Below are 61,854 nucleotides of genomic sequence, written 5' to 3' on the forward strand. Positions count from 1 at the left end.
TTCAAATGCCTCTCCTGTGAGGTAGTGACGCATGACATACGCCTAGTTTCCTATGCACTACCGTTCAAAAGTTTGGGGTCACTTAGAAATGTCCTTGTTTTGAAAGAAAAGCTACTTTTTTGTCCATTAAAATRACATCAAATTGATCAGAAATACAGTGTAGACATTGTTAATGTTGTAAATGACTATTGTAGCTGGAAAAAGCAGATTTTTTAATGGAATATCTACATAGGCGTACAGAGGTCCATTATCAGCAACCATCACCTCTTGTGTTCCAATTGACACATTGTGTTAGCTAATCCAATTTTATAATTTTAAAAGGCTAATTGATCATTAGAAAACCCTTTTGCAATTATGTTAGCACCGCTTAAAACTGTTGTTCTGATTAAATAAGCAATACAACTGGCCTTCTTTAGACTAGTTGAATATCTGGAGCATCAGCATGTGTGGGTTCGATTACAGTCTCCAAATGGCCAGAAACAAAGGACTTTCTTCTGAAACTCATCAGTCTATTCTTGTTCTGAGAAATGAAGGCTATTCCATGCGAGAAATTGACAAGAAACTGAAGATCTCGTACAATGCTGGGATGTGCTTTTAAATAGATAGCAATTGATGCAATGACTGAAAGTCTATGAGAACAGCTAGCATGTTATTGTGCTAATGCTATTATGAAGATATACAGTGCATTCGGAAAGTATTCAGACCCTTTTACCTTTTCCACATTTTGTTACGTTACAGCCTTATTATAACATTTATTAAATAAAACATTTTCCTCATCATTCTACACACAATAGCCCATAATGACAAAGCGAAAACTCCTCAGTAAAAGGCACATGACAGCCCGCTTGGAGTTTGCCAAAAGGCATCTAAAGRCTCTCAGACCATGAGAAACAAAACTCTCTGGTCTGATGAAACCAAGATTGAAATTTTCTCTGCAGATCCTCTCAATTTCTTGGATGKTTGGATGTGTAGCGTCGCTGCACAGCTATTTTCAGGTCACTAGAGAGATGTTGTATCGGGTTCAAGTCCGGGCTCTGGCTTGGCCACTCAAGRAAATTCAGAGACTTGTCCCGAAGCTACTCCTGTGTTGTCTTGGCTGTGTGCTTAGGGTCTTTGTCCTGYTGGAAGGTGAACCATCGCTTTTCATTTCACCAATGGATAGAGAGAAGTTATTCTCAGGAGCAAACCCAAGATTTTGCGATTGTCTTAACGAATCTCTCTCTTTCAAACCTGTTCTCTGGCAGGACGGAGATGTGTGTGTAAACAGTCGAGAGGATTATACTTTTTAACAAGCTGTCAGATCAACCTATCGTACCACAAGACTTCGAAATGGCATAGAGAAGGTGCACTGTGCACTGTGAATCAGCACTGTGAATCAGCTCATGAGTTTAAATTCAAATTGAATTGGCCACACCCCACAGGATGTAAAATTTGAGTTTGACTGACAGGAAGTAGAATTCTATTCAGTACAATTCCACTCAGTCATATGCTACATGCATTCACATGCTATCATAATTATCTGACATTATCTGACAACTACAACCTTATCAATATGGAGAATGTAGCTAGTTTGACCATATAGTCAATGTTAAGCAAATTAGCTAACTTTATTAAGCTGGCTAAAATCTTATTGGGTGAAGAATTGTTTCTGACTTCAAAAGCACTTGAACACAATCATATTGGATTTATGACTTCCCACTTTCCAGTTTTCCATTTCCCGCGAGCATGTGAAGCCAGCAATAGAACATGAGAGTTTCATTGAATCTGACAGGTCACACTTTCAGGTATGAAAGAATACATCACTTTTCTCAGGTAACAATGTTCATATACTSTACTCTTTTAACCATAGTGCTTAGAATAGCCTATTATATTTCCACCAACCGTTTMATTTGTTTGGCTTCTTTTTGAAGGCCTCAGGGTCAAAGTGAGGGTTAAACTAATGCATTCTGGGAAATGTAGCATTTTCCCATACTGAAGAACATTTTTGTGATTAATGAAATATAATAACTTATAATAATTTTTGCATACAGGTTTTGTTTTCCATGATCATTCATTTTAAAATCAATTGTTTCAACAATATTTCCAATACAGGTATATGTAAACTCAGTAAAAAAAAAAACGTCCTCTCACTGTCGACTGCGTTTATTTTGAACTGAACAAGTTCCACAGACATGTGACTAACAGAAATTGAATAATGTGTCCCTGAACAAAGGGGGGGTCAAAATCAAAAGTAACAGTCAGTATCTGGTGAGGCCACCAGCTGCATTAAGTACTGCAGTGCATCTCCTCCTCATGGACTGCACCAGATTTGCCCGTTCTTGCTGTAGATACCCCACTCTTCCACCAAGGCACCGAAGTCCCGGACATTTCTGGGGAATGGCCTTAGCCCTCCCCTCCATCCAACAGGTCCCAGACGTGCTCAATGGGATTGAGATCCCGGCTTTCGCTGGCATGACAGACACTGACATTCCTGTCTCTGCAGGAAATCATGCACAGAACGAGCAGTATGGCACATATTGTCATGCTGGAGGTCATGTCAGGATGAGCCTGCACAAGGGTACCACATGTCAGTGAAGAGCACTCTTTTCCAGTCCTGTCTGGTCCAGCGACGGGGTTTGTGCCATAGTGGACATTGTTGCCAGTGATGTCTGGTAGGACCTGCCTTACAACGGCCTACAACCCTCAGTCCAGCCTCTCTCAGCCTATTGCGGACAGTCTGAGTGCTGATGAAGGATTGTGCTCCTGGTGTAACCCGGGGATGTGTTTGTTGCCATCCTGTACCTGTTCCGCAGGTGTGATGTTCGATGTACCGATCCTGGCAGGTGTTTTACACGTGGTCTGCCACTGCGAGGACGATCAGCTGTCCGTCCTGTCTCCCTGTAGCCGTCTTAGGCGTCTCACAGTACGGACATCTGCAGTCCTCATGCCTCCTTGCAGCATCCTAAGGCACGTTCACGAAGATGAGCAGGGACCTGGCATTCTTCTTTTGTGTTTTTCAGAGTCAGTAGAAAGGCCTCTGTAGTGTCCTAAGTATTCATAACTGTGACCTTAATTCCTACCTGTGACCTTAATTGTCTACCTAAGCTGTTAGCGTCTTAACGACCGTTCCACAGTCATGTTCATTAATTGTTTATGTTCATTGAACAAGCCATGGTAAACAGTGTTTAAACCCTTTACAATAGATCTGTGACTTATTTGAATTTTACAAATTATCTTTGAAAGGCAGGACATGGAAAAGGATTTTTTGTTTGCTGAGTTTATATAACGACATGTTTGATGTTTTACGTACAACATGTATATTTGTATAAAATACACCTACATGTAATATAGAAGAGGCGTTTCCATTTCATTGAATTCAATTCTATTTCCTTTTATTCAAATTTGAATTTAAGAGGCCTTCTCAAATTCAATTCTGAATTTAATCCAACCCTGCTGTGAATTAGACACATTGTATTTGTCTGTATGTTCCAAAAATGGCTATTGACTAATATAGAATATTAAATGGTAGAAACACATTTTTACCACCATGCACATGCTGGATTACTTGCAAGGATACAGCACCATGTAACGAGTGTGCTGAGAGTCGGGAAGCAAATTCAAGGAGTGAGTGTTTTAATACATAAAAGAAACAATGACCACGAAACACTAACAACGCACCGACATGAAAACAGAGTCAATAACACCTGAGGTAAGAACCAAGGGGAGTGACAGATATAGGGAAGATAATCAAGGAGGTCACGGAGTCCAGGTGAGTGTTATGAGGCGCTGGTGCGCTTGACGATGGAGACAGGTGTGCGGAATAATCAGCAACCTGATGACCTAGAGGCCGGAGAGGGAGTATACGTGACACACAAAAACATTTTTGGAGAAGAATACAATTTGAGTCAACACTTTGTTTAATGTTTTTTAGGCTAATATCATCCAGCTTAAATAAAATTTCTGTACAATGCCATTAACTACTGTGACTCCTCTCTAAGGCCTTCTTCCACACATACTGTATCTGTCTGTCTGTGTTGTTCAGGATCAGTTATAGGTGATCTGATGGACCTGCAGGCCCTGTCCAAAGGAGTGCAGCAGCAGCATCACAACCTGATCTGGAACAGGACCAGGCAGGCTCGGGCCCGACGCCAGGCCAACGAGGAACACGAGCTGTTCAACATTGAGGTCCTACTCGGGGTGGACTCCTCTGTGGTCCACTTCCATGGCAGAGAGCACATCCAGAAGTACCTCCTCACCCTCATGAACATAGTTAGTACCGTATACTACGCAACGCTATGCTACGCAACGCTACGCAACACGACACTACACTAAACCTTTTTCACACRTGCAACCATTTCCACCTCTGAGGTGATTTTCTACCACAAAATCATTCTCTAACCTAAACTCTGTAACCTGTTCTATGTGCTTTCAATGTGTTTTCCCCTTTTTCATTTCTGTCTCTTCCACCACCCATCTCCCCTCAGGTGAATGCACAGTGGCTCCTGTTTGAGACCTTGCAGAATTATTATTTTGATTCTAATGATTTTCTGGCACTCTGGCTTCAATTAGCCAGCTACCTGGCCAGTGAAAAAGAATCCAGCCCATGCCCTCCGGTGGATCAGGACAGGGGCCAGTGCTAATGAGGGCCCTGCTGCCAGGGTTATTAACACAGGGTTAGGGATGTGGTGGGGGGGGCAGGGTCATGGGGTAGGACCAGGAAGATATATATATATATAGAGAGAGAGAGGGGAGGAATTAAACAGGGGACGGTAGATACGTATAAGGATGAGGGCAAAAGAGTGTGTGTGTGAGAAACAGCGATAGAAGGGTGCGATGGGAGTCTGGTGAATATTGATCAGATACTTGTTTTATTTGGCCAAGGGAGGAATTTGCTTCACATCTGTATCTATACCAGCAGGCCTCCCTTCGCTATTTCACTTGTTAGCACGATCCAGTAGAGTACTGTTCACTTTGCATGAATTTGAAAGCTTCATGRCGGCTCATTTTCTAGAAATATAAGAAATACAAGATCAAATGCACTACCCAGAAACACACTGTGGCACAGTTCTGTTATTCCTCAGTAAGGGGAGTCATTTAGCCATTTTACATTTGATCCACTGAAGCAGAGCAAGAGGATGAATCCAAGTAAATCAATTCACACAGGCAGACAGGCAGACAGGTCAACAGAAAGATGAGACTGGCATGTAGTCAAGCAGGCAAGCAGATAGACCGACCGAATGCCAGACAGACAGAAGCCAGGTGGGTAGACAGAAAGACAGACAGGTTAACAGAAAGATGATGAGACAGGTAGCCAGACAGGCAGAAAGACAGACATACAGACAAACATAGGCCAGGCGGGCAGACAGACAAAAAGACAGACAGGTCTACAGAAAGATGATGAGACAGGCGGGCAGAAAGTCGGACAGGCAGGAAGGAAGGCAGACAGACAGACATGGCCAGGCGTTCTCAGGGCTCAGGGGCTCAGGTGCAGCTGGCCCAGCCTATCAAGAGGGAGGGGCCCAGACAGACACAGGCCCCAGGGGGTTTCTACCAAGGACATCTTCTGAAGGTTGCTTAGCAACTCTTATGCAGAAGAAGAGGAGAGAGAGAGATAGGCAGTGTTCTCCTGAGTGGGGACTAGGTACTGGGGACTAGTCCTTAACGGGTCTGTTTAGCTCTAATAGGCTCGTTTGGATTCTTGTGCATTGGTGCCAATTAAACTGCATTCAATTGCATAATACATAAAGGATTCGGTGTATCAGGTATCTAGACTCCAACGCACATTCAATAATTGTTTCCTTTTAGCCTATTTCAAGAAACCCTGTAATGGTCCATTGCAGTGAAACGGCTACCATGTGTATTAGATGAAATCTGATATGGTAATACAGCTAAAGGTTTTCAATCAGAGTTACCTTTTACATGATCCCATGTCAGTCAGTCTGTCAGTGTGCGTGTCTGTTCTGCTCTCTTGTCAGGTCTCTATTCTCCTCCCCTGGCCTCATTCGCTCAGCTTATCTGACAGGGGACTGTCCTCCTTCTATTCCTCTACGCTCGCTCACTCGCTCACACTCACTCACTCACTCACTCACTCACTCACTCACTCACTCACTCACTCACTCACTCACTCACTCACTCTCTCTCACACACACACACACAGAGAGAGAGAGATCACACTCTCACTCACTGCACTGTTGTGGGCCTCCTCCCCTATGCCAGGAAAGGTGAGGTGTGTAAATGAATAAGGAGTGACAGACAGACAGGGCCAGAGGAGACTATCCCTCTCTGGGAGATGCACACTCAGACTGAGGACACCACTGCCTCTCCTACTAATCTTTGACAGTTGGGACTGGAATAGTAACAGAAGACATAAAATATGTGTGGATACTTTTTTTAATTAGACCTCCTCTTAGAGAGAGAAGAGCATTCTTAGCAAGAGGTGCATTTCTGGGGAAGAGGTGCACATGATGCATTGATAAAATTCCAACATATCAATGTCAGATGGAAACACACCAGGTCCTGTTAACTGCTCTCTCCCTCCTGCACAATATCCAACCTCTTTCAGATAAGTCAGCCAAGTGATATGCATTATGGTCCTGTACTGTAGTCGCAGGCCACGTGCTCCTGTCAGTCTGTCTGTCTGTCTGTCTCTGCAGGTGAATGAGATTTACCAGGATCGTACCCTGGGTGCTCACATCAAYGTGGTTCTGGTCCGTATCATCATGCTGTGTCCTGCCAAGGTAAGACACAATWGGCCTCAGTCATTCACTCACATGGTCAGCAGATGTAACCTGTAGGAGATAGACTGATCCCCATGTCAGAATACTCCTGTACTCTGGTACTGCGGTGGGGCTCTGTTGGAGCATGCGGGGTTGATGCGGTAAGGGATCTGATTGTTTCGCCTTCTACCTGTTAGTCTGTATAATCTTTAAAATGCCAAATAAAAAAAGCTTGATCAAAAACAGAATAGTCCTTTACTGTATTTACTTTGGTTAAGTACATGTAATAGTAAAACCCTATTATCTCTAGTCTGCAAAAGCATTTTGTTGTGTGCGGAGTTACATCAATTGTATTATGGATTGRATGTGATTGTCCGTTTATATGAGAGAATTCCTCATTTGCTGTCATGGAACCGGTGTGCATTTGTCACTTCAAGAGTACCACCTACTGGCTAGAAGGATATGCCAGAAATACTTGGGAAAAAATTGAAATACTTTTCAATGCATTGCAGACATACAGGGAAATATACAAAAATAAGTTGTCGACATCCTCTTGATGAGTCGCCCTCATCAATAACTGATTGAGTTCTTTAGCATAACTATGTTGTAAGAATGGACTGAGGTAATGTGGTCACAGTTGGTCCTTTCCTGTATTGTCTCCAGTCTATGAGTCTGATAGAGCTGGGCAACCCGTCTCAGAGTCTAGAGAACATTTGTCGCTGGGCCTTCCTGCAGCAGAAGGAAGACAGGAGTGATCCAGAGTACCATGACCATGCCATCTTCCTCACCCGACAAGAGTTTGGTCCCTCCGGCATGCAAGGTACTGGAGATACTTAATGTGCTCTCATACGATATACACATCATGTGTGTTCACACAGTATACATATTCCTTCTTTTCTCTCTCTTTTGCTCTCTTTCTCGTTGCTTAGGTTACGCTCCTGTGACGGGTATGTGCCACCCAGTGCGGAGCTGCACTCTCAACCACGAGGATGGCTTCTCCTCTGCCTTCGTYGTGGCACATGAGACTGGACACGTGTGAGACACACTTATACACACCGTTCAACACACAGTATRSACAAATATTGTATTATTGTATGTATTACAACAATAATATTGTATGCATGACAACAGTTACTACTGTGCATTTATATTTCGTAGGATAACAAGAAACTCTATTTAAAAAATGAATACACAGGACACATGCATGAATACTCACAGATGTGTATTAGTGCCTGCTGTTTATATGATGCCATCCTGTCTTCCCCTGGCAGGCTGGGTATGGAGCATGATGGCCCCCCTGGTAATGAGTGTGGCGACGAGGTSCCCATGGGCAGCATCATGGCCCCTCTGGTGCAGGCTGCCTTCCATCGCTTCCACTGGTCCCGATGCAGCCAGGCGGAGCTCAGCAAGTACCTGAAGTGAGTCCAGGTCAACTCTGACCTCTCTCTGTTCCCACAGTCGGGACCGACACATCTCAATCCCCCATAGAACATGGCTTTACAGTGCATTCGGAAAGTATTCAGACCGCATTACTTTTTGATCATCCTTGAGATGTTTCTACAACTTGACTGGCGTCTACCTGTGGTAAATTCAGTTGATTGGACATGATTTGGAAAGGCACACATCTGTCTATATAAGGTCCCACAGTTGAGAGTGCATGTCGGAGCAAAAACCAAGCCATGAGGTCGAAGGAATTGTCTGTAGAGCTCAGACAGGATTGTGTCAAGGCACAGATCTAGGGAAGGGTACCAAAAAAATGTCTGCAGCATTGAAGGTTCCCAAGAACACAGTGGCCTCCATCATTCTTAAATGGAAGAAGTTTGGAACCACCAAGACTCTTCCTAGAGCTGGCCGCCCAGCCAAACTGAGCAATCGGGGGAGAAGGGCCTTGGTCAGGGAGGTAACCAAGAACCCGATGGTCACTCTGACAGAGCTTGTGGCCAGACGGAAGCCACTACTCAGTAAAAGGCACATGACAGCCCGCTTGGAGTTTGCCAGAAGGCACCTAAAGACTCTCAGAGTCTTGTTCTGGTCTGATAAAACCAAGATTGAACTCTCTGGCCTGAATGCCAAGCATCACGTCTGGAGGAAACCTGGCACCATCCCTAAGTTGAAGCATGGTGGTGGCAGCATCATGCTGTGGAGATGTTTTTGAACGGCGGGGACTGGGAGACTAGTAAGGATYGAGGGAAAGATAAACAGAGCAAAGTACAGAGAGAAATTTGATGATAACCTGCTCCAGTGCGCTCAGGACCTCAGACTGGGGCGAAGGTTCACCTTCCAACAGGATAACAACCCTAAGCTAACAGCCAAGACAACGCAGGAGTGACTTCGGAACAAGTATCTGAATGTCCTTGAGTGGCCCAGCCAGAGCCCGGACTTGAATCCGATCGAACATCTCTGGAGAAACCTGAAAATAGCTGTGCAGCGAYGCTCCCCATCCACCCTGACAGAGCTTGAGAGGATCTGTAGAGAAGAATGGGAGAAACTCCCCAAATACAGGTGTGCCAAGCTTKTAGTGTCAAACCCAAGAAGACTCGAKGCTGTAATCACTGCAGAAGGTGCTTCAACAAAGTACTGAGTAAAGGGTCTGAATACTTATGTAAATGTGATATTTAATTATTATTCTTTTTTTATACATTTGTTAAAATTTCTAAAAACCTGTTTTTGCTATGTCATTATGGGGTATTGTGTGTAGATTGAATCCATTTTAGAATAAGGCTGTATCGTAACAAAATGTGGAAAAAGTCAAAGGGTCTGAATACTTTCCAAATGCACTGTATGTTGGTCTAATGGTCTTATACAGATTAGATCAGGTCAGTTATGGAGGTTTCTCTGTCTTGTTCTCTTCTGTCTTGCAGTCATGTGGCTCATTCCTTATGTGATTACAGTGAAGGGTTAGGGTTAGATTTTGAAATGTTTATTCAACTGTTAGATCGAAACCAAAGTCTTCAATTCCAATGAACATTTTTCTCCCACAGCTCCTATGACTGTCTCCGTGACGACCCCTTTGACCATGACTGGCCGGCGTTGCCACAGTTACCAGGGATCCACTACTCCATGGACGAGCAGTGTCGATTTGACTTTGGCGCCGGCTACACCATGTGCACGGCGGTGAGTCCTTCATCAACTCCTCAACCCGTATGCCCAACAAGCTGACTAGTCGCCACACCAGCAGCATCTAGTGGCGTTACCAATTGAATTGAATATCCATCCCTTAGAAAGGCTGCCATCTGGGGCTGGTAAAATCCAATAGAGCTTGAGCTTCACTCCAGGGTCTCTCTAATGACCATCGTCCTTGACTTCCTCCTTGACCTCCTTGTCTAGGTCAGGGTGTGACCATAAAATTGGAGCCATCTTAGCTTTTAAAGCATCCAGGGGAACAAATCAGATTTTTATGAAGTCATGAGTTCAAAGCAGGCTGACTTGACCTATCGCTGCAGTATGACCTCATTAGTCTTTGGATGAAAAGAACTACAAAACAATAACGGTATATTTAATTGCCTCTCTAAAGAGGAAATYAACACTTCAGAGTCAGTTATATTGAACTGTTTTTCATTGTATCGCTTCAAGAAGGCTGAACTATTTGGAGAGATGGTTTTTGTTTGATGTGGAAAGGAGAGAATAAAGACAGCTGGGACAGCAGGTTTTTGGATCACATTCTGGAGTAAATTGGAGGGAGTGCCTATTGGACACTTTGCTTCACTTTCTTGTCAAACTATTTCCTTAGCTGCGAAGGGTGGCCCGTTCAGCAAAGCAGGTAAGGGATAGGTCCGAGAAGTAGTGTGTCCATAACTTCTTTGTTTAATGTTGTCCACAAACCATGTAGCTGTTAAGGTGTCTGTTAGGGTGGTCAACCATGTCACTGTCTATCCTTCGTGACATTCATGTACATTTGTGYCAATCAGGGTTAGTATTTTATGAGCTTGGTGGACTGTGGTTTTACAGACCTGTCCTTGGGTGTACACAAACACACACACAGGCACACACACCAGACTCCATGATTTGTTCCATGTCCTTCAGGCCAGGTTACATGTACTGTATGTTCGCACGCAGCTTGTTCGTTTATCTGATGGTGATGGAGTAAGCAAAGACGGGGTGATTTTAACCTACAGTCTAAACTACTGGAGTTAAGGCGTTATACGTGAAACATCCTCCTGCAAATGTATCTGACTGTACTGTGCTGTGAGGGACCGCAATAGAGTCATAGTATGTGTGGTTCTATGTACTGTATGTAATTCAAACATTGGTGAATCAGATTTGACCAAGTTCAATGTCTTGTTTAAGGGCCTTGGTAATATATGTACTTCACAAAATGTAAGTATTAAACATAGAYGTCCTTAATGACAGCGTTATTTATTGACCTGTGTAAACCGTATCTTGTGTACAGTTACAACTATTCACAATTTTAGCGATATATTGGACTGGTATAATATTAAGTTAGTACCACCAACAACAATGTTGGACGGCTGTGTACACACACTACTGTTGATGTTTTCTTGGTTGACATGTCAAGGCTGTGGGAAGCTTTCTTCAGCTGCACGTGTGTGAGAGAGAGCATGAATCTRTTTCTTCTAGTACAGCACCTACGACCCCTGCAAGCAGCTCTGGTGCAGTCACCCAGACAACCCGTTCTTCTGCAAAACCAAGAAGGGTCCGCCCATCGACGGCACTACSTGTTCACCGGGGAAGGTGAGWACGATTCCTCTTTACACGTTAATGCTTTGCTACAACGTCTGTGTAAACATAAGCAGTGGCAGCTCTCTTCCTCTCACCCTGGTTCTCTCTCTCTCTCTCACTCTCTCTCGTCCCATCCCTCTCCCTCTCTTTCAGCACTGCTTCAAAGGTTACTGCATCAAGTTGACCCCGGACATTCTAAGGCAGGATGGTGGTTGGGGCACGTGGAGTAACTTTGGCTCCTGCTCTCGCACCTGTGGGGGTGGTGTGCGCTTCCGGACCCGTCAGTGTGACAACCCGACGTGAGTACAACACAAGACGACACACAGATAGACGTGCATTTTACTCTCTCTTCATAATAGGAAGCTGTCTAAAATGTCAGGARCTCCCGCTGTCTTTCTCCCGTGCCATAACTCAGCCCTGCCAATGGAGGACGCACCTGCTATGGCAACAGCTATGAGTTCCAGCTGTGCAACCTAGAGGAGTGCTCCAAGCCTTTCGCTGACTTCAGGGAGGAGCAGTGCAAGATGTGGGACCCTTACTTTGAGTATGACAACGCCAAGCACCACTGGCTKCCCTATGAGCATCCTGACCGTAAGTCCACAATGCTGTCTGGGAGTCAAAAGGCCTGGCTTTGAAAAAGACAGAGGGTCCAGAGAAGGGTTCAGACTGACGTTAATATGCTTTAGCAACATTCTTAAACATGTGGACAGTGTTATAGCGTAACTACCACTTTTTGGACACTAAAAATAAGACGCAACTATTTGCCATATTGTTACACCTGGAATAGAAGCAGAGTATAATAAGAGTTGGACTTTCTCCGTCTTGTGCATCAGTGGAGGCTGCTGAGGGGAGGATGGCTCATAATAATGGCTGGAACGGAGCCATGTGTTTGATGCCATTCCACCTATTCCGCTCCAGCCATTACCACGAGCCYGTCCTCCCCAATTAAGGTGCCACCAACCTCCTGTGTTGTGCATGCCCTTCTCCATCCATGGACTGTCGAGAGGCCAGATGGCTTTTTTTTAATCAGAAGTTGACCTGGAGGYTTTGTTGAGACAGAGAAAGGAACAGTTCTACACCACTGCTCTCATTCTTCCGTTGTGAGGCCAGGACCAATTTCCATGGCAAACCATCATAAAAATCTGAAGTTACGTAAGGTTGGCCCATAGCTAAAACAGACAACTGAGCTGTAAGTGGAGAGCAGGGGGAGGAGGAAAGGGAGGAGGAAGAGCATCTGGCTGCGCTGATATTCACAGTACTTCAYGAGGCTGTATCAGCTCAGTTAATGACCCAGCAGCTCAAGTCTCTTGGCAACCATAATGATTGTTCTGAGTGGGGTCAATGGGGAATGATTGGTTTACCGGGGAATCTGAGAAGCCCTCAGACAGACAGGCCATGCCTCTCCACATGTCAGGGGAACGTCGGTCAGGCCAGTGTTTAAATAAGGACACATGGAAATGTCATTACTCAGGAATCTCCCTCCTGCTTTCCTCCGGGGTGGAAAGATTGTTATTGTGTTATTTGATTAGCTTTATAAATGAAGGGTTTCATTACACACCCTTACAGTGTCCTTTTCCATTATCCTGTTGTTATTGCCATAAATGTGTATCCTCATGACTTAAACAAAATAATGCAGACATAGTATGATATAGAATTCCAAATATTGTTTGTTCAGATGGTTTCATTTGTGCCAGTGGAATATGGACCGGAATATAGGCACAGTCAAAGAAAGCTGAAGACCAGTACATGTCTTCAGCTTTCTTTGACTGTGCCCATATTCATATTGACTGTGCCCAATTATATGACTATAATTCCTTTATGAAACCCTATATCATGTTCTCCTCCCCTCTCATCTGTACTGTAGCTGATGAGAGATGCCAACTCTACTGCAAGTCTAAGGAGACGGGAGACGTGGTGGCCATGAACAGGATGGTGCACGATGGCACACGCTGCTCCTACCAAGACCCTTACAGTACATGTGTGCGGGGGGACTGTGAGGTAGGCATCGGTAGGTCTTATGGCCTACAGAAGTCATGCATGAAGGGACATTATGAAATACGGCCATAAACATTACAGCGCCTTATACAATCCCATAAATCTCCTCCTGCTACTGGGTATTTGCACTGGTCTGGTGCAATTGAAGTTATGACCGTTTTCCATATGGGTTTCCCAGACTGTTTATCCATACTGACGAGAACCATTGGTCGCTCTCTCGCTCTCTCGCGCTCTCTCTCGCGCTCTCTCTCTCTCTCGCTCTCTCTCTCCTTATTTTCCCTTTCCGTGCAATACATATTGAAATATAATGTATTATACTGTCTGTCCACCTTATTACAGCAGTATGAGTAATTAGGTGGACGGCACTGTACAACTCTCAAATGTTGACTGTGCAGAGGTAGGAGGTTGTCAGAAAGAATGTCTTTGTCCTGATTGACCCATCCAGGTCCCATACTCCCAAACACTGACTCAGCGTATCTCTCTACAGCACGTTGGCTGTGATAACCAGATAGCCTCAGACACGCAGGAGGACAAATGTGGGATATGCGGTGGAGACAACTCCAGCTGTAAGATCATCAAGGGAAACTTCACTAGAAGCGTTAAAAAACAAGGTGAGCCCCTCCTCAACATCCTCTACCCTCACTTCACAATTTGTCATTTTTTAATGGGAGTCTAGGGATGCTCTTCTCGGTATCTTAAGCTAATTTTATACCAAGACGAGACTCTTCGTCATCACACATCTATTTTGTTTGCGGTTTGTTTCAGGTTTCCTCAAGATACTTGAAATCCCCCGAGGGGCCAGGCATCTGTTGATCCAGGAGTTCAAGGGGACCCCTCACATCCTAGGTAGGTTTATTTATGGACAGTTCTGTGAATAACAGAGTGGGTCGTTAATATCCTGGACATTGGCCTCTATAAATCAGTAATCTGTGACTAGCTTGGGTAAGGAAGGTTGTTATTAATTGCTGCTTCAGTCAGGTCTTGGCTGCGTTGGGTTTGAGAGTACAGACAACTCTAGCTGGCTGCCAATAATGGATCTGGACTGCTGGGAAGAGATCACCTGCGGATACTGATTTATACTGCTCTAATGCTCGTCATCATAATCCTGCCAAATGTCTCTGGTTTGTTCCTCATATGAATAACCAAGTTTAGAAAATTCAAGTTTAACCAAAAGTGTAATTCTGAGACGAAAAAGAAACCAACCATTAGGATTTCCTTTTCTCATTGTTCTCCTTGTGTCAGCGGTGAAGAACCAGGCCACAGGTCATCTGTTTCTGAATAACGAGGATGAGTTCCCAGAGTCCCGTATGGTGATAGAGAAGGGGGTGGAGTGGGAGTACTACAACGATGACGACACGGAGACCGTCCAGACCACAGGACCTCTGGGATACGCTGTTCTGGTCATGGTGAGTCAATATACTCAGGTCCCTGACAAGTCAAAATGACTGCGATGACCTGTATTAATGTGTAGCCTACATGCCACAGAGCAATGTTTTTAATATCATTGTTTAGTCCTTACCCACTTTTAGTTAAAACCACCTCACCAACGGATATACTAGCAGTAGCTTCAGGAAATAATTTAACCTGAAATGTTCTCTGTGCAGTGAGTATCCACTATCCAGCCATATCGTTGGCAGAAACCTCAGTGCATCTGTTTGCCTCATGTGGAGTTAGTTAAAGGTCCAATGCAGCTGTTTTTATCTCAATATCAAATCATGTTAGTGTAACAATTAATTACCTTACTGTGATTGTTTTCAATTAAAATTGTCAAAAAGAAATCAAAGTAGCTTCTTAGCAAAGAGCCATTTCTCAGGCAAGAATTTTGCTAGGACTGTCTTGGAGTGGTCTTAGGGGAAAACGAAAAATTTGCTGGTTTTGGCAAAGATGTTTCTTACTGGTTTATTAACTCATTTACTGCATGGTGATGTCTCTGGAAGGCCATAACTGCATCGCACATAATATTATTACAACCTAACAGTGTGGACCTTTAAAAGAAAAGCGCAGTAGTTAAAGAAAATGTACCATATCATTGTCGCTGTCATGTTTGCCACGTCTCAAGCTGCTCCTTAACTTACTATTTGTCATTTGTGGCATTTACTGTGTCTTTTCCTCCCACAGATCCGTTCCCACGGTGACTCCAAAGTGACCCTCTCCTACAAATACATTCTCCACGAGAAGCTGCAGTCATCCATAGAGAGCAACCTGGTGCAGGAGGACACAGCCTACTTTGAATGGGCTCTGAAGAAATGGTCTCATTGCTCTAAACCCTGTGGAGGAGGTAGGTAAACAAGCGTGTCTTTTAAAAGGGTCAATAAATATGCCATTCAAACCTTTTACTGCAGTGGGCTGAATCAGGGTCACACATTCTGGGGTAGTCTTCAACAAATCTACTTTGAAACAAAAGTGTATACCTCACACACATGGTTATGGGCTTAGAAAAAGGAGACACCTAATACCATGTACATTTTGAGTTTGCATCCCAATGTTACACTTTATATACTGTACATCACAGAAGACTGAAATATACCAAAAAAAATGACATAGAAACACTGTATTTTCGTATTTCTAGTCATTATTAATTATGAAATTATAAAAAATATGAATAACATTCCACCCATGAAACCAAAGAGGGCGCTTTTGGTCATTGACTGCAGGAAAGAGCTACCTGTCAAATAACCTTGGACGTTGACCGACATTGTTGATGTGAGTGGTATTGTGCACACTCTGTACCCTCGATAGGTAAGCAGTACACACGGTTTGGCTGCAGGAGAAAGTCCGATGGGAAGATGGTCCACCGCACCAACTGTGTGAACATCGACAATCTCAGAGCTATCAGCAGGGATTGTAACCAGAAAGAGTGCTCCCAGCCAGTGTATGTGAATGCATTTATGTATGTGTTTGTTTGATACGTGTGCTGTGAATGTTCTATGTAACTATTGTATTACTATGTCTGTACATAAGCTTTTAATATTCCTGTTGTCTCAGTAAGTCATTTCTGTTCTCACTCTACCTGTATGGTGATGTGTGTGTGTGTCTACTCTATTCTCCAGTTGGATCACTGGGGACTGGGAGGAGTGYAGTTCATCCTGTGGGAAGACTGGCTACCAGAGCCGCTCTGTACGCTGTCAGCAGCCCCTCTCTGGCGGTGGCCAACGTTCCATCCACAGCAAGTACTGTAATGATGACAGGCCAGAGGGACGACGACCCTGCAATCGCCAGCTCTGCCCTGCCCAGTGGAGAGTAGGACCCTGGTCCCAGGTACGTAGGCGTTGAAAGAAAAATGTGAATAATTCTCCACCATTACCGACAGCAAAACACTTGTTTCCATGAAATCTTTAACTCAGAGGAGTGTGTGCGTGTGTTTTAGTGTTCGGTGACGTGTGGCAACGGAACCCAGGAGCGCCAGGTTCTGTGTAGCACTCCTGATAACTCAGTTGGACTCTGCATGGAGACCAAACCCATCACACTCCGGACCTGCCAGCTAGTCCCCTGCACAGGTGACTGTCCAATCTCAAGGCTTAATGAACACAAGTACATACAAATATATTACTGATACAATATTGTTTGATTTTCACACCGTGCACAATCCTTTTCTGTTTGTTTTGTTCTCAGGTGACGGAAAAAAAGTTTTGATCCAGTGGCTGTCACGGTCCAACCCCGAATTTCCTGTACCCAAGATCTCCTCAAGTAAACGTCCCCTCTATAGCGCGGAGTGTGGGGTCCGCTGCATGCCTCTGCTCACCTGGGCTCTACCCTTCTCTCTCTGCCTCTCTCTGCGGGGCAGACTGCATTGATAGTGGCTCTCTGTTCTTCTCTTCTTCTCCTGTTCTCCTCTACACTGGAGGTTGGCTCCGAAAAGCTCCTGCCTGACTTTGGCTTCTCTGTCTGGCTGAGGGATGGAGGCTTCCTGTACAATGGTCTCTTTGGCTCTTTCTCTCACACATATACACTCTATCCTTCAGGGGTCTTACTGCACTGTAGGCTGCAGAGCTGGCCTTGGAACACTCGCTGACGAGAGAAATGGAAGTTCCCATCCCATCCTGATAAGGCTCTATTAACGCCTGGATGCAGGACTATGGTCGTGGCCTAGCCTCTGTATATGGAGTTGCTCACTGGTTGCGTGTTGTTGGGTTTCAACCTGGGACACTCCATGGAAGTGAATATGGAGTTTTGCAGTGGATTTGATAACAAGAAGAGACATTTATTCCATGGTTGTTAACACAAAAGGTGCAGCAGCTCATTATAGTTATACAGTATGCATACACAATTATCAACAGAAATAGTTCCACAGAAATAAGGTGTGGATTACTATGCCTCTCCATTACTGACTGTTACCGTATATGTATTTTTGTATCAATTCTACCTAAATATTTAAGTGAAACGTTTAATGAGCATTAAACCGTATGGGAATTTAGTAAGGAGGCCAGAATGTTTATGGGGAGGTGAGTATGGTTCATGCTCACTTTCCGAAAGTACTGTGAATTTGACTCAAAACACATTTTGTGCGTCAGACCAAGGACACTAAAATGTGTCCTTATATAGCTAAATGCTTGTTTGTTAGTGTATAATTGTAAGGCATTAGTCAAAACAGATACTCAGATACCTCATGCAATGATTTTGTCATAAACATCTCGAGAATACCTTTGCCTTATCAGGCTGTTGAGAGAAATGAAAACATGGCTTTTTCTTGAGTTATACAGCAGAAGCATGCTGAGGATGAAAAAATTACTTGAACTTGATGTTTACAACCAAATGGATTCTATTCACAGCACCTTCATTGACAACACAGATATCGTCATTTATTATCATTGTATCATTATTGTGGAAAGCTATATTCTGTCCGCCGTGGGGAAAACCCTGTGTCAACAAGACTTAAACTATGACTTGGGAGTATCTACAGTATATCAAATTGTGTTGCCTGTATTAAGGACCACGTTTCTGAACTTGGTGACAATGAATTGTGTGCTTTCACCAGCCAACTTGTAAGGCCTGAAAGCATGTGTTCCTTACTATATATTGGTCCAAAATTATTTTTTATCCGAGATACTGGATTAAGAGTTTTTATGCTTATCACGAGACATTAAATGTGTTCCTTTTACACCAAAGGAGGACACATTTATTGTTTCCCTTGACAACCAGTTTATATCAGTTATTGTTAATCTGTTTTGGCTTACTGGTGTTATGCAGTTCTTAACCAAAGTGTTTACTAAATTGTTAACTGCGTACAGTACCTTCTGATTTAATGTACAGTACTCAATCAAGACAAACAGCTCCATACTGAACTGCATAGACAGCTTCATATATTTGACAGGGAGAGTGTATCATATGACTTGGGTTTCAAGTTTGTTTTAGCAGTACAGCCCAAACCCAACAAATAAACTCCTAAAATGATTCAACTTTTTGTCTCACAGATTATACACCGCGAGTGATGAATAATATGATGAATAACAACTGTATTACCGTTTTACATCCATTCAGTCTGACAAACAAGCATCCCCTTCCTATATGCTTGCTTAATCACAGTAGCCTTTTCTGTTACTTCCTCACTTTTTCTTTCTTTGGGGTAGTTTTATGGTTTATTATGTTTACCCTAACATCTGGGCCTATAGAGGTTGTGTTTTGTTTCTGAGATGAGTGTTGCTTTGTGTTTCAGGGCAATGTAAGGGGGATAGGTCAGCGTTCTGTCGTATGGAGGTGCTGAGCAGGTACTGCACCAACCCTGGGTACAGACAGATGTGCTGCAAGTCCTGCGCCGAGGGGAACTTCACCACTATGGGCCAAAACCTCACCACTGGGCCCTGGAGGTACACCACACTACCCACCCCCATCAATGGCACCTATTCAACAAACCCCACAACAACCCTCAGACCCAAACCCACCGCTGGGATATATAGCACTGACTTTACTTACGTCGAACATGATGATTATGGGGAGTATACAACCGACGAACACAACACAAGTAAAACATATAGGCCTACCACCACCCCTGGATTAACCACTAGACAGCCCAGAAGAATAACCATCTCCCCGGTTACTGTCAGAAGTACTACATCTCCAACCACCACCACCGAGGAGACTACGTTTCCCAGAACCTCCATCATTACCGCTGAACCCACCACAATCTCCACCAGTCAGGACCCATCAACTCTCAGAACGACAAATGTCCCCAAGTCCACCACAGCTTGGGTTGATGTCATTGAGAGGGAGTCCCGGACAACCCCGGCTCCATCCACTTCCAGACCTAAAGGAGACAAGAGACGGAAGACCATTCCAACACAGCGTAGGGTCGTTGTGACACTCATGCCCTCCACCATAGCCCCTCACCGGACAGAGGACAAGAGGGAAAACAACCCGGTGGACGTGCCGTATCGGATCGTTGGTGTAGACAATGAGGTCTTTCAGAACCACTTTGTTCCTAGAATACGGCCTCCGTTCCGAGAAACGACACGGAACAAAAGGATACAAGAGCTCCTCGCCGAGAAAAGGAGGCGGGACTTACTTCTCAGACGAGCGAAAAGAAAACCAGGACCTTGATAGTCAGTCATTCAAGTCATCTTTGTTCGTGCTCTATATGGAGATATTCCTATTGAACACCTGCATAACAATTTTGCTTTATTGAAACCAGAGTGAAACCACTCATTCCAGTTCAGAGACTGTCAGTCATGTAGAACTTAAAACTTGTGGCTTGAAGATTGGAATTTGGCCTGCTTCGCTTTTTTTATCCAATGAGGAAAGGGGACAGCAATGGACAAAACAGACAAAATATTGAGAAATGAATATACTAACTCTACAATTACTATTCTGTAAATACATCTTTTGAGCGATAATTGCACATTTGTACTTGCTGCTCGGCAATGAAGAGATTTAATTGTCTTTTATGCTTTGATGTTATGACATATCGTACTTTTGTTAATATTGTGAACAGTTTACAATTTGGACCTTTGTAGCTCAGTTAGTAGAGCATGGTGCTTGCAACATCAGGGTAGTGGGTTTGATTCCCAGGACCACCCTTACGTAAAGAATATATATATACAATTCATATACATACATATATATACAGTGTATATATAGGGGAATATATGTGAGGCATTTTTTTACATTCAGTATCAAGGGAAATATACTGCAGTATTCTTTCTAACAAAGATATCTACATATATTTATTTGTTGTTGTTTTTCCCTGGACATAATCAGAATTAATGTAAACATAATAGTTTTGAAAACATAACATTAGTGGTACTGTATCTTGGCACAACTTACGCCAGGAATGGGATAAGTTGAGCATAGGTACAGGGTAAGTTGATCATTGGGACAGGGTAAGTTGATCATTGGGACAGGGTAAGTTGATCATAGGGACAGGGTAAGGAGAGCATAGGGACAGGGTAAGGAGAGCATAGGGACAGGGTAAAGGAGAGCATAGGGACAGGGTAAGGAGAGCATAGGGACAGGGTAAGGAGAGCATAGGGACAGGGTAAGGAGAGCATAGGGACAGGGTAAGTTGAGCCACCTTGGGGTAAGTGGGTGATGGTGTCCTGTGACAGTGGGGGCTGGTGCATGTTCTCAGAGCGTAAGACATTAATGTTCTAGACACATTTCATGGGAATGTTGCAAGAACATTCATGTGTACAGGTTCCTAAGGGTTAGGAGAATGTTCCGCCCCACCAAACATACTGTACACAGAAGATGGTTGCCATGTTCTCAAAACATAAGATATTAATGTTTCATGGGAACATTGCAAAAACAATGTGTCCAAATAAATACATTACACATCCTGTTGCTGAGCCAATCAAGGCCCTGATCAGTGAACCACTGATAGCTCTTTGTCTGTTGGCAAAGTTGGGTATACTCCCACACACAGTGATTAATTGAACTTGCAAAGTGTAATCATGTGTGTCAAATATGTAAGTTATAAGCACTAACTCTAATTCAACATGTCCTCACCTGGGATTTGAACTCACAACCTCTTGGTCCACAGTACTCCAATCTTCCTGCTCTCAATTGTCAGATTAATGGATATTGGGCACGGACATGGTGGCCATGTGTGATCATTGATTTTATTTACTTATTTCAGAAATTTAAGGGCTTTGTGTATAGGTGTCTAATGTTGGTGGGGCATATTAACCTGTTTTAGAGATACTCCTGAATCACTATCATCAATAAAATACTTTTAACAGAGCTGGGATTTAGTTTGAAAGTGCATTCACCCTACTGCTTACACCTATCAAGTTGTTTCAGATCTACACAAGTGCCTAGGGAGGAGAGTTTAGGGTTTCTTCTGGACAGCTCATTACTATACTAGCTCATTAAACACATGCCCTTGAGATAACCCTTATTGGGACAGTGGTTAGGGTGTTAGTCATTGAAGCTGTTGGCCTGGGCTTGAGACCTGCTAAGGGAGTCATCCTACGCTCACGTTCTCAGCAATATATGTTAATGACAGTTACAACACACGTATCTGTTCTAATTAAAATGAGTTTGAAAGATGGGAATCTGTAGGATTACCTTTGAGCACAAATGATGACCATATTTCCACTACCTCTCATATGTTATCAGTTTTTATTAATTCTATACAGCTACCTAGTTAAATAAAAGTTTCATTATTTTCTTGAAATCCACACCATTCAAAAATGGTTGTAGCAACGTCAGAGTGCACCTTTAACATATTGTGATGTCTGATATGTCCCAAGTGATTCGGTTGCAATTTGTCTGTTTTTCCACATTAAAACTTGGAGATGGAACTATGTGTTGTGTACTGTTTTGGTATAACTGGCKTCATCATTGCTTAAATGGCAAATGTGAGAAAGTGCAGACACGCTACTGTAAATATACACATTTCTGATATTCTCAGAATATGGCAACCATGTTCTGGATATGTTTTTAGCAGAAGCAACACTACCACCTGGGCCATGTTTTAGTAACACATTAGGAATGTTCCAGATAGAGAGATGATGTGATTCCTAATCAGAGACATGTTTGTTCCACAAGGTATACAGTATGTGGTGCAGATTTTGAAAAAGACAATAGAGAGTTCTCTTTAAGATGCACAGCTATTTAGGATTCTACCGAATAATTACAGTAACATATATTACTAAACATGTGAGTGTAGGGTAACTGCCCCAGAAGTTCTTGAACCCAGAGCCACCAGCATCAATGACAAACAACCTAACCACCAGCCCAATAAGGAATATCTCTGGAGCATGTGCTTATTAGGCCAGAATAGTTAGGCCYTGTCCAGAAGAAACCCTAACACCTCCTCCCTAGGCACKTGTGTAGATCTGAAAAAACTGGATAGGTGTAAGCAATAGGGTGAATGCACTTTGAAGTAAATCTCAGCTCTGTTAAAAGTACACTCAAGAAAAGCTTTTGTTGATGATAGTGATTCAGGAGTAACAGTAAAACAGGTTAATATGCCCCACCAACATTAGACAACTATACAGAAASCCCTAAAATGATTGAAATATGTAAATTAAATCAATGATGAGAGAATAGTCAAAGTAACTGATACTGGCATAATGGCATAGCAGGAAGCTCTGAACACTGTGAACCAAGACRTTATGAGTTCAAATCCCAGGTGGGGACATTACATATTMATTTATACAGTAATTATTATTCAATCATGCATGTCAAATATGTATGTTGGAAACACTATATTAAAAGCATTATGTGTGGGTATCCCTAACCTTGCCAACAGATAAAAAGCACTGGAAATGGATTAGAAGTTCACCAATCAGGATCTTGATGGGCTAAGCAACAGTAACAAGGTGTAATAAAACACTTTTCTTTGGAACCATCAGGCGACGTCCTGACAACTGATGCACAGAAATGTTCTTGCAATGTTCCCATGAAACGTGTCTAGAACATGAATAACTTATATTCTGAGATCATGGTAACCATGTTCTGTGTATGTTTGCTGGGATGTTGATGGAATATTCTCCTAAATCTCAGAAAAAAATGGCACAGGAATGTTCTTGCAACGTTCTCATGAAACGTGTCTAGAACATTTAATATTGTACATTATAACCACGTTCTAGATAAGTTCTGTTTGACATTAAGGGAATGTAACTTCAACACCAAAACATGTGAAAAAGGTTCTCAGGAGGTTTTTACTAACATAGATAGAATGTTCCCCTAACTATGGGAAATCTGGACACTCAAACATTAGGGGAACATTCTGGATAACATTACAAAAATTTTTTCTCTCCCTAGAATGGTTAGCTGGGTTGTAGGCATCTGCTACTCCATCATAGCCTCTCTTTCTCAGTTACATGTTCATTTTCTTTTTTGTCAATGYACCTCTTCAGTGGTATCTTTGTCTATTGTTTTATTCCTTGCTGCACCTCAAATCGACTTTTTCCCTTTTCTCACTTCCTTACCTGCTCTTTCAAAAACCTCAAGGGGGGCTAGACCCCTGCTTGTTTTACTTTTGTATACACAGGGAATGATAATGTCTGCTCTGTAACAATAAAAATGCAGTTGAGTTCATATGCATGACACATTGCAAAAAAACTATGCATGTTATGCATAAAACGGACATTTATCATAATTTGTATGGGGTATGGTGGCCCATGGCTATTGGYTCAACTTACCCTAAGGTGAACCTTCGCCCCAGTCTGAGGTCCTGAGCACTCTGGAGCAGGTTTTCATCAAGGATCTCTCTGTACAGACCAGAGAATCTTGTTYGTCATGGTCTAGGAGTCCTTTAGGTGCCTTTTGTTAGCGCGTTTGGTAAACAAATCCAAAGTCACGAAGCGCGCTCACTAAAAGCAGGCGAAATGTCAAAARGTTCCGTAACAGTCAGTAGAAACATGTCAAACGATGTATTGAATCAATCTTTAGGATGTTTTTAACATAAATCTCCAATAATGTTCCAACCGGAGAATTCCTTTGTCTTCAGAAGTGCGATGGAACAGAGCTCGCTCTCACATGAACGCGCATGGTCAGCGCATATTCAGGTAATGGTAGACCTTACTCAATCCCCTCTCCTTCGGCCCYACTTCACAGTAGAAGCATCAGACAAGGTTCTAWAGACTGTTGACATCTAGTGGAAGCCGTAGGAMGTGCAAAATKACCCATATCCCACTGTGTATTCGATGGGCGATGAGTTGAAAACCTACAAACCTCAGATTTCCCACTTCCTGGTTGGATTTTTTTCTCAGGTTTTTGCCTGCCATATGAGTTCTGTTATACTCACAGACATCATTCAAACAGTTTTAGAAACTTCAGAGTGTTCTCTAYCCAATACTAATAATAMTATGCATATATTAGCAACTGAGACMGAGGAGCAGGCAGTTTACTCTGGGCACCTCTGGGCACCTTTGCATTCTAGCTACTCAATACTGCCCCTGCAGCCATAAGAAGATAAGGAAGTMTGTTTCTTATGAGGTTTTCTGTCCTCAGATACAAAGAGCTGTGAAAGCCTGTGTGCAGACAAAGAGGTCACAATAAAGAGCAGTGGTTCTCAGTCCTGGTCCTGGGGATTCAAAGGGGTGCACATTTTGTTTTTGCATTAGCACTGCACAGCTGATTCAAATGGTCAACTCATCATCAAGCTTCAAGTGGTATTTATGTATTCATTTGTGATGCTATCCTTGATATTATCCTGCATGTGCACATGCATCTATCAATCTAATGTTATCATGATTTGATATAAGGGAGATAATACTTTAGTAATCCAGAATGACCTGGTGATGTAAAAGTCTAATAATTACATTATCTTCCATATTTCTACAAATACCTTRTAACTGGAGATTCCTGCCTACAGTTACYGTGTAGGGCACTGCAAGGTTGGGTGACCAGRGCCATCTGGGACTGCCTCCTGGAGAAATTCAGGCATGTGAAGGCTACCTGTGTCCTGCATAACTTCATGAGGATGAACATGAGGACCAGGAGGAYGTTTCAAGGATGGGGTCCAACAACGCAGCAAGAGAGGCAATCCGTGKGCGGGAGATCTTTACTTCCTACTTCTTCGAAGATGGTGTTGTTCCCTGAGGTCATCTTGAGTGACCGAGGTCGTGAACTCTGGAACAAGGTAATAACATTACAGGCTATATTCTGTCACCAATTATATAAATAGCCAAGTTTATTTACTGATGTTTGATTTTCTTGCTATTGCAAAATGTCTTGCTATTGTCTTACTCTCTGCAGAGATGAGGAACCCTCATGGCACAATACCATCAGAAATTAATGAGAAAACATATTTCTCTTGTTTTCAGGCTGGGCACCTGGCACCATTTCCCAGTCCCGATTCCAGTCCCCGTCCTGGGTCCAGGCCTCCCAAGGTGTCCACACTCTACACAACAGAGGTCATCGTCCACTGCTTCTGTTGGAAATACGTGACAAAAGGTAAGGAGGTGGCCTGGTGCAGGAGATGCRGCAAGCATTTTCATGTGTCTTGTTTGTCTCATGTTGTCAATGTGCGTGAATTTGTCTGTCCATCGTCCGTCATCTGGATGTTTTCCCCATCCTTGTTTTCACTGCTTGGCCAGCACCCCGCCCCAAGACGGTAGGTATTTTACTACATTGCRTCTTGTTGTATATTGTATGTTATTGTAAATAACCTTAATAACCTGTTGTAATATTGTTATACATTTGTATAAAGAAGTGTTTTTTTGCAGACATTGGCTTAGATGTTGGTAAGTTGTTTGGTAAGTATATAGCATATGTATGTAGCATATGCACATGTAAATATTTGTATATTTTCCATTTGTTTGCTGGTAAATATTTGAAACTTGCTTGAATTGGCTGTAAATGTATACATTTGCATATTAATGTATTCATTGCAGGTTACGTTTTCAATTGACTGAAATTGACTGTTCAGTTGACCAGTTACAGACTTACTGGTCCTTAACCCCCTTCTCCGTAGCCATTAATCTTTTGTGTCCAATTCCAAATAAAATTTTAGGCCAGGGTTGGTATGGAATTGGACATTGGTTTGTAGTTAGTGTTTGCATGACTGGAGGTTCTAGATTTGTGTATGTAATATTGCAGAAGTGTCCCGGAGTCCATTACACAGCAGGGTTGAGTCATATTGCCATATTGCTACACCTATCCAAGCCCCATCAGGTCAAGCACTACAAAGATAGAGTAGGGGGTTAAAGGCCTTAATTAAAAACAAAATCCTTCTCCTGACCTGTGCCTTGACGTGGTGAGAGGGCTTCCAACTAAACCAGGCCCATGTTATTGAACCCCTGACTGAGACTGRCTGCCTGTCGAGGACAAGTGACAGGAAGAACTAGCCGCAGCACCTGATCAAGCCCCTCTTGATTCTGCCTCTTTCCTCTGTCGTCATCTCTTAAATCTGTCTCTCCTCTCCCTCCAGATGAAATTCTGCATCTATTGACGTCTGATTGCCCAGCAATCCGCCCACTCATCCCATCCCCTCCTCCATCTCATTACATCATCTAAAACTACTGTTATTGTCATGTCATTATCTGCTAATAAAGTTTGCTAGCCRTATCATACTGGGCATATAATTACTACGCAGCCTAAATAATGCCAAATGTTTAGTGCTTTTCACACGCAGGTGCATGAGCCATGTGCTCATAGGACTAGCAGCAGCACAATCACCTTGTAGTACTCTAACACATTTGTCAGTGGAAACTACAATATAAACTGTGTGTTTTCATACCTGATAATCTGATCATGTAATAAAACTGCAATTGAAATATACTACTGTTGTCCTCSTTTGACTTTTGAACTGTGTCAAGAATGGTAAAGAATGCTAATATCCACATAATGAAGATTGCATACCAAATAAAATACATTTTCAGGAATATGTAGGCCTGCAATGCCAAGCCATCTCTTGGTCCCCCAGTGGCAATGAGGTAATAATAATGTGCAGTAGAGAACTAGGCTCTCTATGATGCTGAACACCTTGCGGTGTCCACCGGGTGGCACTAATGCCTGTCTTGTCTTCTAGACATATTTCAACATTTACTGTAGATGCAATTAATCGCGGGTACAATAATATAGGCTATACCATGGAATTTTTCACTTTCGTTTGTAGCCTTACTTTCAAAAGATGAATATGTACCCCTGCCGTTATAAATGTAAAAAAAATCCCTTTCTGAAGAGAATTTGAAGAATTATTTTTTATATAGGCAATTATGTGTCATTATGTAGATTGTTTTGTATGRGTTGTTCCAGCCATGTGTTTGTTGATGTTGTTTGTATTGTTTTCTGTCTTTAACCTACACATGATTGCTTTTTCCTGTCTCATTTATCTGTATGGGTTTCTGGGATCAGTCAAAAACTGCAATTCCACACAGCCGGAAAGTCAATTTGATATGAGTTATAATTTAATTTCACATTGTTTCATTGAGTAGGCTACATGCATTCATGCAGAGTAAAAGGTTTGGACGTGTTCTACTTTCATCAGAAACCCAAACAGTGGATGTGATTGAATATAGGGTCCTCACGTTCCTGTGTAATATAATTTTCAATCCATCTGATACTGTACACCATCTGATATAAGTGATTATGTGATATGACCATGTGGTAAGCGACACATTGATTGATGAGTAAAGGTAGGAATTAGTCTTGAATACCAGACCCTAGGTAACAGTGAGTGCCTAGGGTCTGGTTTCAACGACGGAGGGGGAAAACAATTTCGGGGTGGGTCCTCTTCAGACAAACATCCCTCCTAACACATCACAAGTGTGGGAAGGCAGGGCTTAAAATGTGGGCAGGAACTGTGCTCATGAAAAATCATCCCCCATAGAGATAGATAGACTTGATATCTGTGCCATTTTATTCGTCACATGCGCCGAATATAACAGGTGTAGACCTTAACATGAAATGCTTACTTACAACCCTTAACCAACAATGCAGTTGGTAGAGTTAAGAAACTATTGACTAAATAAATTGAAGTACATTTTTTTTTTTTAAGTAACACAATTAAATAACAATAATGAGGCTATATACAGGGGGTACCGGTACCGAGTCAATGTGCGGGGGTACAGGTTAATCGAGGTAATTTATATATGTAGGTTGGGTTAAAGTGACTATAGGGGTGTCAATAAAAATAGTCCGGGTGGCCATTTGACTTGGGGGTAGAAGCTGTTAAGGAGCCTTTCGGATCTAGATTTGGTGCTCCGGTACCACTTGCAGTGTGGTAGCAGAGAGAACAGTCTATTACTTGGGTGACTGGAGTATTTGACCATTTTTTCGGCCTTCCTCTAACACCGCCTAGTATATAGGTCCTGGATGGCAGGAAGCTTGGCCTCAGTGATGTACTGGGCTGTATGCACTACCCTCTGTAGCGCCTTACGATGACGCAACCGGTCAGGATGCTCTCGATGGTGCAGCTGTAGAACATTTTGAGGATCTGGGGACCCAGGCCAAATCTTTTCAGACTCCTGAGGGGGAATAGGTGTTGTCGTGCCCTCTTCACAACTTTCTTCCTGTGTTTGTTGTTGATGTGGACACCAAGGAACTTGAAACTATCGACCCGCTCCAATACAGCCCCGTCGATGTGAATGGGGGCGTGTTCGGCCGTCGTTTTCCTGCAGTCCACGATCATCTCCTTTGTCTTGCTCACATAGAGGGAGAGGTTGTTGTCCTGGCACCACACTGCCAGGTCTCTGACCTCCTGCCTATAGGCTGTTTCATCGTTGTCGGTGATCAGACCTACCACCATTGTGTCGTCAGCAAACTTAATGATGGTGTTGGAGTTGTGCTTGTCCACACAGTCGTGGGTGAACAGGGAGTACAGGAGGGGACTAAGCACGCACCCCTGAGGGGCCCCCATGTTGAGGATCAGCGTGGCAGATGTGTTGTTGCCTACCCTTACCACCTGGGGGCGGCCGGTCAGGAAGTCCAGGATCCAGTTGCAGAGGGAAGTGTTTAGTCCCAGGGTCCTTAGCTGAGTGATGAGCTTTGTGGGCACTATGGTGTTGAACACTGAGCTGTAGTCAATGAACAGCATTCTCACATAGGTGTTCCTTTTGTCCAGGTGTGAAAGGGCAGTGTGGAGTGTGATTGAGATTGCGTCACAACACCATCATCCCAGAAAACCTAGACCAACTCCAAACATGTGTTTGATACTATTTTATTCACTCCATTCCAGGCATTATAATGAGCCGTCCTCCCTTCAGCAGCTTCCAYTACTTTTAGCAGGAAAATAACCCTAAAACACAAGGCAAAATATACAATGGAGTTGCTTACAAATACGACATTGAATGTTTCTGAGTGGCCTAGATACAGTTTTGACTTAAATTGGCTTGAAAATCTATGGCAAGACTTCAAAATGGCTGTGTACCAATGATCAACAACCAACTTGACAGAGCTTGAAGAATTTTTAAAAGACTAATATGCAAATATTGTACAATCCAGGTGAGCAAAGCTCTTGGAGACTTACCCMAAAAGACTCACAGCTGTAATCACTGCCAAAGGTGATTCTAACAGGGGGTTGAATACTTATGTAATCAAATCAAGATACTGTACCTTGTGGTAAAGGGTGCGCTGTAGCTAGCACAGTGCGTGGGGGCAGGTTAGCCTTCTTGTAGGTAAATTCCCTTGACCGAGAAGCCTGGGGGCTGAACCCAGTTGGTCTGCCTAACCCAGCAGGTGCACATGGGTTTACTAGACAGATTTGCAAGGGTGTGCAAAGCTGTCAAGGCAAAGGGTGGCTACTCAAATATATCTCAAATATAAAATAGATTTTGATTTGTTTAACACTTTTCAGTTTACCACATGATTCCAAATGTGTTATTTCATAGTTTTGATGTCTTCACTATTATTCTACAATGTATAAAATAGTAAAAATAAGAAAAACCCTGGAAAGAGTAGGTGTGTCAAAACTTTTGACTGGTACTGTAGGTTTACAAGAGAAGGGAGCTAGCAATACTACCGTATGTGCAGGTAGAAGTGTGGCTAGTTTGCTTTCCAGCTAACTAGCCAAGTTAGCTTAAACCTTGCAGCATGGGCTAACTGAGTCTCGGTAGCTAGCCATGTTACAGTAGCTGTCACCAGAGACTGGGAAGTAGAAAAGTAATTCAACTCGAACCAAAATGTTCCTTTCGGTAARTACTAAACACTGTCGATAAGAGCTGAGGTCCTACGTTCGGCAGGGTTAACGTCAACATTCGCCTGTGAACTGTTATGTAGGAATTCAGGAATTTAAGTCATGCTGAGGAAAGCTTCAGGAGCMGTCGTGATCATTTCCGCAAGGAAGAGATGCGAGAATGACCACAAGGCGGGCGAGTGGCGCATCAGAAGGAGGAATGGGCTCACCGTATTCGTCACCTGTTTGTCTCCGACAGACGTTGTGTGATCGGTTACTTCAGCATTTGTGATCGCCTGAGAAATCCAATTGTGAGATATCGAAACAAGTATTAAGACMTTAATACATTCACTCACAAATGACCACTGTCCCAGCTGCACTAGATAGATAAGTACATATACCGATACAAYTTACTTTGCATTTAGTAGTCCAACAGCACAAAGAACTAATGAATGTTTGAACACGTTCTTCTTGGCCATGGGCATTCTGAAGCGCCGGCCAGAGGGAAGCCTCTCSAACTGAGGGTGTAGAGGGTGGGAGGGGTTGCTAATGACAGCCAGTGTCTTCTTTTTGGTTGCTTTGTGGAACARAATGCTCAAMTGTGCCTGTGGTCGACCAATTACTTTGCTGGCTGTGTTTACTATTCTGGTCAGTTTGCTTTTGCTCCTCACGCTCAGATGACCATGCCAGACTGTCATATTAAACGCGAGGATGCTCTCCACCAAGCTGCTGTACACCCTCTCCAGAACATCCTGGCTGACCCCAAACCCCTTTAATTTCCTGATTAAGAACAGGCGTTGGCTTTCTTCCAAAAAACTCAGCTTGTTATCAATTTGTGTCCCTAGATATTTAAAACACTTAACCACCTCCACTGGTTGGTCGCTCAGAGAGAGTGGTTGGGACATTGGTAAGTTGTTGCCGTTGATGATCAACTCCTTTATCTTTTCCACATTGATGTGGAGGGCACTTGACCGACACCATTCTTGAAGGTTGTTGGTCTGTTTAAAATAGCTGTCCCCATCTGACGTAGCAACTTTAAAAAAGAGTCCTACCAGAGCCATGTCATCTGCGTACTTAAAAAGGCTCACATTGTTTCCTCGGATCTTCATCTCGTTAGTATAGATAGAGAACAACAACAGTGAWAGGACACACCCCTGGGGCACTCCTGTGTTCTTGCGTCACGGCCCTGYGTTGAATCATGGGAACCATTATCCTCTCCTCCTCATCCTGTTCTCCTCTCATCCTCCTCTCCATGACCTCATCCTCCTCTAAATGCTGCCTCTTTCGTCCCCCTRCCTAACCTCCTACTCTCTTCTCTCTTTCCCTTTCTTGCCGCTCCACTCACTCCTTGTACCTTCCACACTTTTACTCTGTACATCAATAAAAATCCATTTGGCACATGATTATGCTCAGCCACAAAATGGGATGGAGGTGCTATTTTTAGCCGGCTAAGGGAGGAGAGGGAGGGCATGGGAGCGAGAGAGAGAGAAAGGGGGTGGGATAAACCGTTCTTTTCGTTCTGTAGCTGTATGTCGGTCAGAGGCACAGAGCTCTGTGGCAGCTTGGCTAGAGGCGGCGAGAGGGGTGAGAGGCAACGAAGACGAGCAWACGACACCACCAGAAACACAAATAAGACACAGGTAGGAAGCTCTGCTGYATTCTACATAGAACAGGCAAAGCCAGACACCTGGACTGATAGCAATACTAATAGATGGTACGTGCCCTGAGGAAATTGAATGGTTATATCATAGCTGCGTACATGGCCAGGCAATAAGTACACAAAAACAATGTATGTGCTGATGCTCAATGGCAAAATAGTTGATATGCTTAAAATATCATTMATTCAAGTTCAASTATTTTGGTACCCTATGGGATGTGYAGAACAAATATACGTCATAACCTATATTTGAGATTCTGCATAAAATTAAGATATTTTTAGGATAMTAGATGAGATTATGTAATAGGGATTTGTTTTGCTATGTGAATGAAGTCCCCATGCCTAATGTAAGCTAGTAACACTGGTCTGACTGTCGGTTTGTCAGTCTGTCTTCTAAACTCACTGTTCCTGAGACAACATGAGAATATGGAGGGGCAAAATTAGTTGTTTACATGGCGTCCTAAAATGGAGAGCTGTGCTGTGTTACCTTCAATGAAAAGGAAAGCTAGTAGTTTAAGCCCACTCAATGTTAATCTGTGCTTTTATGTATTTATTAGTGTGTGTGTGAACATGTTTTTGTGTGGTGTATGTGTGGGTTATTAGGTGGGTGGATTGTGTGGTGTAAATGTGTGGGTTATTAGGTGGGTGGATTGTGTGGTGTATGTGTGGGTTATTAGGTGGGTGGATTGTGTGGTGTATGTGTGGGTTATTAGGTGGGTGGATTGTTGGTGGTGTGTGGTGTGGGTTATTAGGTGGGTGGATTGTGTGGTGTGTGGTGGGTTATTAGGTGGGTGGATTATGTGGTTTATGTGTGGGTTATTAGGTGGGTGGATTGTGTGGTTTTATGTGTGGGTTATTAGGTGGTGGGGATTGTGTGGTGTATGTGTGGGTTATTAGGTGGGTGGATTATGTGAGTGTGTGTGTGGGTTATTAGGTGGGTGAATTGTGTGAGTGGTGTGTGGGTTATTAGGTGGGTGGATTATGTGTGTGTGTGCCTAATATGAGCACACCCTGAGATGTGATGAGGGAAAGCAAGGTTACCATGGAGACGGGCTCAGCACATCTTTCCTGTAAACGATTGCACATACAAATGAAATACACAAATGCATTTCATATGCAATTATGCATTTAAAAAACATACAAAGAGCATGGTCAATTACACTTTGCCTGTTTTTGACTTTTTCCTTTATTTAACTAGATGCAAATTGATAATTCATAAAAAAATGTGTCATTCTCATGGCATTGTTTACATTTTCCACAATCCAARCTTTGCAAAAACAAAAAGTTATTCTCAGAGACTGACCTGWCCAGCCTCTCTCTCCCTCCTGTTTCCCAGGCATGCGACCCCGCTCCAGACTCCTGGCTAAGAGGTGCCTGCCCACCATCAGGGAGGGCTATGAGGAGCTGGTSCAAGACATGAACCAGGCCAACAGCCGCCACCTCCCTCCCCATGGTCAGGCGCACTCACTGTCTACCCATGACTACTTCCTGTCCATCTGCCAGCTCGCCCGACCAACCTTCCCCCAGGGCGAACCTGACTRTGACATCCTCACGGTGGGCGCTCTGGCCTCCCTGAGGCTGCACAGACTGAGTGACCGTGTGCCACCCTGTCAGCCTCTGATCTCTAAGGTCAGCCGCCACACACAGTCAGAGCARGAGGAGAGTCAGAATRAGTGTAGTGGCCCAGAGAGAGTGGTGGATGTCAGTTCACGTCAGACCTCCAGTAGGGTTGTCCCCAGTGTCTCTGACCCTCTGGAGTTCCTCTATGGTCACAGGGAAGGACTCCTCTCAGCCGCCTGTCGCAGCCATGACTCACAGGGCTGGATGGGCGAAGGGAGTCAGAGTGCGACCCAGCGTCGACCACGACCCCCGGTATGTGCCGGCAGTTTCCCCCGCATGTGTTCCTCGCCCGTGACCCAGCGCAAAAGCAGCTGCCCTGAGCTCTGCCTGATGGACCCCACTGACCAAAAGAAGCCAAACCCTGACCCTGCTCCACCACAGACATCCTCATCAGACCAGCAGAAACCTGRTGCCTCCAGCTCATTCTCATGGACGTTCCAGAATGACCCAGACAGGGCACCTGCAGGTGAGAGGGGGAAGTGCACTCGCTACATGGACAATCACACAATGGTGTCACACTGGATCGCTGACTGTCGCTCGGCCTGGAGAGAAGCCAGAGTCAGGGCGTGCATGCTTCCTGCCATCGCAGAGATGTAACCTTGTGTAGCGTTGTTAATCCACACTTTTAAGTACTGTACATTATGGATCCTTGATGTACTTATGTACCGCTTAATTGGTACATTTGGACAACGCAAATTGAGTTTTCATGCCTGATCTTTTTGTACAGTATGTAATGTAAGACATATTGTAGACTAGCGTATGCCTCACACATATCACAGTAAGTGGAATGTTGACAGTGCCATCAGTATTAGGGTAGTCTCGTAAAGTTGAACAAGACAGGATTTTGGAAGGATGATCACGCGAGACAAGTAGTAGGGYGAATAAAGATGTGTGGAAAAGATGCAGAATTTGCTATAAGGATTATGCACAAAGACATATGACTAAGAAAAAATGACAGGTCATAATCTTTACTATTGAGTGAGTGATATCTCACTCCATTATTGAGATATCAATATTATTGTAAAACATTCTACTTTTCATAACAATGGGAATGGTACAGTTTTAGAATCAGAACGAAGGATAATGTGATCCGATAGCTAGTTCAGGCTCYCTGTAGGAGAGCATTCAAACTCAGACTATTCTCAGTGGTTCTGAAAATGTCTCTTGCGATTTCCTCTMTCATGTATGATATGAGTTATGCAATGACAATGTAGATCTGTGCAAAACTGATGAGTCTATTTAAATCTTCCACTAAGTAAAGCCATGATGAAATGGTACATCATATTCACACTGAGTGAAACAGYATGTGACATTGTAGTATATTCTTTTTTGATTGTGTTTAATGGCCCTCCATGACAGTACAATGAACTCTGTGTCAAAATATACAAATGGAAAGACAACAGTATAATTGACTTGTAAAAGGTTGACAATACAATCGTTCGATCTTGTATGGTATGGCTTTTGTACCTCTGTCCATTGTTGGCTCGTAATCTAATAAAATTGTGTTTTACCCTGCCTCTGAGTGTCCAAAACATAGACCTGTTGCACTAGGAAATATATCCGTATAGTGCAAGATAAACAAGTTATCCTAAACCCTTCTGTGATGGGGAGATAATAAAATTGAAGTCCTGCTCAGTATCAATTTTTTTTACCCCTTTTTCTCCCCAATTGGTAGTTACAGTCTTGTCCCATCGATGCAACTTCCGTACGGACTCGGGAGAGGCAAACGTCGAGAGCCATGCATCCTCCAAAACACAACCCCGGCAAGCAGCACAGGTAATTGACACACTGCTCGCTTAACCTGAAAGCTAGCTGCACCAATGTGTCAGAGGAAACGCCGTACAGCTGGCGACCAAAGCCAGCATGCATTTGCCCGGCCACCACAAGGAGTCGCTAGAGCCTGATGGGACAAGGACATGCCAGCCGGCCTAACACTCCTCTAACCCAGACGACCCTTGGCCAATTGTGCAACACCTCATGGGTCTCCCGGGCGCAGCCAGCTACGACACAGCCCGGGATCGAACCCGGATCTGTAGTGATGCCTCTAGCACTGCGATGCCGTGCCTTAGACAGCTGCGCCACTTGGGAGGCCCCCTGCCCTATATCTTGAAGCATTATGACGRATTCTAAATTCCTAGAATTAACCAGGGATGTTATTTGTACAAAAATTTTACAGGAATTAGATTACAATAATGAATATACAACTGATTTTCAAGACCTTGTATGTACAAGCCTTGTCATGGACATGGCAACTTGAATAATAACTTTGTCAGTCCAATGGTTGATTTGTGCAAACAAGTAACACATTGCCCTCCGGTGATAGCAGTAAGTTGGCCTTTTGTTGAGGTAGGGTAAATCCATTTTATTCAATCACTTTTTGACGGCACCCCTTTTAATTTAAACAAAACTTCCCATACATGTTTGCCCATGGTAGAAGTGCTCAGAAAGTGACTTTTTTTGCCAAAACAATTCAAAAGATTAAGGTGCTCAAAGTTGACCTATTTTGCATAACGTACCATACCATGAGACATCCTTTCTTCACACGATAAGACAGCCTACAGGGAGGAGGTAAGAACCCTGGCAGAGTGGTGCCAGGAAAATAACCTATCCCTCAACGTCAACAAAATGAAGGAGCTGATCTCGAACTCAGGAGAACAGCAGAGCACATTGACAGCCTGAAATGGCCTTCACACAAACAGTGTGTGAATAAAACTCTACAGAAATTCGATTTGGCCCCTGAGACCCTGTGAGGGAAATTTTATGGTTGTGTATCAAATCAATGATACTTTTCTAATAACCAATTAGATGGGTTCATGCAGGTGACTGACTGATTGTGTATGGAGGAATCCTCACTATCACTGATAAGAAACTTGACAGTACGCCCAGAATGTTGCTATGGGAACAACCGAGGTATCTCAGTTTCAAGGTCTCAACTTGGAGAGAGAAAGCCTTGTGAGGTATTGGTCAGTCAAATGTGCGAGCCACCGGTAATTATTAATTATGCTAAATCATGTAAATATAACTTGTCTGTGAATAGCCATGTATAAGACAACTGCAACAGATTTAGACCATGTTAAGAGTTAATGGAAAACTGTTTAAAAATATATTTCACAGTTGAAACACTAATAGTGTCTCATTGTCACGTTCCTGACTTTATTTCTTTATTTTGTCTTTGTTTAGTATGGTCAGGACGTGAGCTGGGTGGGCATTCTCATGTTATGTGTTTCTATGTTGGTTCTTTTCAATAGCCTGATATGGTTCTCAATCAGGGGCAAGTGTTTTACGTTTCCTCTGATTGAGAACCATATTAAGGTAGGCTGTTCACACTGTTGTTTGTGGGTGATTGTTGCTTGTGTCTGTGTTGTTGCACCACATTACTGTCTCGTCTCGTCTTGTTTCGTTAGTGTCGTTCTTTCCTGTTCGTGCGGTCATTGTTATATGTTCTCAAGTTCAGGTCTGTTTACGTCGTTTTTTGTTTTGTCATTTATCAAGTGTGCTTCGTGTTCGTCTTTCTTTAAATAAATCATTATGTCTCATACCTCGCTGCATATTGGTCCGATGCCTTGTTCCTCCTCAGACGAGGAGGAGAACGAACGTTACAGAATCACCCACCAACCAAGGACCAAGCAGCGGGGGTATAGCAGCAGGAGCAGAGTCTGGATTACACTACGTGGGAGGAGATCGACAGTGTGGCGATCGACCCAAGGAGAATGCCGGAGCCCGCCTGGGATTCTCTGGAGCAGTGTGAGGAGGATACCGGCGAATGAGGCAGCATGACGACGCGGTAGGAAGCCTGTGAGTCAGCCCCAAAAAATTCTTGGGGTGGCTACAAGGGAGTGTGGCGAAGTCAGGTAGGAGACCTGCGCCAACTCCCGGCTTACCGTGGAGAGCGAAAGTACGGCAGACACCGTGTTATGCGGTAAAGCGCGCACGGTGTTTCCTGTACGTGTGCTCGCCGGTGCGGGTTATTCCACCTCCCCGCACTGGCGGGCTAGATTGAGCATTGAGCCAGGTGCCATGAAGCCGGCTCAACGCGTCTGGTCTCCAGTGCGTCTCCTTGGCCGGCATACATGGCACCAGCCTTACGCATGTGTCCCCGGGTTCGCCAACACAGCCCAGTGCCGGTTATTCCACCTCCCCGCACTGGTCGGGCGCGGGAGCATTCAAACAGGTAGGTTGGGCAGGCTCGCGTGCTCAAGAGAGCCCAGTACGCCTGCACGGTCCGGTATATCCGGCGCCACCTCCCCGCCCCAGCCCAGTACCACAGTGCCAACCACGCACCAGGCTTCCTGTCTCTCCAGAGCCCTGTTCCTCCTCCACGCACTCTCCTCTGCGTGCGGTGTCTCCAGCCCAGTACTCTCAGTTCCGGCACACGCACAGGCCTACTGTGCGCCTCAGCCGGCCAGAGTCTGCCGTCTGCCAGTCCGCCTGCACTGCCTGTCTGCCCCATTCCGCCTGCCACTGCCCGTCTGCCCAGAGCCGCCTGCACTGCCCGTCTGCCCGAGCCGCCTGCACTGCCCGTCTGCCCAGTGCCGTCTGCGCTATCCGTCTGCCCAGCGCCGTCTGCGCTATCCGTCTGCCCAGCGCGTCTGCGCTATCCGTCTGTCCTGAGCCTTCAAAGCCGCCCGTCTGTCCTGAGCCTTCAAAGCCGCCCATCTGTCCTGAGCCTTCAAAGCCGCCCGTCTGTCCTGAGCCGCTAGAGCCGTCCGTCAGTCAGAGCCGCTAGATGCCGTCCGCCCAGCCGGAGCCGCTGAGCCGTTCGCCAGACAGGAGCCGCTAGAGCCGCCCGCCAGACAGGAGCAGCCAGAGCGCCCACCAGCCATGACCTGCCAGTGCCGTCAGCCAGCCATGACCAGCCAGAGCTGTCAGCCAGCCATGACCAGCCAGAGCCTTCAGCCAGCCATGACCACCAGAGCAGTCAGCCAGCCATGACCTGCCAGTGCCGTCAGCCAGCCATGACCAGCCAGGCCGTCAGCCAGTCCGGAGCTGCCCCTCAGTCCGGAGCTGCCCCTCAGTCCGGAGCTGCCCTCATCCGAGTGCCCAGTCCGGAGCTGCCCCTCAGTCCGGGCTGCCCCTCAGTCCGGTGCTGCCCCTCAGTCCGGTGCTGCCCGCTTCAGTCAGTTGCGGCCCCTCAGTCCGGTGCTCCCTCAGTCCGGGTGTTGCCCCTTAGTCCAGGTGCTGCCCCTTAATCCGTGAGGTTAATATGGAAGGGTGGCTGTTAGGAGGAGGCCACGAAGCGGGATTGACTATGTGGGGTGGGGACTACGTCCAGAGCCAGAGCCGCCACCGTGGACAGATGCCCACCCAGACCTCCCCTATAGGTTCAGTTTTGCGGCCGGAGTCCGCACCTTGGGGGGGGGGGGGGTACTGTCACGTTCCTGACCTATTTCCTTATTTTTGTCTTTGTTTAGTATGGTCAGGACGTGAGCTGGGTGGGCATTCTATGTTATGTGTTTCTATGTTGGTTCTTTTCAATTAGCCTGATATGGTTCTCATCAGGGGCAGGTGTTTACGTTTCCTCTGATTGAGAACCATATTAGTAGGCTGTTTCACACTGTTTGTTGTGGGTGATTGTTGCTGTGTCTGTGTTGTTGCACCACACGGTACTGTCTCGTTTAGTCGTTCTTTTCCTGTTCGTGCATTCATTGTTATGTGTTCTCAAGTTCAGGTCTGTTACGTCGTTTGTTGTTTTGTCATAATCACAGTGTGCTTCGTGTTCGTCTTTCTTTAAATAAATCATTATGTCTTCATACCTCGCTGCATATTGGTCCGATCCTTGTTCCTCCTCAGACGAGGAGGAGAACGAACGTTACACTCATAGTGTATCCTTTGATGTCTCCTACTAGTGCTGGTATTGTGCTTTGTTTTCATGCTATCTGAATGACTCAAATTATAAGAAAATCAATAGGGGCCCCTTGCCATGACATTTTGGAATTTCAATTCTCCCTGTCTCTGTTTGTATTTGGATGATTGCTAGTTTCTCAAAGATTCTTATTTTTTTATAATATATGCTCCATTATCTTATCTGGACTCGTTAGGAACTCACCTTCATCTCATATTAAACTTGTCCATCTATGACAAACAGAATGCATTTTTGGTTTAAAATCTATGAATTTTTTAGATGAATGCAATAAATGATCGCTGAATGTGCTATAGTGATGAAATCCCCTCACCTGATCCTATGATGTAAAGATATCAGGCATGTGCTTTGTCAGTGGCTGTAATGTAGGGTTCAGCCAGGAGTTGGACAGTTGTTGTGGAATTTCTAAAGAATCARGAGAGACTTGGATAATTCTTCAAACAATTATACTTGAATATCGATTAATTATTGCAATAATAGAGCCCGACAATACAGGAAATGCTGAGGTGTTATATAGTGGACCTAAAAATGCTTAGTCATGGCTGGTTCCACCCCTTCCCAGGTGGGTTCCGGCATCATAAGCTACCTTGTTTTCTTTTTGTGGCTATGTGTATCAGGTCATAGTGCACAAACAAGTGATACCGTTAGTTCCGTTACTCCTCTCTGTTCAAGCCAGCCTCTGTTCTCTTCATATCTCCACACAGCTGTACCCTTGGAAGATCGTAAAAGACAGGATGGACTGAAAAACTGTGGTCACTCTTAGAGGCTCTTTGTCTTGACCGTGTGTCACTGGTGTAGAGATGAGTAGGCAGGAGGYGGTCGCAGGTTTAGAACTACTGAATTTATGTAGGCACCATAGATCAAAGCGGGACAAAACCCAAATACTGTTGTGCTCAAAATATATCTTCATAAACAAAAACGCACAGGGCGAACACAAAGTGCAAAATATAAACTACTCAGGAAATAGGAGAGATTCCTTTCAGGAAAACAAGTAACATTTACAATGACCGAGAAAGACAAATGGCGGAGGGAGTATATATTCAGCGATAGAGTGGGGATTAGAACCAGGTGTATCAAACACCTGAGCTGGACAGGAGAGGGAACCAAAGCGGTGTGACACCGTGTGACTAAGTTGAACAGAAGCAGAGTGGAAAAATACCCGCTCCTTCTTACAAGACCTTCAAACAGGCAGTGGAAATATACAGGTTTAAGGCTCCTACAGCACATGTGCATAACAAAGTTTAGCATTAAGAACTATTAAAGTAATTCTTCATTGCATTGTCTCTGCTATACAAGCTTAAAGAGGTTAYACARGATTTTTCCCTCACACTCCCTGGTTTTGARACTCATGTCAAAAATCATAGTAAAGAAATGTTAACAGAAATATAGGTAGATCAAACAGGAGTACATGCTTCATCAGTACACAACAGACCCGACCCGGGCCCAGCAGGGCTCTCCTTCCACAATGACCACCTCCACGAATACATTTACACGTAAATMATTTTATCTAACCCATAACACATTAATTTCTCCCTACTTATAYAGTAATAAACATACAAAGAAAAAAYTGCTCAAGTCAATTACAAAAMAATCATTCAGTTTCCAAATCTTAATTAAAACCTAATTAATTATTCTACCCAAATTTAGAATGACATTGCTCAGTGAATCACGTTAGTTCTATCAGTCAAAGTTGAAACCCTCAACTTAGCACTGTCACGTTCTGACCTTTATTTTCCTTTGTTTTTGTCTTTAGTTAGTATGGTCAGGGCGTGAATTGGGGTGGGCAGTCTATGTTATGTGTTTCTATGTTGAGGTTTGTCATTTGGCCTGATATGGTTCTCAATCAGAGGCAGGTGTTTTGCATTGTCTCTGATTGGGAACCATATTAAGGTAGCCTGTTTTCACTGTTGGTTTGTGGGTGATTGTTCCTGTTCGTGTGTTCCTGTTTTTTTTGTTGTTCAACTAGTTCAGGACTGTAGCTATCGTTGGTTTTCCGTCTTTTATTGTTTTGTTCATATTGAGAAGTATTCTAATAAATTATGGATACGCGCTGCGCTTTGGTCCTCCTCTCCTTCTACCGACGAAAAGCCATTACAAGCACACATCGGCACTAGCAGAATGTACATTTACATTAACATAGTGTAATTATCCATAATTCTAGCATTAACTTTCTCATCACAGTTACAATTACAGATAATATCTCAATGCATTCTTAGTCTAAATTACTATACATTTCACAGTGTGTAGACCTCCACAATCAACCTGATACCCCAAGTAACAATTTGGTTAAGCCTAATCAATTACGGGCACAGTTGACCAACCCCCTCACTCCCCGCACTCAATCCTTCTTCATTTTCAGATAGCTTTACAGTTTGACTTCCCAATGGCACACATGTTCAAAGTGGATGGCCCATGAATAATCTCCCAATTTCAATGTCAGAGGAATAATCGGATTTTCCCAAACAGACTGATATCTCACCTGGCCGGACCCACCTTTACCACCACTTATGTCTTGCTCATTTGCCAACCAGGTATACCAGCAACATGAGAAGTTTGGAATGGATCTCTCCATGCTCACTCCACGTGGACTCCTGTCGCTTTCCTGAGAGAAAAGGCACGAGGGAAAAGGCAGTTGATAGTTTCGACGACGCTGTGTACAGGTGCTGGCTCGGACTCAGGTCTCATTGCAGAAGTAGTTAAGGACCATACTRAATGCGATTTTCACCATTACTTCAGCCAGTCGGAAAGAGTATGAGGTCCACACTGTCTGGTCAAATTATCCATGCATCTAGATACCATATGTGGTCACCTTCGGCATAACCTCAAGAGAAGATCAGAACAAATTTAGTTTAGGGCATTTCTGCTTCAGGAAATCCAGACAAACTATTTACTATGACAAATTATTACTTCTACCAATAGAAATTSTATTAATACAATTTCTAAGACATGTCATAGAGATTTTTTTCTTCTTCTAATTGGCTTATACTCCCCCATCATATCGATGACCTCACCACAGAGTTACAGGGTCAGGGAGGTAGACRGCTAATTMTTAGGGAGAAATCGCGACCATCCAGCAGACCCAATCTGGTGAGATTYATATTAAAGCAAGACAGAAACAGAACAAACAAAAACAAACCGCCATATMCTTCTGCATATATCCTTTGATACACTTTATCCTGTTACAGGCAGGCATGTGAACAAAACAATCTGCATATTTAACCAAAAAGCCTCAGGGGACTGGTAATCCCCCCTTTTGACACATGATTCACATCGTGATTAATGTGTAAAAAAAAAACTGCTGGTTAAACAAATATAATAAATCGAATTAGAATTAATACCCTTACATTTGACTTTTAAATCAGTATTACATATGACCTTCAAATCATCACCCAATGTTACTCACCTTTCCAGTGAGGGTGATCAAACCACACTAGAAAGTCAGGACAGAGGTCATTCAACCCCTTTGAGTGTTTCTTTCCCTTTCMTTTCACCTCAGAGTAATTATTTAAAAACATTTCATATACCAGGTTTACATTGGGTTTTTTCAGTACATTTCTTATCAAAATAATTCACGTTTAATTAAAACTGTAATTTGTGGGCCCCTTAAGGTACTCTCTAACCTGTGAAAAACCCACTAAAACCAAATGAAAAGACCCCACACAATAAATACAAATTCACATAGTGCCTACATTCTTCATAAAATCAGAATAATTAATTGGATCGTTTCCTGCATGTGACTGGTCGTCGTCGCACAACCTCGGCCTCCCAAGAAACTGAGCACTGCTTCCAAAACATTTTCCGGGCGTTCTGCCAATTGGTCTGAGAAGGAGGTCATGACACCCAGTCACCTGCATGAACCAAGGAYGATACAGTCCCTACAATTCAATGCCATCTCTTCATAGACAAGAAAATATTGAATGCATAAAGCAGTGCATGTAAGCAATAGTTCATAATGTAAGACAATGTCATRATCTAAGCAGAAATATTCAACCAAGCAAAATATGAAACGTTGTAAAAGAATGCTTTATTACACAAGTACATTATCTTTGTAAATGGCTTCTGTTGTGCCACTGAGTTTAAAATGTTTAACATTCTACACATACCATATACAGTTCTAAACTGCCAGTGTCAAAGAAGGCCAAGTGGATCCTTTCTCAGCAAAGCGCTTGCTCCTAGTTTAGTAAAGAACACCTTGCAATCACAGAGTCTGGGCGTTCAGCCAATATTCCACTCCCACTGAGCCGACCTTGTGAGAGCAAACCTCTGTCAACAACAGGTGCATTTCTAAGTATGTGAAATAAATGTGTCTTCAGCAGTAAAGGGTAGCCGTCGTTGTCATGGTCCGAATCACACATTTATTTAACCAGGTAGGCAAGTTGAGAACAAGTTCTCATTTACAACTGTGACCTGGCCAAGATAAAGCAAAGCAGTTCGACACATACAACACAGAGTTACACATGGAGTAAAACAAACATACAGTCAATAATACAGTACAAAAACAAGTCTATATACAATGTGAGCAAATGAGGTGAGATAAGGGAGGTAAAGGCAATAAAAAGGCCACGATGGCGAAGTAATACCAATTATAGCAATTAAAAAACACTGGAATTGTAGATTTGCAGTAGGTGAACGTGCAAAGTAGAAATACTGGGGTGCAAGAGAGCTAAATAAATATATACAGAGGGGATGAGGTAATCGTTTGGGCATTTATAGAGGGACTATGTACACGGTGCAGTGATCTGTGAGTGCTCTGGCAGCTGGTGCTTAACCTGTCTAGGAAGCGGGTTCCGCTAGCGGAAAAAATTCTCTTAATCCAACCACAGTGTCCGATTTCAAAAAGGCTTTTTTGCGAAAGCAGAACATATCATTATGTTAGGTCAGCAACTAGTCACAGAAAGCATACAGCGATTTTCCAACCAAAGAGAGGAGTCACAAAAGCAGAAATAGAGATTAAATAATCACTAACCTGATATTCTTCATCAGATGACACTCCCGGACAACATGTTACACAATACATGTATGTTTTGTTCGATCAAGTTCATATTTATATCCAAAAACCTCAGTTTACATTTGGCTTTGCCTCCAAAACATCCGTGAATTGCACAGAGCCACATCAATTTACAAGAATACTCATAATAAACATTGATAAAGATACAAGTGTTATTCACAGAATTAAAGATAACTTCTCCTTAATGCAACCGCTGTGTCAGATATAAAAAAACTTTACGGAAAAAGCCAAACCATGAATAATCTAGTACGGAGCTCAGAGACCAACACAACCCCAAACAGATATACGCCATGTTGGAGTCAACAGAAGTCAGAAATAGCATTATAAATATTCACTTACCTTTGATGATCTTCGTCAGAATGCACCCCAGGAATCCCAGTTCCACAATAAATGTTTGATTTGTTCGATAAAGTTCATCATTTATGTCCAAATACCTCCTTTTTGTTAGCGCGTTTAGCCCAATATTCCAAATTCATGACGCGCGATCACTAAGGAGCAGACGAAAAGTTTAAATGTTCCGTTAAGTCCGTAGAAACATGTCAAAACGAAGTATAGAATCAATCTTTAGGATGTTTTTAATATGAATCTTCAATAATGTTCCAACGGAGAATTCCTTTGTCTTCAGAAATGCAATGGAACTCAAGCTAACTCACGTATGGTCAGCTCGTGCTCTCTGGGAGAGACCTTACTCAATCCCCTCTGTCGCCCCCACTTCACAGTAGAAGCATCAAACAAGGTTCTAAAGACTGTTGACATCTAGTGGAAGCCTTAGGACGTGTCAATATGAACCCATAGACACTGTGTATTCGATAGGCCAAGAGTTGAAAAAACTACAAACCTCAGATTTCCCACTTCCTGGTTGGGTTTTTCTCATGTTTTCACCTGCCATATGATTTCTGTTATACTCACAGACATCATTCAAACAGTTTTAGAAACGTCAGAGTGTTTTCTATCCAAAATCTACTAATAATATGCAATATATTAGCAACTGGGACTGAGTATCAGGCAATTTACTCTGGGCACGCTTTTCATCAAATGTGAAAATGCTGCCTTAGCCCAAACACAGGTTAAAGCTGGTGAGGAGAGAAGTTTTCCAGTTTCAGAGATTTTGTAGTTCGTTCCAGTCATTGGCAGCAGAGAACTGGAAGGAAGAGCGGCCAAAGGAGAATTGGCCCTGGGGTGACCAGTGAAATACACCTGCTGGAGCGCGTGCTACGGGTGGGTGCTGCTATGGTAGACCAGCGAGCTGAGATAAAGGCGAACTTTACCTAGCAGGGTCTTGTAGATGACCTGAACCAGTGTGGTTTGGGAACGAGTATGAAGCGAGGGCCAGCCAACGAGAGCGTACAGGTTGCAGTTGGTGGGTAATATATGGGGCTTTGGTGACAAAATGGATGGCACTGTGATAGACTGCATCCAAATTGTTGAGTAGGGTGTTGGAGGCTATTTTGTAAAATGATATCGCCGATGTCTAGGATTGGTAGATGGTCAGTTTTACGAGGAAGTTTGCAGCATGAGTGAAGGATGCTTTGTAGCGAAATAGGAAGTCAATTCTAGATTTAACTTCTGGATTGGAGAGTTTGATGAGAGTCTGGAAGGAGAGTTTACAGCATCTAACCAGACACCTAGGTATTTGTAGTTGTAATCAGAACCGTTCAGAGTTGTGATGCTGCGACGGGCGGGCAGGTGTAGCAGCGATCGGTTGAAGAGCATGCATTTAGTTTTACTTGTATTTAAGAGCAGTTGGAGGCTATGGAAGGAGAGTTGTATGGCATTGAAGCTCATCTGGAGGGTAGTTAACACAGTGTCCAAAGAAAGGCCAGAAGTATACAGAATGGTGTCGTCTGCGTAGAGTGGATCAGAGACTCACCAGCAGCAAGAGCGACATCAAATCGGAGGGCCCGACAACAGGCCCTCCGATTTGACACACTGAACTCTATCGAGAAAGTAGTTGGTGAACCAGGCGAGCAATCATTTGAGAAACCGAGCTGTTGAGTCTGCTGATGAGATGTGGTGATTGACAGAGTCGAAAGCCTTGGCCAGTTCAATGAATACGGCTGCACAGTATTGTTTCTATCGATGGAGGTTAAAATATCGTTTAGGACCTTGAGCGTGGCTGAGGTGCACCCATGACCAGCTCTGAAACCAGATTGCATAGTGGAGAAAGGTACGGTGGGATTCGAAATGGTCTGTTTGTTAACTTGGCTTTCGAAGACCTTAGAAAGGCAGGTAGGATAGAGATTAGGTCGTTAGCAGTTTGGCGTCAAGAGTGTCCCCCCCTTTGAAGAGGGGGTGACCGCAGCTGCTTTCCAATCTTTGGGAATCTCAGAACCCCCTACTGCCTGATAAGAGTGAGTGATAGCTAATAATAACTGAGCCTGGTGTCACGGCTCCGTACGTATCAAACAATACGTTTCGGCAGAATCATCTTGAAAAGAAAGGCAAGCTACAGGATTCTTAGCTCCGGCCTGAATTTGTTAGGGTACCAGATTTTGCCGCTCTCCTTCAGACACACTCAGCTCGGCATGATGTGGGGACAGGAGAAATGGGGAGGCTTGGGCGAGTTGTTGTGGAGGGTGCAGTGCTGTTGACCGGGGTAGGGGTAGCCAGGTGGAAAGCATGGCCAGCCGTAGAAAAATGCTTATTGAAATTCTCAATTATAGTGGATTTATCGGTGGTGACAGAGTTTCCTATCCTCAGTGCAGTGGGCAGCTGGGAGGAAGTGCTCTTATTCTCCATGGACTTTAGTGTCCCAGAAATGTTGAGTTTGTGTTGCAGGAAGCAAATTTCTGCTTGAAAAAGCTAGCCTTGGCTTTTCTAATTGCCTGTGTATATTTGTTCACATAGGACTATTACTAAATTATTAACTTTTTCCTAATCATTAGTGTTTACCCAAACTATAAAATGAGGTAATAATAATTGGAAATGGTCCAAAAAAACTCTAGCCCCATACGTTTTTGCCCACGGCTTATCTATTTGTCGGTCTCAAAGCRCAATCCTTCTAATCATTATTTAACTTTGTATTGAAACCTCAGCTTCTTCAAATGACTAAAATCTGAAATTAATTAGAGTGATATCCAAAAACCACAATTAATAATAATTTACATACTGTCAACACTCATTCAATGTACATCAACCCTCCTTATCAATATCTTTGTCACAATCACTTATCGTAATGTTTAGAAAACAAAACAAACATGTTTATGCTCCCCTTATTAGGCAATGTTTTCATTGTAGTCTACCCTAATAATGTTACTCTATATTTTATTTCCAACCTCTGTTGGATATTCACTTTCTGCTTCACAGTTATTAAATGTCTATTATTTTAAGATTAACATGTAATGCGCCGAATTTATAAAATACATCGGCTAATTTCAGAAGGGAAAATATAAACTTGAGTGAGCTTACTTTCTAAGGTAGCTGTCGAGACTAGGTTTCTTTTAGTTGATAACTTTCACTATAACTGACCTGCACTGTCCATCAGTCCCCTGTAGATGTCGCTCTCTGTCSATAATAAGTCTGGCGCCTGAGACAGCGAAGACAGGAAATCAGACACTTTCCATTTAGCCTACTCACGAATTGGTTTAGAACGTCAATGTTTGGAATATCAACAAAAAGTCCATCGGGAGTACAATAAATGATAGTCTTAAGTTTAAAAAAAATCTCTACATGTTCAACATTTCAATGGTTCCATTTAACAGGGCATAGGTTGTGTTTCAAAATGTATTACCAGGACGAAGGAAATCCCATAAGCATTTATTGTTTTATTAGTTAGGGGTAAGTCAATTCCTCGCACTTTTACCAAAAGTCGCCATACGCCAGTCTTTTTCTGAGACTATTTCCCAGACCCTGTAGACAGTCATATAATGCTTTAACCTTATCTTTATCAAATGATCCATGAAGGGACCAATTCAGAATAGTTTTCTTACCCCTTACGTACGTCTACGTTTGGGTGTGCAAGTTTGTATATTATTATTYCCATTATTACTTCATCAAATCTCCAGTAATCAATTATAAACACAAACAATTTCTCATTCATTTTCTCATATCTTCACAGAATCCATATATTGGAACSCCTAGATAACATTCTATATCAAAASGTATTAACCAAATACAGTATTCAACTCTCACTTCTCTATTTTCACTACTCATAGCGCTCAGGCTGCATAGACATTTATCCTATGCCTACAAACAATACTGCCAATGCCAAANGTATTCAACTCTCACTTCTCTATTTTCACTACTCATAGCGCTCAGGCTGCATAGACATTTATCCTATGCCTACAAACAATACTGCCAATGCCAAATCCCCACTCTGGGATTTAGGATCCTTGTCACTTTWTTCACCACAAATTCATTTTTAAATTGACTTACTGAAATTCAGTGGGTTGTCCTATTCAGGTTCGTGAATGTGACGTGTTCCCCCAGGCAATCATCATTGGAGGTGTGGTCAGGGCGGGTCCACGTCGTCTTTGGTCGGACAGGAATTTCCTTCCCTCTCCCACGAAGAGAGCCACCGGTGTCTCCTACGCAGACCTTCATTGATGCTCCCCGCAGACAGAATCACACATCCTTTTTCGTGATGCCATTAAACTACGTCCACCCGCATCGCACTATGCAGTAGAACATCCCACTTCTGACACCAATCCTATCATAGTTCCTCTCTCACTCATCCTCACTCACACACAAAATAGAGGAGTGATCAGTTCCTACAACCTAAATCGTATAATTGCATGGCTGCTAAAATATTGCCCAATTCGTCATTGAACCACTGGAGAACTAATCCAAATTTGTATCTTACCCACATAAAAAGTAAACAGTTTTGCTATGATACTTAGTTTCAACTGTATGAGAAGCAGTTATTTTTGTCCRCTGATCTCTTAGGGCTGTCTGTTGGCTGTGGGCTTCAATTCTACAGAAGTATTTTCTTATTTCTAAAATGAGGTTAATAGCTATCACAGGTGCACCTTACTATTTTATACCATATAATATCAATGCACTTCTATTAATCTCTTACTGATCAGTTCCACAGGCTCRCCTAGTTGAGAACGTTCCTCAGAACTTCACACACGAGTCTCGTTGCCTAGAACCAACAGGCTCACCTAATTGAGAGTGCTCCTCRGAGCCTTCCACACGASTCTCGTTGCCTAGAACCAACAGGCTCACCTAATTGAGAGTGCTCCTCAGAGCCTCCCACACGAGTCTYGTTGCCTAGAACCAACAGGCTCACCTAATTGAGAGTGCTCCTCAGAATCTCCCACACTAGTCTTGTTGCCTAAGGCCCACCAGTTGCTACTGGCTTTTTACAGAAATAATTGCTTTCAAGAAAAAACWATCTCACCTCTATAGTCTATGTTCAGGTACACACCTGCTGACGCGTCCTACTTGGATCTTAGGCGGGTTCCATCTGCTMACTCTTGRAGTGTGGTTTGCCCTGAGTACCCAATGAGGGTTACTCCTGTGCAGTTTACCCAGGTCCTCAGGAGCAGACAGCAGATGAAGGTCAGCATCCCATCCTCGTTGACAAGAATGTCGTGGAAGTGCTAAAGAATCAGGAGAGACTTAGATAATTCTTCAAGCAATCATACTTGAATATCAATTCATTATCGCAATAATGTCATACCCACAGAAACTGGGGAACGTAACAGTATGACAATTGAGTACTTTTTCCACCTCTGTCCACACAGCTGTGYCCTTGGAAGATAGTAGAAGACAGAATGGACCAAAATACTGTGGTCACTCTCAGAGACTCTTGACTGTGTGACTAAGTTGAACAGAAGCAGAGTGGCAAAAAATACCAGCTCCTTCTTACAAGACCTTCAAGACAGACAGTGGAGAATATACAGGTTTTGGCTTGTGCCATACAAAGTTAGCATTAAGAAGCTATTAAAGTTAATTCTCATTACATTGTCTTTGCTATACAAGCTTAAAGAGCGTTATACAGGATTTCTCCTACACACTGTCGGGAGAGCGATTGGAAGGTAGGAGGGACATTCCCAGCTTCAAGTGGTTTTCAGATTTCACATCCTATGTCACACCGGCGCAAAAAAAAGTAACTACTCTGTCCGTGGTGAACAAAATAAACAAAATCATTTAGGCTCTTGAAATGCATCTGTGCATTGGTAGATGTGCTATACTAAACAGTTATTACACTGTTATAGACTTTCATTACACTATTATTGACTTTTCTAAAACACTATTACTTTTATTTTTTTAATTGAGCCTTTATTTAACTAAGCCAGTCAGTTAAGACAAATTCTTATTTACATGATGGCCTACCCCGGCCAAACCCTAACCATGCTGGGCCAATTGTGCGCCGCCCTATGGTACTCCCAATCACGGCCGTTGTGATACAGCCTGAAATCGAACCAGGGTCTGTAGTGACACCTCTAGCACTGAGATGCAGTGCCTTAGACCGCTGCTCCAGTCGAGAGCAAATTCTTACATTGCTACAGTACATTGTTAAAACAATAGACCTACATTGTGAAGAGTGGGTGAAATCATAAATGGTTTGCATTAGCACGGGAGCTGAGGGACCAGTTGTTCCATATGAAATAAGTTACTAGAGACAGAAAAAAGCATAAGTGCACAGGACACAGACAAAAAAAAAGTTTAATATTTTTATTCATAATACAAAATTCAACTACATTGCTACAAAGAAATACATATAATGACGCTAATCTTCATAGTATGACAAAATTGTCTCACGTCAGAGTATCGACAATGGCCATCTGCACTGATCTGTCTGATAACTCCAGGACACTCTGGGATAGCTTAAAAAAGTCTGGTACAATATGCTGCCCTAACATTCTTAAAATCGGTACCAAGACGACATCGGTCAAAAGAGACTCAATCTTACCTAAAACTATAACCTGTCAGGCCTAATGTTGATATATTTTTTTTCATGAGCAAGTCTTCACTACCTAATTCTACATCTAGCTAAGGTGTTTTGTGGTTTTAGAATCAGTTTTTATGAAATTCGAAATGTGCCCGAAAATYTSCTAGCTAGCTAAGGTTAACATWTGCAATCGCTGRCTGAACCAGTTTCAAATCAATCCAGAATTACGCAAAATGCCAGTTCACACATTCAATGATTAATACTCCCTCTAGCTAGCTAGTGTAGTGAAATTGTAGCTAATAGAACAAATTGGTTTTCATKATAAGGCAGTTAGTTTCTATTCTGCTGTGATTGAGTTCTGCATCACACAGCTATCCAGATACMTGCGCTAGCTGCGACRTTATGGTRTTGGCCAAATGTTACAAAGTAGTGAGGCGCAGTGCCAGCTRTCAGAATCAGATACATRCTGATTTCTGAGAACAGTTCCATAACTTTRGGGCTGCTGTACAACTTCATCAACAAGCTGGCAAGTTAGCTACCGTAATGRCCATTCAAACAAGCWCACACTCGGCTGCTAGCAGGTGCAAGTTTGCTCAATTGATCGAGCATGGTTTGCCATAATAACCACTAGCCAGTGAGGTTGCTGCGGAAAGTGGAGTAATTTTCAGAATAAAGCCCCACAGCGGAGGTGTCATAATACCCATAAAACCTAGCCGTCCACYATTCACTTTTCCCATAGGGGATTTTTAGAAACACTTAAAATAAGGGCTGTGTTTTGTGCAGGCTTACCCTGGCGTGACGTTTGGATAACCATGTAAATCTCTCAGTCACCTCAGACAAGGTGACTTTTATCAATATATTCTGCTTTATTTACTCACAGATTCGAAAATGCTAGTTGGATGACTGTGCATTCTGATTGAGTGAAAGCAAATGTGGCTGCCCTCTGCCACACACACACCACTCGGCGCGCTGCTCTTAATCTGCAGGTTTTTTTTGCAGTGAGAATGTGCAGACAGGTATTTTCCCCCCAACATCTATTTAAGCATATTAAAACACTTCCCTTTTTTGATCAGGAGTATCATTCGATCCGACTAACAACAGTCAATTTATGGATATGATTACGAATACGAGTATGGCCATGTAGGCACACCCCTAGTCCTGCAGCACCGCCTGAAAAATCTGAAATTAATACAAATAAATCCTAGCCAGGCATTCAGACGTCGACACAGCAARTCCAGGAGAGAAAGAGTGAGAGAGAGGCGCTCGAACACTGGTTGCGACACTGTGTCCCAGTTAACAGGTAGCCCTGGATTGCGCCAATCAATATGAAAATGTTATCCTCCAAACATTTCTAAATCATGTTCTTTTAAGAGTTGACAATAGTTTTTTTTTTTTATTAAAAAACGTTAATACGTCGAGCAACAGTGTTGGTATTGTATTGTTATTGTTGTTTTTTACAGGGGACTATAATTTAAAAAAAAAAAATATATATATATATACACAGTAAATCGATTTTTGTTAAATTATTTAAATAATCTATTGTTTGTATTTTCAATAAATGTATGTCTAAGCTACTTTAAACTATATACTTTTTACAATTTTAAATCAGAAAAACGTCCAGAAAACAGTCAAGTAACATTTTGTMAGGGGGACTTTTATTTGCAGTATGATCACGTGGCCGAGGTTCACAACGCTCGGACTTTCCTCATCACATTGGGAACTGGATATTATCATGGGCGAGATGTTTCTCAGTTGTTCTGAAACCTTTCCCGTTGACATTGTAAGGTTACGACCGTCTTCATCGTCAACGTGTCTGTTGTAAGCGACGTGGGGGCGTTATATCTGGTAAATTGAAACGAAATTGTACATGTCAGATCGTGTTTTTCATTCAATGACCATTGTTGTCGTTACAGCACCATAATCGCTCGCTGGAGCTTGATATGGCTGCCTATCTGCTTCATAATGCATGAAAAAATAGTATGTCAGGCATTATAATTTATTTGTCCAACAAAACTGCTTTTGGTGATGATGCTCAGGAAGAACAGCCGCGCGCTATTCTATTTTACTAGCTGTGTCCATCACCGGTCTACACCGGTTGATCCAGCGCAACATTCACAGCCATTACATTGCATAACGGATTGCGCATAGAGTGAGATAATCCCAGGCAGCAACGCTCACATGCATTGCATTTTATTTGTTAATTTTGAATTACGTAAATCGATGACAGTTGTTGTTATCTTGCATTGATAATTAGAAATGGTTACAGATGATCCCAATGAACGTGTGCCATATGCAGGGACATTAGTGTTTATATAGGTAGCCATTGTATTAMGTACGAGTTCCCACACACAGTTTGCGGTATACTGTGCTGTATACCTTTGGATGATAATGATGATGACGATGATAATGGGTATTGTCAGCTATTATCTGCTCTAGAAGCTCTTGTTGTTCTGAACATGGCCAGAGAGTGCCTCAGCCAAAGACCCGCCTGTCTGTCACGTCTTCTGCTGATTGCTGTATTTTGGTTCCTTTTCAGCTTCACAGGGCTGTGCTCCTTTGCGTCTCCCACAATGCTTTGTCAGCAGGCCTTACTGTCTGAGAGTGAGCCAGATAATAAACCCAGCCCATTGTAGCGGTCATTACCTCTATTCAGCACCACACACACGCGGTAAGCATGGGCAAGCCTCTGCCTCTGTTATCTAACCTAACCTACATTTCAGGTTCTATTTGTCAGTAAAGACTTTGTCCTCCCTGACACAGATGACTCCAGATTGCTTTCTCAAATAGCACCCGGGAGAATAGAACACCAGAACAGAGCRGAACACCATATCAGCTGTCAAGCAGTGAAACATTGACTCACCTGAGCAGCGCAATGTTGTCAATAAACAAGCTGTTGCCATTGTTTTAACTACGGTTGCTTACAGTCTTTGGCCACTTGCTCAAGCATGCAACTGGATGTTTTGTCCTTTTCCCCATGGTTATCTGAATCACTCACTTCCAAGTAGTGCCTGTTCATATTGCATACATCATTTTGATTGTGACCTTCTTTCTCTGAGGTGAGCATGTACACTGTACATTTCATTATGAATAGCCTAAAATGACCACAAAATAGGTTGTTCTGGGTTGATGAAGTTAGATACAGGTATTCAAAATAGTCTCTTTATCCCTTCAAGGTCCAGTCCAATCTTTTGTCAGGTTGGATTAATCTGAACAATAACCCATTGTGAGCCATAACAGAGACAGCCTTCTGCAACAATGTCCAGGTCAGGAGATATACCAGGTAAGGATGGGGGGCAGTAAGAGTGGGCATTACAGTGTTGTGTACTTGTTTAAAATGGTGATGGTATACTGTATGGAAACTGCTTCCAATATGCTTCCAACACCTATAGAGTGGCAAGATACACTGATCATCATTTTATGTATTTTGAGCAGATTTTAAGTTATTTTAGACAGTGTTTTAATGCTTGAACACTCCCTCCTCAGCCCTAGAGTCTGGGACCCCAGAGGGGCTCCTGGGAGGCATGTCCCTGCCCATTGGCATGACCCGCCGTGCCATGAGCTATGATGACAACATGGAGGCGCCCATGTCGCCCCCTCCCTCTGACATCAACATCAACAACCTATGGGGGAGGAGGCCCGTGTTACCAGACAGGAGGTTCAGTCATCTGGCCGAGGTAGATATCACACACAATGTTCCACTGATCTATAGCCTCACGTAGTTAAGACAGTGATCCGTGTTCGTCCGTATTCATAAAGCGTCTCAGAGTAGAAGTGTCGATCTAGAATCATGTCCCCCTCTGTCCATGTAATGTTATTCATAATGATCTAAAAGACTAAACTGATCCTAGATCAGCCCTCATACTCCAACACACTTTATGGATATGATCCCAGGTGTTTCTATTCATACAAATGTTCCTCTAGCTGCCTGTGTGATCCATGTTTCTTTTTTTTTATCTGTTGTTTTAAAGGAGGATGAATCTGGAAATGCCCTGACCCATGCTGCCACGTTTGACGCTGGCCTCAGGCCACATATGCCAGTAGTGGTGAAAGCCAAAGCMTCCTCCATCATTATGAACTCTCTGATGACCAGTAAGACTCTTCACTGTGAYAATGAATGATGATTACTGTATTATCAACGTCAGCTCATCCAATCCTGTTGCTCGTTAATGGAACACTGATTAGGGTGGGGTATATAGAGTACTAGTCAAAAGTTTGGAGACACCTACTCGTTCCAGGGTTTTTCTTATTTTTACTAYATCCTACATTATTAATACATATTATGTCCTCTGTGTTTTTCCAGAGCAAACCCAGGACAGCATGTACAGGTTTGAGCAGCAGGCTGGGCTGAGAGACACTGTCTACACGCCCCACAAGGGCCTCACTTCTGAGGAGACCCGCCACCACCACCGCATGCCAGAGTCATTCCATGTGAGTCTTTATTTTATCGCTTACTGTGGCCCTACTTTATTATCTGGAGTCTGATAATTATTAACAGAAAAATATGATTCATATTTTATGAATCATATTTTATAAATTGTAWTTTTTTTAATGATTGGTTTGGGAAAGCATCAACAGTGTAATCAATGAATGCTCCAAATCTCAATTAGCAATCTACAGTATGTCAAAGAGGAGTGATTATTGAGATTTAACTGTTAATAATATTCATCATACTATATACTTTTTYCCCTTTTGTTGTATTGCCTGTAGAAAATGAATATTCAAAGTATGGACATGGGAACAGGACATAAGGGAGGACATGAGGACAAGCAAACATCATCTGCTCAGTCCACCCCAAATAGCACTCCTCAGAGCTCACCCAAACAGAAACGCAGGTAAGTGCAACCATGTCATCATTACCAGCTGTTTATGGAACATGCTGTACTTTGACCCTGAACACCAAATACACGTGCCCTTGYCCACGTTATCTATATGAGCATGAATATGATGCCTGTTCAGTGGCCACTGTAAAGTGGTTGACCGTCTGGCATTTCTCTGTGTTCCTGGCAGGGGCTGGTTCACCAGCCAGAGCACAACTGTCACTAGCTCAGACCTCAGTACCAGCTCTAATACCAGTGTGGACATGGGTGCTGGTGAGGGGGGAGGAGCAGTCGAACGCTGGGGTGTCTTTGGACCACGTCTGGTGGTCCAGAAATCCACTACCGACACCGGTGCGGACCACACAAACACAGGTAAATGGGATTTGGGGAGGGTGATATTTAACATGTTTTCGTTTGGTAATGGTGTTCCTCTAAACCAGGGGTCCTTCAACTTTTCCTGTGACCCAAATCRTCCTCCAACAACTCAAATTAAGAAGAAATAGTGTGTGATTATAGATSTATTCTCCGAATTTGYGATCCATCTCTCACATGCCCAGGGCCCACTTTGGATCCCGACYCATAGTTTTAGAAACCTTGTTTAGCTGTAATCCAGTTTATAGGTTGGCTCAATGTTCTTTGATGTGAATTACACATGAATACAATTGTTTTTACATGGTTGTGTACTACATCAGTACACTTTATTTTCTTTGTGTATCAGATATCCTTATCTGTGTTGCCTTGACGCTTTTAACAAATTATCAATTTATCAGGTGTTTATAGAGTCAACAAAGTTTTGATCATATACAGTCACTTCCAAAGTTATTGGCATCCTTGATCAAGATGAGAAAAAACGTCTATAAAATACATAATACAAATACTGAGCTATATTCCAAAATATGGACAACTGTATTATTTTATACTAATGCAATTGTTTAGATGGATTTTGATTAAATAGCTCTTTTTTTAAATCTCAAAATGGTAGGTTTGAARATTTTTGTCACCCCTGTTTTCAATACTCCAGCAACCTCCCCTGGCAGGACAGTGACACTGATCCTTTTTCTGAAATGTTTTATGAGATTAGAGCTCACATCCTTGATATCCTTCGTCTGTGCTTATGGACTGCCCTCTTCRATTCAAACCACAGGTTTTCAATGAGTATAAGTCCGGAAACTAAGATGGCCATTGCAAATTGTTGATTTTGTGGTCAATTAACCATTTCTATGTGGATGTGATGTGTGCTTGGAATCATTGACTTGTTGGAAGATATACTTGCTGCCAATTTCTGCCTCCTGGGAGAGGCAACCAGGTTTTTGGCTAGTCCTGTTTACTGGTTCATGATGCTGTTGACCTTAGCAAGTGCCCCAGGAACAGTGGATGCAAAACAGGCCTGTAACATAAATGATCCACCTCCATATTTTACCTGCGCTCCTTTTCTGCACATGCATTGTTCTTTCAATGCCGAACCCACCGCTGGTGTGTGTGGCCATAGAGCTCTATTTTCGTCTCATCTGACCATAGCTCCTGGTTCCAATCAAATTAWATTGAATTTGTCACATGCACTGARTACAACAGGTGTATACCTTACAGTGAAATGCTTACAAGTCCTTAACTTTAACCAACAATGCAGTTTTAAGAAAAATAAGTGTTTAGAAAGTATTTACTAAAATAAACTGAAGTAAAAAAATAAATAATACAAAAAAACCTCTAAATACATTTTTAAAAAGAATAATAAAATAACAGTAGCGATGCTATATACAGGGGGTACCGGTACCGAGTCAATGTGCGGGGGCACAGGTTAGTCAAGGTAATTGAGGTAATATGTACAGTACCAGTCAAAAGTTTGGGCACAGCTGCTCATTCAAGGTTTTTCTTTATTTTTACTATTTTCTACATTGTAGAATAATAGTGAAGACATCAAAACTATGAAATAACACATATGGAATCATGTTGTAGCTCAAAAAGTGTTAAACAATTACAATTGATTTTATATTTAATATTCTTCAAAGTAGCTACTCTTTGCTTTGATGACAGCTTTGCACACGCTTGGCATTCTCTCAACCAGCTTCAACTGGAATGCTTTTCCAACAGTCTTGAAGGAGTTCCCACATATGCTGAGCACTTGTTGGCTGCTTTTCCTTCACTCTGCGGTCCAACTCATCCCAAACCATCTCATTTGGGTTGAGGTGGGGTGATTGTGGAGGCCAGGTCATCAAATGTAGCTCTCCATCACTCTCCTTCTTGGTCAAATAGCCCTTACACAGACTGGAGGTGTTTTGGGTCATTGTCCTGTAGTGCAAATCAGATGGGATGGCGTATCGCTGCAGAATGCTGTGGTAGCCATGCTGGTTAAGTGTGCCTTGAATTCAAAATAAATCACAGTGTCACCATCACCATTATTATTATTTTTTACCCCATTGACTGATTTTATGAAGGTCAACAACCATTTGTCTCTTTTTGTTTSTGAGTTCTTTGCCTTTTCAAATGGCAATGGATGACAAATGGATTTTTACATGCGTTTTATCTCATTTTTATACCCCAGTGAAACAGGAAGCCATAGAAGGTCACAATACATTTTCTCTGAGATTAATTTTAAAAAGTTGAACGTTAATGCCGATTTCATTTTGTTTGATTTAATCGATACGATTCTTTAGGGGTGGCAATAATTTTGAGATCTGTTGTTTTTAGATAAAGTATTACTTTTTAAACAAAATCTCTTTCTCTTAGCAATTGTATTAGTATGAAATAATATAATTTCCCAATTTTTCTGAGCTTACAACAGCTCAGTATTTATTTTAATAAGTCTTTCACTTATCTTTATCAAGGGTGTCAATAATTTTGGAGGCGACCTGCAGTTATTGCTCCTACCTAAGATAAGTCCTGTGTTTTTCTCTCCAGGGGGTTTTGCTCTCCAGTCGTACCGCGGGGCCCAGAAGCCCACCCCCATGGAGGTGATGAAGGCCCAGGCCACTCGGTTGGCTGATGACCCTGCTGTCGACAAACAGGCCCCACCCAAGATGGAGATCCCCACCATGGAGGGCAGTAGACGGTCAGCCCGGCCGCACAAACTCAAACCTCGAGACATGAACATCCTCACTCCCTCAGGTTTCTAAGAGGTACCATGTCATCACTACTCCCTAATGTTGTACTTGGTCAAGTTGTCGTAGCTGGTCTACCCTCTTTCCTCTCCTGACATGATCTGAAATGAGGTCCCTTTAATGTATGTGACTGAATCTGACAATCTTCACAATTTCCAAAAAGAAAAGCATCCTGTTGTGTTTGATACTATAGTATTAGTTTTCCTCCCTTGCACTAAAATAGTCGTTTTTTTTTGGTTTCTATTTGTGTGATATTGTGCCATGTTGATTTTATTTTGCCTCATCCTTTGTCTTGTAAGGGAACTGTGTATTTTTACTTTGTATTTATGGTCCAACTGTGAAAACGTTCTGATACATGACAGTGTGCAAATAGTTACTCTCACTGTTTGATAAAAAAAATGTAACGGCCACACTGTGTAGTGGTTTGATCATTCTGTTTGCTTGTGAATCTCATTCTCCAGAAGTATCACTAGCTTTTCATTGTCTGCAGATTTATATGCCGATAAGATGTAATGATTCTCATTGTCATGTCTCCCAAGAACTTTGTGGTGATTATTGTTCACCCTCGATGAAGTGTGGTTTTTGTGCATCCGCATTCTTCCTGTCAAGATGACCCTTTTTGAAGTTAAAACGCTGTTAGTAAAACACTGCARTAGAATATTAATATGACATGTTACATATTTACCAGTGAAGTATGTAATGCTTTGACTATCCCTGTTCGGGTGTTTTTATAATTATTTTTTTAAATAGAAAAATCATCCATATACATGGCTGTCCATATATATATGTATGTCTTCTGTGGACTTTGTTGTAAATATCTGAATAAAAAATAATTCTAACAATCAGCTAAATCTGGTTCCATCAACCATCCAGAAGCAGTGGAAAGATGGTCAGCACTGCACAGGTTAAAGAACCCGGTGGAGAAGGATGGATTTCAATTGTGATTTAGAAATTGAAGTATTTGTACATTTCATAAGGCAAGATCAGCTACTACTGATTGATAGCAATAGAAACCAGCTGCTATTTCACACTGTGAAGTGATCGTCATTTCTTCAGCTGATATACTAATGATTACCAGTAGATGGCATCTGCTCCTTTGTAACACAATCTCTGAATTGGCTGGATAACTCTCATGGAATGCAACGCTGGGATTTCATTTAAACTGTCTCACCGATATACTGCACTGTGAGATTCCCCCACGTTTACTACTTGTAAATGAAGATGGTGAATATCAATGGCTTAGTTCATGAAAAAAAAACATATAGCCACCATGGCTTCATTCAAAGCCACCAGTCTCATTGCCACAGGCACAACAGCTCTGTGGGCCACAACAAGAGATATGGGGGAGAAGCAAAGTGTAGTAAAGACAAAAATACATTAGGGACTCTCCCTCACCCACATTTCCATTAATTCCCAGTCTTACCATAGCCTATTCTGCAAACTGAAGGCCAGCACTTACTTTTGGGCACCAAACCTTTTTTAATTAATACATTTTAATATATTATGGTGGACGCCTGAGCCTACACAGTGCATTCGGAAGGTATTCAGACCACACAACTTTTTCCACATTTAGTTACTCTAAAATTGAATAAAACATTTTTTTCCCTCATCAATCTACCCACAATGACAAAGCAGAAACAAGTTAAACAAATTTGGCACATTTATTACAAATAAAAAAACTCAAATCACATTTACATAAGTATTCAGACCCTTTACGCAGTACTTTGTTGAAGCACCTTTGGCAGCGATTACAGCCTTGAGTCTTCTTGGGTATGATGCTACAAACTTGGCACACCTGTATTTGGGGAGTTTCCCATTCTTCTCTGCAGATCCTCTCAAGCTCTGTCAGGTTGGATGGGGAGCGTCGCTGCACAGCTATTTTCAGGTCTCTCCAGAGATGTTCGATCAGGTTCAAGTCCAGGCTCTGGCTGGGTCACTCAAGGACATTCAGAGACTTGTCCCGATGCTACTCCTGCCTTGTCTTGGATGTGTGCTTAGAGTTGTTGTCCTGCTGGAAGGTGGACCTTCACCCCAGTCTGAGGTCCTGAGTGCTCTGGAGCAGGTTTTCATCAAGGATCTCTGTACTTTGCTCTGTTCAACTTTCCCCTGCCGCTGAAAAACATCCCCAGAGCATATTGCTGCCCCACCATGCATCACCGTAGAATGCGTGCCAGGTTTCCTCCAGACTGACGCTTGCATTCAGGTCAAAAGTGTTCCATTTTGGTTTCATCAGACCAGAGAATCTCTGTTTGTCATGGTCTGAGTCTCCTTTAGGTGTCTTTTGGCAAACTCTAAGTGGACTGTCATATGCCTTTTACTGAGGAGTGGCTTCCCGTCTGGCCACTCTACCATAAAGGCCTGATTGGTGGAGTGCTGCAGAGATGGTTGTCCTTCTGGAAGGTTCTCCCATCTCTACAGAGGAACTCTAGAGCTCTATCAGAGTGACCATCGGGTTGTTGGACACCTTCCCTGACCAAGGCCCTTCTCCCATGACTGCTCAGTTTGGCAGACGGCCAGCTCTAGGAAGAGTCTTGGTGGTTCCAAACTTCTTGCATTTAAGAATGATGGGGGCCACTGTGTTCTTTGGGAA

At 43.0% G+C, this 61,854-nt stretch overlaps 3 protein-coding genes across 5 annotated transcripts in view; all 3 read left to right on the top strand.

Annotated features, from left to right (window-relative positions):
• LOC111950346 (A disintegrin and metalloproteinase with thrombospondin motifs 2-like) overlaps positions 1–22,110 on the top strand; it is a 59,507-nt gene extending 37,397 nt beyond the window's left edge. Inside the window, 19 exon segments of the mRNA XM_023967848.2 lie at positions 4,022–4,248; positions 6,633–6,716; positions 7,359–7,515; positions 7,625–7,730; positions 7,967–8,113; positions 9,677–9,809; positions 11,274–11,387; positions 11,529–11,674; positions 11,791–11,966; positions 13,240–13,373; positions 13,858–13,981; positions 14,136–14,216; positions 14,613–14,776; positions 15,489–15,648; positions 16,110–16,242; positions 16,421–16,628; positions 16,738–16,867; positions 16,983–17,057; positions 19,024–22,110. Coding sequence (XP_023823616.2) covers positions 4,022–4,248; positions 6,633–6,716; positions 7,359–7,515; positions 7,625–7,730; positions 7,967–8,113; positions 9,677–9,809; positions 11,274–11,387; positions 11,529–11,674; positions 11,791–11,966; positions 13,240–13,373; positions 13,858–13,981; positions 14,136–14,216; positions 14,613–14,776; positions 15,489–15,648; positions 16,110–16,242; positions 16,421–16,628; positions 16,738–16,867; positions 16,983–17,057; positions 19,024–19,904 — 3,380 coding nt within the window. The 3' untranslated portion in view covers positions 19,905–22,110.
• A 9,754-nt stretch (positions 22,111–31,864) lies between these two features.
• Positions 31,865–35,161, top strand: LOC111950809 (uncharacterized). Its single transcript, XM_023968709.2, has 2 exons — positions 31,865–32,009; positions 33,363–35,161. The coding sequence occupies exon 2, from the start codon at positions 33,365–33,367 to the stop codon at positions 34,241–34,243; it is 879 nt and encodes a 292-aa protein (XP_023824477.1). The 5' UTR covers positions 31,865–32,009; positions 33,363–33,364; the 3' UTR covers positions 34,244–35,161.
• Positions 35,162–52,349: 17,188 nt separating this feature from the next.
• Positions 52,350–60,109, top strand: LOC111951110 (putative monooxygenase p33MONOX). 3 transcript variants are annotated; one of them, XM_023969130.2, is made up of 9 exons: positions 52,350–52,652; positions 53,889–54,020; positions 54,526–54,632; positions 54,836–55,026; positions 55,321–55,441; positions 55,653–55,780; positions 56,060–56,184; positions 56,360–56,541; positions 59,065–60,109. In XM_023969130.2, exons 3-9 carry the CDS (start codon positions 54,608–54,610, stop codon positions 59,277–59,279), a joined length of 987 nt encoding a protein of 328 aa, XP_023824898.1. In that variant the 5' UTR covers positions 52,350–52,652; positions 53,889–54,020; positions 54,526–54,607; the 3' UTR covers positions 59,280–60,109. The 3 variants fall into 3 exon arrangements, with proteins under 3 accessions (XP_023824898.1, XP_023824899.1, XP_023824897.1); XM_023969129.2 differs by lacking the exon at positions 52,350–52,652 and adding an exon at positions 54,113–54,408 and having other exon boundaries at positions 53,931–54,020; XM_023969131.1 differs by lacking the exons at positions 52,350–52,652; positions 53,889–54,020 and adding an exon at positions 53,110–53,197.
• The last annotated feature ends 1,745 nt before the right edge of the window (positions 60,110–61,854 follow it).

The sequence above is a fragment of the Salvelinus sp. IW2-2015 genome, linkage group LG23, assembly GCF_002910315.2.
Source record: "Salvelinus sp. IW2-2015 linkage group LG23, ASM291031v2, whole genome shotgun sequence".
Lineage (NCBI taxonomy): Eukaryota > Metazoa > Chordata > Actinopteri > Salmoniformes > Salmonidae > Salvelinus > Salvelinus sp. IW2-2015.